Source organism: Lolium perenne, chromosome 3 (genome assembly GCF_019359855.2).
Source record: "Lolium perenne isolate Kyuss_39 chromosome 3, Kyuss_2.0, whole genome shotgun sequence".
NCBI lineage: Eukaryota > Viridiplantae > Streptophyta > Magnoliopsida > Poales > Poaceae > Lolium > Lolium perenne.
The window spans coordinates 303768099-303839948 of NC_067246.2; the positions used below are offsets into that span (position 1 = coordinate 303768099).

The 71850-nt window shown below is 45.7% G+C and overlaps 4 protein-coding genes and 1 pseudogene across 4 annotated transcripts; 3 read left to right on the plus strand and 2 right to left on the minus strand.

The window, feature by feature from the left end:
- Nucleotides 1–1889: 1889 nt before the first annotated feature.
- Nucleotides 1890–6123, minus strand: LOC139838235 (uncharacterized). The gene is made up of 2 exons (XM_071827619.1): nt 5154–6123; nt 1890–2050 (listed from the first exon to the last, which is right to left on the minus strand). The coding sequence occupies exons 1-2, from the start codon at nt 6121–6123 to the stop codon at nt 1890–1892; spliced, it is 1131 nt and encodes a 376-aa protein (XP_071683720.1).
- A 1766-nt stretch (nt 6124–7889) lies between these two features.
- LOC127338812 (uncharacterized) lies at nt 7890–9792 on the plus strand. The gene is made up of 2 exons (XM_051364782.2): nt 7890–8361; nt 9282–9792. The coding sequence occupies exons 1-2, from the start codon at nt 8028–8030 to the stop codon at nt 9770–9772; spliced, it is 825 nt and encodes a 274-aa protein (XP_051220742.1). The 5' UTR covers nt 7890–8027; the 3' UTR covers nt 9773–9792.
- A 951-nt stretch (nt 9793–10743) lies between these two features.
- Nucleotides 10744–13285, plus strand: LOC127340228 (chitinase-like protein 1; annotated as a pseudogene).
- Nucleotides 13286–16858: 3573 nt separating this feature from the next.
- Nucleotides 16859–23547, plus strand: LOC127345291 (uncharacterized). The gene is made up of 9 exons (XM_051371741.2): nt 16859–17153; nt 20745–21151; nt 21253–21431; nt 21889–21969; nt 22077–22163; nt 22248–22371; nt 22482–22553; nt 22832–22906; nt 23242–23547. Exons 1-9 carry the CDS (start codon nt 17023–17025, stop codon nt 23346–23348), a joined length of 1263 nt encoding a protein of 420 aa, XP_051227701.2. The 5' UTR covers nt 16859–17022; the 3' UTR covers nt 23349–23547.
- Nucleotides 23548–24414: 867 nt separating this feature from the next.
- Nucleotides 24415–25959, minus strand: LOC127345292 (uncharacterized). Its single transcript, XM_051371742.1, has one exon. It carries the CDS (start codon nt 25555–25557, stop codon nt 24601–24603), a length of 957 nt encoding a protein of 318 aa, XP_051227702.1. The 5' UTR covers nt 25558–25959; the 3' UTR covers nt 24415–24600.
- Nucleotides 25960–71850: the final 45891 nt, after the last annotated feature.

Consider the following 71850-nt stretch of genomic DNA (forward strand, 5'->3'; position numbering starts at 1 on the left):
AATATTCAGAATTGAAATAAATGAATTATTACAACACATTACACAAATTTGGATAAATAGAAAAAGAAGATAAAAGAAAAGTACAAGTATGAATCTGTCCTAAATACTACAATGTGAATATCATCTAATCTTGAGCTTGAAGATCATCTTGTCCATTTGATCATCATTTTGAACCTGCACATAAACACAACAGACACAAGTTATGCCAAGTGGCATAGCCACTTGGCAGGTTAGAAACTAAATGAAAAGGGAGGGGTTATGATCAAAGCTGCCGAGCTGATCTATCTCTCAGCCAAGACACAAGCCAGATACCAAGCATGTGCACACACACACACAGCCTAGCAGCTCACCAGGCCTTGTGCATGCAGCACACACACACAGCACAGAGAGGAGTCACCAACACATGCCGTGCAAGGTCTGTCGACTGAGAAGCAAGGGCCAGGCATATAAAACCTTTTCCACAGTAAACCCTAGCTCATACATCGACACAGCAGCAGGGTAAGTCACCAGATAGCAAGAACAGCTCAAGAACACCAAGAACAGGTGAACAGCCAGAGCTGTCTCACCTATTCCCAAATCACCAGAACATAACTAAGCATCAAGCTTGCAAGGAGGAGCAGGGCAAGCCAAGAAATCAACCAGCAGCAAAACCTCTACACCAACACAAATTCTAGGAGCTGGAGTGAGGTATACACATCATCATGAACAAACCAGATGGTTTTGTTCATAAATTGCACAGGCATGATCTCAAGCACACCACAAGGGTAGGAAGCCCTGTTTATGTCATCATATGGCTATCTAGTCATTTGGGTACAAGCAAACATAGAGAAAGCCAGTAGGAAATTATCCAGGGAACACTGATTGTGTCCACACAGGGACACAATCAGAGAAATCCAACATGGATTTAGTTCCTAGCCAGCTACACAAGTTCACTTGACAACTTATAGCCAGCTAAACCATCAGACAGGTAGACAATCAAGTGTCTATACATGTTTGTCAACATTAAAAGCATCTGGCAACCAAATATGGTTTAACCAGAAAGCATTTGTCCATACACATCAAGCCAACTTGGGTGGGAGCTTCCTGAACAGCAAGAAATGCTGTTGAGGCCACCTCAACCACAAAAACAATGAAGCCACCAAGCCCAGCACATCACATCATCACCCAATAGGGTTCAGTATGAGCTAGGGTACCCAACCAGTGGTTGGCATCCCTCTAGCTCAAGTCAATCAAGTTAAAGAATCATAACTGCAGAAACAGTTCATCTCATCTATCAAATAAATCTTGCTAAGCTACACAGATAAATGATTTATACAAGTAATCAAGACACCAGAGCCTTGCAGTGGATCCAATGGATCACTGCAAGCAACAGCAGTTGCTTAAGCCAACAACAGCACACACCAAAGACTTATCTCAGAATCTACACACAGCTCAAATTGAGCACCAGTAAGGCACAAGATGGAGCATCACAGCTTTTAACAAGCAACTGATGAACACAAGATCATCAGCAGCTTGCTAGAGCATGCCAGGGCATGCTAGGGCATCACTGGCATCACACAGGAATCATATAAATTAAACAGCCACAGTAAGCAGCAATTGAATCACCAAACAAGTACATAAACCACTTTTATGATTGTATCCAGAAGCATATCATCAAGGAATTGATGTATATGAACAACAATTAAGCAAGGCCAAGCCTACCATGAGCCAGAACCAATAATCATCACACAAACAACACTGTCTCTTGCACAAATGGCAAGAATTACACACAGTAATTAAGCCAGAGCAAGGAATTGAATACACTTGAGGATCTAGCAGTAGTAGCATCAAGAACAGAGTCACAGAGATAGTTTCAAGCAAGAAATGCAAGCTTAAGCAAGCACACGGCTTTAGAAGAATTGCACAAGCAGCACAAGCAGCACATCAGCATGGATTTCACACAAGAAGAAAGACGGGCATAGCACATCACTTAGCACAACAGAGCAGGCACCATGGCGCTGCAGAAGAGCACCACAGCTCTTGTGCAGGCAAGCACAGCACAGCAGTAGAGCTAGCAGAGGAAGAAGAACAGGCACAGAGAAGGAGCAGAAGAGGGGCGCACTTACTTGGAGCCGAGCAGAACGGTGGCGCCATGGCGGCCACGGTGGCACGGGCCAAAGCACGGCGGCGCCAGGCCAAGCCAGGCCATGGCGGTGCCGCGGCAGCTCGCGCACACGATGGCGAAGCCACGGCGGCGCCACGGCTTTAGGAACGTCGGCGGCGACGAGATCGCCGTGGATCTCCACGGCCAGACGAGCAGAAGGGTTGGGGGCGACACGAAAAGGCGACGAAGAGCAAATCGGCGCGGTGGATCTGAAGCGCCGTAGAACGGCGGTTCAGACGCACCCCATCTCGCCGGCGGCGATGGCCGGAGTCGGCCGGAAAAATTCGGCGAAGGGGCGGCGGCGCGCGCGTCGCCAGAGCCAAGGATTAGGGTTCGTGAGGGAGAGAGAGAGGGGAAGTGAGGGCGACCGAGTGGGCCGGACCAGGCCAACTGGGTTGAGCCCAACCCACTCGGGTTCACACTGACAGGTGGGCCCGAGGGCAATTTAGGCATTTTTCAAAATACCATTTAAGTGAGTATTTCAAAGAATTTTAGAAAATAGAATATGGCTCTAAAAAAATAATTAAAAATATGAAAATCAATCAGCATAAAATTCTCTATCCAAATAAAATATCAAAGAGAATTTTTAAAGATAATTAAGAATAAGCCTTAATTTGATGAATTAAATAATGATTTAAATCACACATATTATTTTCAATAAAGAAAATAAGTCCATTAATGTAATTGGACTATAAAAAACACCTTGACAATATTTCAAGGTTGTATTTACCCTAAATAGAGAACCTCCAAATTATTCTTAGTAAATACCTCTCACATAAAATGATAAGACATCTAAAGGGGGAAACAAACCCTAAAAATGGAAAGCATGCATAATTGCTTCTTTAACCATTGCCCTTATCTGACAATGATGCTATTTTTCGAAACAGAGGACAAGGGTCACCCACACCATCCAACCGCAAAACTTTGCGGTGTTCTGTGCAAGTTCATCACTTGCTCATGTCATTTGAGTATTTCTATCAAATTACTTGCAAAGTATTATGGTTATCACTATTGCATAAAAATCAAAACCACTACTTTCATAACTATGAATATGACTATGTGGTGGGCAATGGAACCATGGAATGTGTTGATATGGTGGAGGTTCCATTGCACGGGTTTATATCCATCTAGGATTAAACAACAAGCATGCTTGATGATTCTTGTGCCGTAATAACCGTGTTAACCATAAGATCCGGAGTGGGACGGAGTAGTCAAAAGTGTTTCCACCTCTCGTTCATCAACGGATGCGCTTTACCGTAGTACACTTGTAATCCAAGGGGGCAAGCTGGTGAGGCTGGGGAGTCCTAAGTCCCCACGGCATTGTCCGTAGTACACTTGTCGCCCGAAGGAGCAAGATGGTGAGGCTGGGGAGTCCTAAGTCCCCACGGTATTGCAGTCTATGATGGGTTGCAGCTACCGACGAAGGAGTTTGGTTCGATCCCAGACTGTCGTCGTGGTCGGGGTCCACCCTGAAATATATGGGAATAATGGGACCGGCGAGGACCCAGGGTCGGGGCATGCAACAAAGGGTGGGTGCTCGAGGTAGCGGAGGAACATGATTGGCTAGACCTTATACCGGGCCTCACACCGAAGGAAGTGTGGACGGGAAAGCTGCCCGCTGGCACCAAGGTTAAGATCTCTTATGGGTAAAGCAACACACCTCTGCAGAGTGTAAAGAATCGTGACCCGTCACTCCTGTTCTGGGATGAGGAACTGCGAACGCGGCCGGAAAGGAGCTCCATGAAGTTCTAGTAAACCGGTGAAGGCTGACGGACATAGCTCTTTGGAATAAAAGCAATCTCTTGAAGAAATGTTTATCAAAACTTGCATTGGTATTAGACTTTCTGGTCTAATATTGTAGCTAAAGCATTAAACACCTCTTATCTATAATGAACTTGTTGAGTACGCTCGTACTCATACCACTCTTAAATCCCATGCTTAGATTGTCTGAATCGTCTGGAGGAGGACTACGACCACAGTGAAGGAGCCGAGATCATCGGCTATGAAGAACCAGACCTCTCTGGAGGTATAGAAGGCGTAGACTACCTCATCGTCTACGGATCCGGGGAGGCTTCCGGAGGAGATCAAGCCTAGAGATATCCAGTAGTAGTAGTAACCGAGCAGCCCGAACTCTTAGTATTTAGCTGCTCGAGGAAATAAATGTATAACTTAATGAGACTCTTATATTGTAAGCTATGTTGGGTTCGCCTCGAACCCAGGAGTATTCCTCTTAGGACCCAAGAGGAGCTCCGAGATGACATGTGTATGATAGTTGTAATAATAAATGAATGAGTTATGGACCTGCTATGTTCTGTTGTACTACTCTGAGGGATGTAATATTTGCGGAATGGTACTTCGTGAATGTTATATCAACGACTGGCATACTACAACATGCAGTGGTATGCAGGGTCACCACAAAAGTCAACACAGAATTCAATGACCTCCTCTGTTCCATAGCCCTTGGAGATGCTTCCTTCTGGCCTAGCACGGTTATGAACATATTTCTTTAAGACTCTCATGAACCTCTCGAAGGGGAACATATTGTGTAGAAACACAGGACCGAGAATGGAAATCTCATCGACCAGGTGAACGAGGAGATGTGTCATAATATTGAAGAAGGATGGTGGGAACACCAGCTCAAAACTAACGATACATTGGACCACATCATTCTGCAACCTCGGTAGAATTTCTGGATTTATTACCTTCTGAGAAATTGCATTGAGGAATGCACATAGCTTCACAATGGGCAGTCGAACATTTTACGGTAGAAGCCCCCTCAATGCAATCGGAAGCAACTGTGTCATTATCACGTGACAGTCATGAGACTTCAGGTTCTGGAATGTTTTCTTCTCCATATTTATTATTCCCTTTATATTGGAGGAGAAGCCAGACGGGACCTTGATACTGCTCAGACATTCAAAAAATATTTCCTTCTCTGCTTTTGTAAGAGCGTAGCTGGAGTAATGACGTCCTTTAACTCTCTCATGCAGTTTTTTGGGGTCTTTCCTACGTTGCTGGTCCTCCCGTGCTTCTGGTGTATCTTTTGTCTTCCCGTACACACCCAGAAAGCCTAGCAGGTTCACGCAAAGATTCTTCGTCACGTGCATCACATCGATTGAAGAGCGGACCTCTAAGACTTTCCAATAGGGTAGATCCCAAAATATAGATTTCTTCTTCCACATGGGCGCGTGTCCGGCATCGTCATTCGGAACAGACCGTCCGCCAGGACCCTTTCCAAATATTACATCTAGATCCTTGACCATACCAAATATATCAACACCATCACGATGGGGAGGCTTCCTCCGGTGATCAGCCTCACCGTTGTAATGCTTGCCTTTCTTTCTTACGGGATGGGTAGTCCTAAGAAATCGACAATGCCCCAGGTACATGACCTTCTTACATTTTTTCAAATAATCACCTTCGAGCTCATGTAAACAGTGCGTGCATGCATTGTATCCCTTGTTTGACTGTCCTGAAATGTTACCAAGAGCAGGCCAGTCATTGATGGTTACGAAAAGCAGCGCTCTTAGGTCAAATTCTTCCTGCTTGTGCTCGTCCCACACACGTACACTGCGACCACAATGTAGAAGTTCTTCGACTAATGGCTTCAGGTACACATCAATGTCGTTCCCGGGTTGCTTCGGGCCTTGTATGAGCACTGGCATCATAATGAACTTCCGCTTCATGCACAACCAAGGAGGAAGGTTATAGATACAAAGAGTCACAGGCCAGGTGCTATGGCTGCAGCTCTGCTCTCCAAAAGGATTCATGTCATCTATACTTAGACCAAACCTTAAGTTCCTTGCATCCTGTGCAAAGTTTGGGAACTCTCTATCGATTTTTCTCCATTGGGATCCATCAGCAGGGTGCCTCAACATCACGTCTTTCTTACGGTCTTCTTTGTGCCATCGCAACAACCTAGCGTGCTCTTTATTTCTGAACAAGCGTTTCAGCCGTGGTATTATAGGAGCATACCACATAACCTTGGCAGGAACCCTCTTCCTGGGGCGCTCTCCCTCAACATCACCAGGGTCATCTCGTCTGATCTTATACCGCAATGCAGTGCACACCGGACATGCATCCTAATTCTCGTACTCACCGCGGTAGAGGATGTAGTCATTAATGCATGCATGTATCTTTTGCACATCTAATCCTAGAGGGCAGACAATCTTCTTCGCTTCGTACGTACTGGCGGGCAATTCGTTACCCCTTGGAAGCTTCCTCTTAATTATTGTCAGCAACTTTCCAAATCCTGAGTCAGTGACACCATTCTCTGCCTTCCATTGCAACAATTCCAGTGTGCTGCCTAGCTTTTTATGGCCATCTTCGCAAGTTCGGTATAACAATTTGTTGTGATCTTCTATCATCTTGTCGAATACCAACCTTTCCTTTTCAGTTTCACATTCTCTCCTTGCATCAGCAATGGCCCGACCAAGATCATCATCAGCAGGCTCATCTGGTGCCTCTTGATCTTCTACTTCATTGTCTTCATTGCCTTCTGCAGTATCATCGTATTCAGGGAATTTGGGATAACCGTCATCATCCTCTTCCTCTTCTTCATTGTCTTCCATCATAACCCCTCTTTCTCCGTGCTTGGTCCAACAATAGTAACTGGACATGAAACCGGATCGCAGAAGGTGGCTGTGAATGAGACTCGAGTGAGCGTAATTTACGGTATTCTTGCAGTTGACACATGGACAATACATGAAGCCACCATGTTTGTTTGCTTTCGCCACGGCCATAAAATTATCCAGGCCCGAAGTGAACTCGTCAAACCGTCGGTCAATGTACATCCATTGCCGATTCATCTGCATGATATAATTTAGCTGATCAAAACCATTACAGAACATCGCGATGTATATATACACATACATTTTATCAATTACAGATGAAAAGGATAAAGTTATTAACCTCGATGAAGAAGAAAAAAGCAAGTTAAGTGTGGCTTGATTTGTGTAAACTCAAGTGGCAAATCCTCTTAAGCATTTCATCGAACACCTCTTGTGCATGTGAAGAAGAGAGGAGAGCAATACACCCCTCTTGTGAAGAAAGTGAAAAAATGGTCAAGTGTGGCTCACACTTGGGCAGGGCAAGGTAATATAGCCAGATTGGGGACCTTGTCCCGGTTTGTAATACAAACCGGGTCTAGAGGGGGGCCTTTGGACCCGGTTTGTATTACAAACCGGGACTAAAGGTTTCCCACGCCTGACACGGCCTGCCGCGCCCTGCCGTGGACCCTTTAGTCCCGGTTTATAATACAAACCGGGTCCAAAGGCCACTACCGGATAGGCTCTGAGCTTGTGGGGTCGCCCTGGGCAAAACGAACCGGGACCAATGCCCCTATTGGGCCCGGTTTGGTTCTGCACTGGGACATTTGCTTGGGACCAAAGGCCTCTTCTCCACTAGTGATTCATCCATGATTTCTACCAAATTCATATTATGACTTTGCAGTGATGTACTGTACACCAAAATCTTTTTCTAAAGATTTTCGATAAACTTGTGCATGAGCTTTTCAAATCACATACTCCTATTTATATTTTAGAAACGATGGCTATTTTCGTACAGATGTCTTTTTGTTGCGAATTTTGACATGCTCGCGCGATTAATTTTCCGTTAACAGCAACGGCCAAACAGCGCTACCTACCACTCCACCAGCACTCACTGCGTTGACTGCCACGGTGCCACCTACAGTTGACCAGAAGCTCACCTCCTTCCCCCTTCTCCATCTCTATCGCGCTGCCCTTCTCCAGCCGCTCCTCGCATCGCCTCCCGTGCGCCGCTCAGTTGATCCATCGCCTGTTCTTCCTAGCTCTGCGCCACGCCCCTGCGACACACGCACTGATAAAGCAAGAGAATCACCCGCGCGCATCCCTCGGAGAGAGCGATGAAGTGGGCGCAGGCGGCATTTCTGCTGGTTGCGCTGCTCGCGGCGGCGGAGGGGAGGAGGGAGAAGGCGTGCGACACTGGGTGGCAGTGCAGCGGCAGCGGGTTCTGCTGCAACGTGACCATCATCGACTATTTCAAGGCCCACCACTTCGAGGAGTTCTTCCCCAGGCGCAACGACTCCATCGCCCACGCCGGCGGCTTCTGGAGCTACCAGGCCTTCATCGCCGCCGCCGCCCAATTTGAGCCCCGCGGGTTCGGCACCACCGGCGGCGAGGAGACAGGCATCAAGGAGGTCGCCGCATTCCTCGGACACGTCGGTGCCAGGACCTCATGTACGCTTCTCCCCTCCCCGCACCTTAAAATTGGGATCTGTACGAACAATGGGCAGTAACAGTGTTGGTTATAGGCTTCGTGAACGCTAAGGCGGTGCAGAATCTACTACCAGAACACCTAATTTCCGGATTCAGGAAACATACTCGAGCAGAGCACACCACCCTACACAGATGCTGATACATGCAGAGAAGGTTGACAAACCTAAATAGAGCATCAATTTTTTTAAATATGCTCAACAGGAGTTAGCTGTAAAATATGTTTAAGGAGTAGCTGTGCACCTGGCAAATAACATCAGAAGTCGTCAATCAGTGACTCCTATAACATTTCAAACAAGACAGATGTGTTTGCTGCACAAGTTAAACTGCACGAATTGATTATAACAATGGAAATGATGTATTCAATTGATGTTATAGTAAATTTCATCAGTCTAAAAATACAACAACTAAAATCAATTGCAGGCATGCTATTACCAATCATGAACCGAGAGGAAACCAAGAAGTCCAAACTTCTGGGTCTTTCCTATCTCAGGGAATCATTTCTTAGTTATCATTTTCCATCTCCAATGCTGTGTTGTCTACAATCTCAGGTTCCGTTCCAGTGGTAACAAGATTTTTCCCCTATTTTAGTAGCCTGGAATCAAGAAGACAGGAGCTAGCTCCATAGCTTGAAACTCCAATATGCCCATAATTAATTAATTATTGAAGTGTTATTGCCGAATCCAACTGGATGTGGATTATGGTAATTAATTTCCATTGGGATCACCTTTCATCAGAATAGTTTCTTATCCAGTTTCGAACTTAATCCTGCAGTTCTTCATGTGAATATGTGAAGGATTTGGTCTGATTTTGAATCCAGTTTTAGTATGTATCTTCCGAGATTATCCAGTAACTCAGTAAGTACTAACCTGTTACTCATTCAGGTGGAAAATTTTATCCAAATCCACTGGCCTGGGGGCTTTGCTACAACCGTGAAATGAGCCCAGAGCAGATGTTAGCTCATGAGAATGCTTCTTACATCCCATTGGAGCAGACTTCACATGCGCATCTACGAATTTTATATCTATCACCAAGCAGAACACGGAGGGGGCTGAAGTCATATTCCGGTGTTGTCATGGCAATCTTCACATTGGGGGAGTTTGTTTCAAGCGCGCCAATTCCAACTTCCAATCGATCGACATCTTTGATATCATTGGAGAGGGCCGATGCGTCAGCATCAAAGGCATCGTTCATAATATTAATCGAACGTGGGAGCCCCTCCGTGCGACGCAGCAAACGAGCTACCCCTCTATGTTGTGCAGTTTTGCTACATACATTGCGCAGTTTTGCTACCGTAGCACAATTTTTGCTATACCATGTATCTATCAGTGTCTTCAATAAGATCGTTTTTGTTGTAATAGCACAATTTTTTTGATACAATGTCTCCGGCATTGTCTATGCCAGTGGCGGACGTAGGTAGCAATTAGGTGGTGGGCACAGCTTAAAAAAATACGCTCTTTGATTGTGATAATTTTTTTTTGTCAAATGAGTAATATATGTAGCCAATATTTCTCAGATTAGAGGTATAGAATTTTTCTCTAATATTTTGGTGTGGGCCACGGCCGACCAGGCCCACCCTATGGTCACGCCCTAGTCTATGCCCAACGTGTCTTTTTACTTTTTGTGTGGTCGAACCCTTTTTTTGCTAGAATGCAGCAAATTCGGGCGGGTTGGGTGGGTGGGGTGGGGGTTGACTTTTTGCTACAATGCAACAGATGTGGAATTGGGGCCCAAGAGGACACGTGTGAGGTTCTGGGAAAAAATCCACAACTTATACTACGGAGTAGAAAGGCTAGCAGTGTATTTTTGTTAATTGCTAAAACCTCGCTCTCCTTTTTCAATATCAAGTTTATAAAATCATTATGGCAAAGCTTATTGGAGTCTTGGAGATGCTCTATGATTCTTATGAAATTCCGCTCTTTTCGCAAGGCATGTGATGCTGGTTGGAGATGCTCTATGATTCCTATGAAATTCCCCTCTTTTTGCAAGACATGTGCGGAACTGCGGATGTGCCATGTTCTCTGAGTTCTACATGCTCGTGCGTGTTGGAATCGTTCGGAGAACGAAAGGAAGAACAACCGATTTGAATCTCCCAAGACCAGCAGAAATGGCGGGAATGCCCCGGAACGGCAGGTCAGCAGCAGCCCCACCACCTACAAGTTGACCAAATGCCCTCTCCTCCTCCCCCGTTCTTTATCTCGCTTGTCGCTTCCCTTCTCCGCCATCGCCTCGCCTCACCGGCTCACCGCCGCTGCGCCGCTCAATTGTTCCGTCACATATTCCTCCCACGGTCCCACCTAGGTCCTAGCTCTCTGCATCTAGCACAGACCACGAAATGAGCGAGCGATGGGGAGGGCGCAGGCGACGGCATTTCTACTGCTGACGTTGCTCGCGGCGACAGAGGTGGAGGCGGGGAGGCAGCCGGAGGGCGGCGAGAAGGCGTGCGACAGGGGGTGGGAGTGCAGCGGCAGCCGCTTCTGCTGCAACGGGACTGTCACCGACTACTTCAAGGCCCGCCACTTCGAGAAGCTCTTCCCGACGCGCAACGACGCCATCGCCCACGCCGCCGGCTTCTGGAGCTACCAGGCATTCATCGCCGCCGCCGCCCTCTTCGAGCCTCGCGGGTTCGGCACCACCGGCGGCAAGGAGATGGGGGTCAAGGAGGTCGCCGCATTCCTCGGACACGTCGGCGCCAGAACCTCGTGTACGCTTCTCTCTCTGCTCCCGGCTCTAGCTCGTGCATAATAGTTAGGGATCTGTAGAAAGAATGGGTGGTAGCAATGTTAGCTGTGCAAGTTCAAAACGAGTAAGATGTGCATCATCCCTGGCAAAATAACAGCAGATGTCGATCATTGAAGAAATGTAGTTGTATCAGTTGACTATGATAACAATGGAAATTCTATAGAAGGACTTAAAACTAAATCATAAACTGAGAAATAACCAATAAGACGTCTAGATTGGTTCTCGAAGATGTCTTCCTAACAGTTCTATCTTCTCGAAACAGGCTTTCGTCCCACTTTATAAATAAACCAACCACAACCATATATATAGTATAAAATCAAGTCTCAAGTCGCAAAAGAAAAACTAAGGTCTGGGACCACAACACAAGCATGCCCAAGGTAAAACCTAAAAACAAGCTTAGCGCCCCACGACAGATGGGCGGTGTTCAGCGACTGGACGAAGAAGAAGGATGCCACACTTGGCGAGGGTCAGGGCAAGAGTGGCGAGGGCGGTCAACAAGGGCCAGCTTGGCCGGCACACTCCTGGAGAGAGGCGTGAGCCATGCGAGAGGGGGCTCAAGTGGGGCCTTCTGAGTCGTGGTCGGAGCGCTCATAGAAGTCCTATCGAGGCCAAGAGAGGTCAAGGTGGGGGTGGGGTCCGGGTAGCTGTCAAAGTAGACCCCTGCCCTCCTCCACAAACTTCGTCATCACTAGAAGAGTTGTCCCCCGAAGAATCCCCATCATCCTCACGTGTCCATCGGACAGCAGTTCATAGGGGTGCGGAGGAGACCGAGGGAGGACCTCGTCCAGCTCGACAGTGAGGGTCCTGCCACCCTCCCTGAAGAAGAATATGGGTAGAGGGCCAGGCAACAAGGCAGGGTTTGGGCACATGGCCAGAAGACGCACCGGCCCACGCCCGAAGATGGAGCTCATGTCCACCTCGACAAGCTTGCCACGCCAGGGACACTAGCTCCACAACCGAAGCAGCCCTAACCTCGACTTCGTTCGGGATCCCGAGTACTCGACCCACGTAGTGGAGAGGGTGATTGTAGTGTTAGGGTTGCACAATCAAGGGCTCGGCGGAGACATGAATCTGGTTGATCGGTAGGGTGATTGTGGTGCTTCAGGATCATAAGCGCAAGAGCTCCACCGAAGGAAACACTACTGCAAACTGTGATGGAGATATCTCCCTTCACGCTCCACTCGTAACCCGGCATCATCTGGGAGAACTCATGGCGGATGAGATCCACCGAGACCACCACAAACGGGGCAGACATCGTTGTATCTCTAGCAACCACTCCTCAACGTTTTGATTTTCCATCTCCAAGGTTGTGTCGTGCACAAATCATTTGGTGTTTTGTTTCTCATCACCCCTAAGAGCATTTTCATGGGTGCCCCCAAATGCCCTCCCAAAACGCCTATTGGGGCACCTGTCTAAAAAGGCGCATCCACCGGCATCCGATAATTACTGCAATTGTTACTCCTTCAGGTACTCATATTTATCCAAATGGACCACCTCCAGCGGCCTGGGGTCTCTGCTACAAGCGTGAAATGAGTCCACACAACAATTATTACTGTGACCACAGCAACAAGTTATATCACTGTGTCAAAGGAGTCAAATACTACGGGCGCTCTTCTTGTTTACTGGTCAGACTGTATATCCCTCTCTCGGTTGCTGTTAATAGCGAATTAACAAGTGATGATTTTATTTTTCAAAAAAAGTGATGGTTTTGGACTTTTGGATCTCCCTGTTAACTGTCCTCAGGAACTACAACTACGGAATAATAGGTAAGGGTATCAAGCAGGATCTGTTGAGTCACCCAGAGTTACTGGAAAAGAATGCCACCCTAGCATTTGAAGCTGCGATTTGGAGGTGGATGACTCCTGTGAAGAGGGGGCAGCCGTCAGCCCATGATGCCTTTGTTGGCAACTGGAAACCAACCAGGAAAGATATTTTGTCCCGGAGGTATCCTGGCTTTGGTATTACAATGAACATCATGCATGGTGATCGCATCTGTGGTCGAGGGTTCACTGATGAGATGATCATCATTTTATCCCACTACATGTATTATCTCGATCTGATGGGCGTTAAACGTCAGTATGGACGTAGCTTGGATTGTGCTGACCAGGCGGTATTCAATCCGTCCTCTAAGAGTTCCCGCTCATAAACAAGCTGCATGTCAGATCCAGAGGATGTCTGTATTTGCCTTTGAGGCCGAGCATCTGGCTTCCCAACTGTACAAATCATGTGTCTGTACAGTATTCTTGTAGTAACTCAAGATAGTATATGCCACCGATTTTTGTAGTGTAAGGGTCTGTAATGTTGTCTCTATATGTGTTTTTTTTTTCATTTGAACTTGCGAAAATTATGCTGTAAATTTTCTATTTATATTATTAAATATTTTATAGTTCGTGGCACTTTCACTTGCTACTTTTCGACAGCACCTAGCATTGCTGCTGTCCTGGCCACGGTTTCAGCAACACCTCTGTCTCTTGCCTATTTTACTGTTATTGTGACTGCTAAGTAACTCTTAGCTGAACTCTGTAGTGAGATGCAGACAATAACCTTTATTCTTCTGAATCCTGTGAATGCTATGTGTATTTTTGCCTAGTTATGCATATATTGGAGTAAAGTTGGAAACCAAATTGAAAGGTTACGAAAAGAGGTGTGCTTCGGTGTCTTCACTCTCCCCCTCTCAACCACTAAATCTATAATATCTATAAAGTTGATCCCCACTATATGCATTTAATGTTTGCAAGCTGCTCTTACATTAAGCCACATCATCTAAAATTACAAGAGCCATTTGATCAAATATAGACGCATTGGATTTTGTACGTTAGCACGTCTATCTGTCAAGCCCAACTTTCATTAGCATGAAGTGCGCAGCTCATCCTTCAGAGAAACCAAACGATAGACTGAACTCTTTATCTCCCACGCTATAAACGCACATCCCATTTCCATTTATTTTCCTATGTTTTTTTTTTTGAAAAGGGAAAAACCCGGCTTCTGCATCGTGATGATGCACACAGCCTTTTATTAAGAAACCAGTAATCGTTGTTCAGTACTTATTACATCTCAAGAATCGCCTAAAGTCGATACAAAAATCAACCAGCGAAAAAAGGAAAATAGCAGGAGCCGACTATGCATCCTCTAGTCGACTAATATGCTGCCAGCCAGCCCGGCACAAGATATCCTGAGCGACCGTCTGGAGCCGTGTGCATCCAGAAGCCATGACATCCCGTTGCTCTGGTGGTGAGAGGAGAGCCCTGAGTTGGATCCAATGCACCATGGAGAAGATAACCTGTAAAAAATTGAAATTTTTCTTGTTGTTAAAGATTATATCATTGCGGCATCTCCATATTGACCAACATAAGGCTGATACACCAATGCGTATTAAAACCTTGGATTGTTTGTCAACTCCTTTTAACCAATTTCCAAACATATTTGTAATATTGGTTGGTGGAGGGAGATTATGAGTAAAATTAACAGTTCGCCATATTAGTTTAGCAAATGGGCATGTTAGGAATAAGTGTTCTACCGTCTCTTGTTCTCCGCAAAAAACGCATTTAGTACACCCAGTCCATTGTCTCTTTGCTAAATTATCTTTTTGTCAATAGCACCTTATTACTCAGGAACCACATAAAAATTTTAATTTTTAGGGGGATTTTCATTTTCCAAAGATATTTCCGCAAGTATGTTGTATGATCATTCATAAGATCCTCATACATAGATTTAACTGTAAACAACCCATTAGTTGTTAGTTTCCACATAAAACAGTCCGGTTCATTATTTAAATTGACCATCATTAATCTTTGGCATAAGTGTAGCCACGCCGTCCATTTATTACCAGATAGCACACGTCTGAAACCAATGTTTAGTGGTGCTTGTGCCAATACATGAGCCACTAACACTATTTATTTTCCTATGTTACATGACTCCAAACGTATTCTCTTCCAATTCTAATTAATTGGAAGCTGTAAGGCTGCCGGTCAGTGCACTACATATTCTTCCTTTTCCACTAGCATCTCAGCACGGCACCTTGCTCTCAAGCAACGATGCTATTCAAGTGTATGACCCCCTCCAGGCAATACTACGCATCGCCGCCCAGCGCCTGGTCGCTGGCCGCTGCCAGCAGGGTTCCTGCTCATCGCCGCCAAACTCTTCGTAGCCCAGCGCCTGGTCGCGATCGCCGCCTGGCTCCCCGCTCGGCGCTGCCGCGCTCTTCGCCGCCTTGGCCGTGGGCTGCCGTCTGGTACTCGCTGGTCGCCGCCGTGCAGTAAGCGGTTCTGCTATGCGACTGTAGGAATACCGACGGCGCGTGACCAGGTGATGGTCGTGCAACGGGCGCTGGCTAGGCTGCCGTCTTCTTCCTATTTTTTCTACGGAACTTGCCTGATTCAGATGTAAGGAGTAGTAAAAACTGATATCGCATATTGTTAGAGAACAGGGCAGCCTAGCTGACGAGCAACCATATGCAGATTGCAAACGTACGCTGCGGAACATTACGGACCATCGAAGGACATAGTGTACATGGCGCCGACGTCAATGGACCATTAGATACTTCGCTGGAAATGGTTAATAGCAGCGCTAAATGTCACTCAAATATAATGGTAGCTAGCTGCAATCAGAGCCCCCTCGACCAAGTCTGCCAAGTGTAGTACGGCCTGGAGCTGGTGATGGGCATGGCTCTGCCTCTTCTCCACCGTAGTGTCCACACTCCACACGGCTATTTTTATCAATTGCAGAACCAGAAAGATCTTTCCACCATAGTTTATGATTCATTTAATATGTATACGGACCTTATCATGTTGTTGATTTTTATTGCAGAACCAGAAAGATCTTTGCACGTCTACACCAACTGTATAGGACGGTGGTGTGCGCGGCAATTGGTTAACTGATGGGTTCCTAATTGTTACATAGATACCTACAGCCTTATACACAGATGGCTTATTATTGATTTTTAATTGTTTACACATATTGATTGATTTGGAGGGCAAGTGACTTTGAATCATTGCAGGTAAAACTGTGTACAACCAATTATAGTGCCCGGCGTTCATGTAAATTATTATGGATAATAATCCTACTATTAAAATCTCACTATAATCGTTGGGTATGATGGTAATGCAAATAAGAATTGTTTCAACATACTCTTCATGCTTTTGCATGTATGAAAATCTTCTCTAATGCCCGCTGCAACGCGCGGGGAATCCACTAGTTTAAAGGAATAAGTTAGCACACGAAAAGATATGAGAAGATCCTGGCCGTCCAGAAATTGCCAAAGTTTCTTTTCAGCACTTATTACTACTCTGGAGCTCTGCTGGCATGACCGCGAAAACAGCCAACTGTCCGAACCCGCCGCCCGTTGTCTCTTCAGCGAGCTCCATCTGCAAGCCGTGTACGGCAAACAAAAAGCCCTCGGTTTGGTCACTCGCCGCTACGATACAAGGCGGCCGCCGGCCGCCGGCCGTGGCACGCGGTAGATCACTTGACGCGATCTTCGCAACAAATTAAACCACACGAGTTAAATTACACCATACAGAACAGATCCGATTAACCTTGTCTGAAGCTGCACCAGCAAGAGAAGAGCGAGAACACTCAGGTAGGCGAGAGTGTTCGTCGCGCAGCTAGCTGCCAGCCATGGAGGTGGACGGGGCGCCGGACCTGACGGACTTCATGAACGACTGGTTCTTCGGGACCGTCGGCGCGAAGCACAGCGCCGCCAGCGCCGGTGCCGTCGCCGGCGGCGCGTACGACCTGACGGGCGAGAGCAGCAGCAGTAGCAGCAAGAAGAAGACTGCATCAGCCCCGTCGGAGAAGAAGCGGGAAAGTGATGTGGGCCGCGGTGGCAGGGGCACCAACAGCACGAGCAAGCAGACGCAGGATTGGCTGGAGGAAGCGAGGAGGATGGTCGAGTCCGGGTCGCCGGGTAGGATGGGCTCGCCGTCCAGGCAGGTGCCCAGGTTCGCCGGCGGCAACGGCACGGAGCCTTCGCCCACTCTCGATCGCCGCGACCCCATGTCACGCTCCGCGAGAAGGTATGTAAATCAGGTCATTTCATTTGGCATGGCACGAAGCGTCAGCATATGCAATCCGTCGTTTCGGTGCACAACATCATCGCCTTAAGTTTTCATAAAATACTTTCTATTTTATTTCCATTGAACGTATGTATCTATGTCGAGCTTTACTCTTATTACGGCGACTGATTTTTATTAAGTCTAAGTTAACTTCTTAGTTATTTAATTTATATGTGCAACTAAAAAATACCATTTGTAACACACGTGTAACTGAGAAAATACAAGTTGCAAGTTTGCAACCCATACACAACTGAGAAAATAACAGTTGCAGTCCATATGTAACCGAGAAAATATTAGTTGCAACTCATGTGCAATTAAGAAAAAATTAGTTGCAACTAGTATACAACTGAGAAAAATACCAGTTGCAACCCGTGCGCAACTGAAAAATATCAGTTGCAACATGTGTGCGACTGAAAAAAAATATGAGTTGCAACCTACAGGCAACGAGAAAATAGCAGTTGCAGCATATATACAACTGAGTAAATATTAGTTATAGCCCATGTGTAACTGAGAAAATACGAGTTGCAACTCGTGCGCAATTGAGAAATACCAGTTGTAGCCCACTTGCATTTCACATATTAGCATGGATCACGAGGATAATCAAATGGCTAAGAAATTGACTTAGACTTCGTAAGATTTCTAGCAAAACCGATTTTTATTTTGCTATATTTCCTCTCTTTTTTTTTTACAAAAGAGAATGATGTTTTTGAGTTATCTTTGAACTGGCCAAACTCTACCACACCTATAGCAGGCTTTTTTTTCCAAGCGATCCAAAGGATCGATTTTCATTACCAAACTGATAACGAAAAAACAGCACGCAGGCATACAAATGTTATGCCGCACACGGCAGAAGAGAACGGGGGAGGGAGCGCCGCAAATGCTAGCATTTTTAGACGAACTTAAAGCTATTACAACAAAAACTAGGAAGTTTAAAGCAGGCACTCGGGGGGCCTGTGGATCAGGACGAGCTTTTGCATCCAAAAAACTATCTGATATCAGAAACTATCCAGCAGATCACCAGCAACAGGAATCATCACTCTTTTTGACAGAAGCTAGCAAATGTGACCAAGGAGACGAGTCAATCTTCAGTTTCCATGCGATCATCATCCAGATCTTCCATGGTAGCATCGGCAATACGAAGAATTCTTCCAGTTTGTTCAGCAGGGCGCGAGGAAGATGGAGCAGGGGTACTGGTGGCAATTTGGAGAAGGCTAGCAGCTCCCGCCCGAAGATTTTCTGCATCAGGAGAGTTGTGGAGACCTGCCCAGTAATTCATAAACACAACAGCAAAACTGATCAGCTCATTTGGATTTTTAATGAGTTTATACTCAAAACAGGCTCTATTTCTGAGTTTCCAGATAGCCCAGCATATAGCAGCAAGACCAGCTATTTGAACATTTATACTAGCTGGAATTAAACGGGGAAGCCACCAAAAGAACTGTGTAAAATTCCCAGGTCTGTTAGGAGCACCAATTGTTGTTGCCACTAAGCTCCAGACAAACTTAGCTGCAACACATTCAAAGAAAAGATGAGTACTGGTTTCTCTTTTGTCACAAAACTGACAAGAAGCATTCCCTATCCAGTTTTTTTTCCAGCAAATTATCTTTTGTTGCAATAGCATTATGCCAAATAAGCCACAGCCAGATTTTGATCTTCAAAGGGATCTTGCTTTTCCACAAGTGCCTGAAAGATCTGTCTATAGCATTCCTGCAAAGATGATTGTACATAGATTTAACGGAAAAGATGCCATTCTTTGTCCATTTTCAGTAAGGTCTGTCTTTATTCTGTGATAGGTTGGTTTGTCTCACAATATTCAGTAGACCATGCACCTGGAGATCCAAATCAGGTGCAAGATATCTTCTAAATGAAAAATTCCACCCACCAGCAGCAGCATCTGACACAATTATAGATTTTTCATTGCAAATATTGAAAATATCTGGGAAGCTATCTTTCAAAGGATGGGAACTGCACCAAGCATCATGCCAAAAGCTTGTTAATCTACCATCACCCACCTTCATCCTTCTTCCACTAAGATATAAGGATTTAATCTTCAGCATATCTGACCACAGAGGGGAGTCACTTGGACCTTTTTTTGCATATGAGATTCCTGTATCTTTCAAGTATTTTCTGTTCATAAACTGCTGCCAAGGACTAGTATTAGATTCTAACTTCCACCACCATTGCACATTAGACTGACATTGAATTTGGAGAGATCTTTTAAGCCCAAACCACCTTTTTTCCTTGGTTTACATATCCATTTCCATTTTACAAAGTGATATTTTTTCTTATCAGCACACCCAGCCCAAAAAAAGGATCTGATTGGCTTATCCATCTCTTCAATAGTAGTTTTGTGCAACAGTCTCATGGACATCTGGTAAACTCTAGTACTGGACAAACGTGCAGAGATTTTGATCATTCTCCCACCAATGGACATATTGTTTCCAACCCAACCACACATTTTTTTCTTTGTTTTTTCACCCAGGAAATTCATTTCAGCAACTGTGGGTCTTCTAGCAGCAATGGGAGTGCCTAAGTATTTTATAGGCCATTTGCCACTTTGACAATTGAAGAATTCAGAGTAGCACTGTATCTTATTATCATCTGGCAGAACCATCATGACCTCACTCTTATCAAAATTTATTTTTAAACCAGACATTGCTTCAAAGAGATAAAGCAGCAGTTTTAGATTCTTGGCTTGCTCCATACTATCTTGAATCAGTAAGATAGTATCATCTGCATATTGTAACATAGCAATTCCATTTGGAATAACATTATCAGCCAGCCCAGTTAACAAGCCTCTTTGTTGAGATTCAGAGATCATCTTTGCAAGGCTATTGGCTGCCATGTTGAAAAGAAAAGGAGCAAAAGGATCACCCTGTCTGACACCCTTGTAGCTGCCAAAGTAAGCACCAATCTTATCATTAACTTTGACACTGAGTGTGCCATCAGTAACTACTTTCCTTATCCAAACCAGCCAGTTGCTACTGAAACATGCATGTCTACAACAATCAAACAGGAACTCCTAGTTAACTTTATCATATGCTTTCTCAAAGTCGATTTTGAGGACCACACCTTGTTGTTTTCTGAATTTAGCTTCTTTTAGCACCTCTTGTAGCAAGGCCACCCCATCAGTGATATACCTCCATTTGATAAAAGCAGTCTGACACTGGTGGATGATTTTATTCATCACAGGAGCAGCTCTGATTGTTAGAGCTTTGGTGAAAATCTTAAAGAGGACTTGCAGCAAACAAATAGGCCTATATTTCTGAATGATATCTGCCTCAGATCCTTTTGGTATCAGGGTAATAATACCATAATTTATTCTTTTCAGATCAATTTTGTGTTCATGAAAATCATGAAAGGCTGCCATTAGATCTTTCTTTATTATGTCCCTACAGACTTTGTAGAATTCAGCAGACACCTTTAGCAGGCTGAAAGCACATCATTATTAGTGGCCCAATAACGCTGAATTACTAGCCCAATTTCCAACCAGTTGTAAAGCTTCGCCGCCCACGGCGCTAACCGAGCACTCCTTCTCCGGCGTGCGTGCAGGCACCGGCAGCCGGGCGGCATCGGCGACGAGATCCTGCAGCGCGCGTCCATCATCTCCTCGCCATCGCGCTCCGAAGCCTCCGCCGCCTCGGAGCCCCCCTCACCTTCCCCGTCGCTGCCCCCGAACCCGCACTCCTCCCGCCGCAAGTCCCGCTTCCAGGACCTCTCCGCCGCGGACTCCTCCCACCGCCGCACCACCTCCTCCGCCTCCAGCTCTCCCGCCCGCCCCCTTCACCACCGCCGCCACGCATCCACCTCCCACGCTCCCGCCGCCGACGGCTTCGACGATGGCGTCGCCCGCCTCAACGCCTTCCTCCGCCGCCAGCGCGTCGCCCTAGACAACCTAGCCTCCGGGGACATCCGCGGCTCGAGGCCCACCAAGGTCGTGCTCTCCGACGCCTCGAAAAGTAATAACACCACTCTCCCCGTTTGTTACGTCGGTAAATCCTTTTCCTCTGTTGTAACTGAATCTAACCAATTCTGCCCGCCCACTCGTGATTCCGAGCAGGTGTGAGCTCGATTGTGGCGGCGATATGCTACGCGTGGGTGCAGTCGAGCAAGGCGGATGGCCATGCGGCGGTGCCGGTGGTGAACATGCAACGGAGCAGGATGGCGAGGTGCAGGCAGGCGGCCTGGCTCCTCTACCACGTCGGCGTCGACGCCTCGGCTCTGCTCTTCGCTGACGAGGTAAGCAATGCTAGCTTCGGTTGGGTATAGGATTCATTTCCGACCAATCGGACAACTGTCTAGATCCCGGAGTTATTGGGCGTTTATAATTTGAGCAGAGGCGGCAAGGATAAGGCTATCCTGCATCTCGTTGCTGTTGTGTCATACTGTCATGTGTGTGTGTTCTTAATTTCGATTGGTACCATGTGGCCGCCATTCTATTCTAGTGACAGATGACTGGTATATGCTTTGTGCGTTTGCGAGTTTGTGCTAACTTGTACCGTAACGTCATACAAAGGAGAAGGGCTCCAGCAACAATTGAGGGACATCATAAATACGACCCACTTATTTCTGCATAATAAGATATCGAAGATTTCAATGTGCCGCAGCGACAGCTAATTCTTATCAATGCCTTGTTCGAACAACATCCTGGGTAAAGCAAATGTACATGATGCTGACTCTGAGAAGCTGAATGTAGGTTGATATGGAGGGACTGATAATGGATCAGCGAGCTAGCTTGGTGGTGGTGGGGCAAGATGTTTTGAGATCAAACGGCGAGGTAATATTGTGGTACTTGTACCAACTACTCTACATTTGTCTGCTCAGGAACTTACCTGATTAATTCCAGCATTTGCTTCATAAATCATGCTCGTTTTTGTCTCCTAGGTGGGCTCAGTTTGCACGGTCCTCGCCAATAACTATTGTGAAGAAACTTATAGCCCACTTCAGAGCCAGGACATAAAGAAACTCCTGGTTGGTGTATTTTGTACCTGCTGCGGCCACCATTATGCGTAAATTACTGACACTCATGATTATGTTTTGTGTCTTTGCCCTCAGCTTGCAGGTATCCTGTTAGATACGAACAACCTATCCAAGACGTGCTCGGACAAAGATTCAGAGGCAGTGCAACTGCTCTTGTTCGGTACCCCTGAGCATAAGAGACACGTGTTGTTTCAACAATGTACTTTTACTAATCTTTATTTGACGTTCATGTATCAAGAATATGCGAAGAAATTTTGCAAAATCATATTGCTAATAACTATTGGAAATTTTGACCTTGCTTTGGACCAGTGATGCTTGATCACAATGATCATTCTTTTGTCGAATTCTTGAAGAACACCTACAGAAAGTCATCCACAGATGGTAAGTTTCATAATATCTTCAAATGGTTCCTCAATTTTTGAAGTTTCTTTGGTTAATTCACTGTACTTATCCATGTTTAGCTGCTGATGCTATTAGAGTCGATTTTGCTTATTATTAGCATCTTCATTTCAGCTACAATAACTTCTATGACTCATGTGAAACTTCCGCAGTAGCTATGCCAGTGCTACATAATTATTATTTTCAAGTGCATTAATTGATCATGTATATTTCCCCTAAAAGGGTTTGAGACACTTTATCCTGCTATTCAAATTAACTAGGTGATGGGGACAGTCCTCCGGAGCAAAAGCAACCAAGTCCAGGGCCATTCCAAGATGCCAAAAAGTCCAATTCAAGTAATTATCCAGCCCCTCAGTTATGATTTGATAGGAAGATTGCGTGTAAATATCTGTAAAATCTAACATCAGTGACAGCGCCAAGTTTTGCTGGTTTACCTTAATTTTTAAAGGAAAAGAAACTAGCATTACAGCCAGAAGTTCGCTTCAAACAATCTGACTTCTTTGGATTGTGTTGCCAACATTATGCCAAGTTTACACTTTTAATGCTATTTCCACATTTTTACTGATGCCAGCAACTAATAAGCAAAGCTCCAAAGTCTGTTCATATTTCAATGCAATTATATTTATATAATGTTGTATGCCTGATCTGGTTGTTTTTGTTTTCATCACAGCTAACCCGAGACCAGCCCGCGGAACTGGTGGAAAGCCTTCAGATGAACCTCCTCGTGGGAAAAACAAATTTTCCTTGGCAAAATGGTTTGGTTTTGGCCCAAAGTAATAATGTATTATTTATTAGTCTAATTGTTTGTTCAACTGATATATGCGAATTCCAAAAGTATCATGTGTTGTTTATTGAGGAAATGCGAGGTTTGGAAGCATTCCTCGTCACATTGCGTTCGTGTGGAAAGAGCACCGTATGGAGCATTTTGTAACTATTGATAGACTATTTGGTCAATAAGTTTACTTTTCCATGCTTACATATTTGACTATGTGGGAATGAAGCACTGCCTGTATTATTGTTCTATTTAAGACCAGAGTCGTGAGAAGAGCGTAGGATGCTGTTGATTAGAAGTACTTAGTAAAGAAGATGCATACAAATTCTTTTGGTCTAGATTCTAGCATTCCTGGTTTAAACAATTGCTGGTAACCAATGGGAAAGACATGAGCATAAAAATGGATAAAAACTTGTCAACTTCTCAGTTTATGGTAGGTGTCTACATGGTTGACTTGTCCTCCAGGGAGCTACTTTGTTGGACCCTGTATAACCCATATTTGTTTTTCTTTTAACCTGTATGACACAGTAGCCTTTTCTCTAGGATCTGATAGTGACTTGTAGAACAGCTCAAGGGGCATCTCTGAAATCTCAGCTTGGACTTGGGAATTGCCAAAGCTACATAGTGCAAAGGATCATTACAGGAAACCTGGGTGAAAAACAATGCACTCCTTACTCCAGTTGCCATTAACAATAGTACAATTGAGTACTTGAGTTAAGTACAAGTATTATACTAGTATCTGGTACACCCTGTTCAGAGGAAAGCAGAGGATGTTAGTTTGGCCGGTCAAAATAAAGTGAGTAGAAGAAGATAAGAAGGCAGAAGCAATGTACTGCTACTACTGGATAGGAAGGAGTTAGGATGGAGTGATGGACCAGTTCTTAGCTGGAATTTCCGTGGATAAATCAGCATGAATGCATGATTGGGAAAGGCAAATGCGATTCTGAATCCTGGCTGTCATGTCATCACCCTCCATGTTTCTCCATCAGGACCAGGCTGTTGCTCATCCCCAGGACTATCCTGTGCCCCTCCATGCCAATCTTCCATGTGCCAACACTCCCCAATGGGCAATGAAACAGAAAATGTCCTCAATCAATCACTCTCCCCATACACTCATCACATCTTTCCAATACATTACATGGTATGAACTATTGGTTCATAGCATGGTGAACATGTCCACTGTAAAAAATAGTGTAATGTAGTAGCGGTAGTAGTAACAAGAGAATGTGGGATCCCTCCTAAGCTAGCTATGCAGGCTCATTCAACCTTCCACGCGTAGAGGAAGAGGCAGAAATCGGAGAACTCATCGGCGTCGAAGTGCGAAGCCGGCAACAGCGGCGGCGCCTCGGGCTTGAAGATGAATAGTGCTTGCCTCAAGCCGGTTCCGAAGAGCCAGTCGTGTGCGTCCCAGTAGACCTTCACCTTCATCTTGTTGATGGAGATGCAGTCGTTGCCCCTGAACTTCCACTGCAGGTGCTTGACGAGTACGGTGACGCATCCGTCGATCTTGATGGCCATGTCGACGTCCATGCCGGCGGCGAGGTTGCCGGTGCTGCACTCGATGCTGATGTCGTGCAGCTTGCCCTTGTCGTGGAACCTGGCCCTGGTGAGGAAGCGCTTCTTGCTGAAGACGTGCTCCTTCTTGCACACCAGCTGCGCGGCGTCCTGCAGCGACAGCGACGGCCGGGACCCCGTCCGCCGGAACGCCTCCTTCTTCTGGTTGCCGAGGAGGAGCACCACCTCCTCGTCGGAGACCACGGCGACGTAGTAGTCGGACGCCGGCTCGGGCTCGTCGGAGAACCGCGCGGTGCGGAGGTCCCACACCACGTCGACAGCCCTGCCGTCCACCTGGAACTGCTTGGCACCGTACTTGCGCCAGAAGTGCCACGGCTGCATCTCCACCTTGCATGCGCTGCAGCTCTTGCCGTCCCCGGCGCCGCCCTGGCCGTTGCTGTGGTCCCTGCCACCGCCGCCGACGCCGGTTTTGTCCTTGCCGCCGCCTGCGGAGCCTTCGATGGAGACCTGCATGCCGTGGGTGAGCAGGTTTCTGCACCAAGTGACGGTGACCAGGCGGCTCTGCCCGGCGATCTCCGCGCGGTACACCAGCGTGACGGCGCTCTGGCCCGACCTGGTCGCCGAGGACGCGGTGGCGTCCGGGAGGTGCTGCTTCTCGCCGGACGAGAAGCAGGAGGGGACCGAGAACAGGTCCTGCATCCTGTACGAAGCGAATCCGATCAAGATATCTGTGGTGTGACACTGGGGGGTGATGGACTAAGGAAGGCTGCTGCTATACATAGGCGGCGGGGAGCGCCATGGACGACGATTCATGCAAGGGGGTTTGGCGAGGAGACCGTAGGTTAGTTAGCTAGCGAACCGATCGGGCGATCGATCGAGCTGGAAAGGAAAGGAGGGTCGGGAGGGAGGCCTAGATAGAAAGTGAGCTGGACATGAACGTGAGTTGGGGGCTTGCCATGCCTAGCCCCGGGATGGATGGGTGCGTGTTTAAAAACCAGGAAGGAACCTTCGATCTCCTCCGCTAGGAATGAATAAATGCACCATCTCGCAGGCAGGTCCAGGCGTCCAGGACCAAATCTTGAATTCTCCGTAGGCTATCGCGCTATGCTCCGTCCGATCCGATGCCAACGGAGATATCAAGTTGCTCCCAGAACTATGTAGTTTTCTACTGCCAACTGACACCACCATGTAGTACAGTAGTGTTTTTTTTTACATGAGAGCTGATCCTGGCTAGCTAGTTGCTGTTAGCTTGCTCGCTCCCAGTTGGCCAGATGTGCAGTTGTGCTGTGCAGTGGGCTCGATCGGCTTCTTGGGGCCTCCCAGGTCTCGGCGACGGCGAGCAGGCGCATGTGGGTAACATGCTGCCGATCGATCATAGCGACGCATGTGGCGCAGGATTTCTGGGCTCTCTCTCTTCTGGGGGAGAGTATTAAGAGCATTGAGTATTGCGCCTAACATTCCGCCTTGTTGGCAACTTGAGCTGGAAGCTTGAAGAAAAATAAACTAGTACCGGCTCAGGAATGTGTGTGGATCACAATTCACAGTCGTCGATCTGGAGACAGGAGAAGGGTACGTCCTGTTTAATTACTGCATGGGATCCCTTCAGGTGGATTACGTGCTAAACTAAACTCACTGTGGATTTCATTTGACTGCAGCTCAAGCCGGGGCCGACCCGATCCTGCGTGCGTAGGAGCGACGAGCTTGTGCAACTGTTGTCGCCGACTCGCGCTGCAGAATCTGCCCATTTCTCCGAGAGAAAGGAACACTTGGCCCTGAGACAAGAGAGCGGTCAATGGGCACAACTGGCTTTTTGGACAAGAGCAATGAGTTCCTTGCGAGAAAAAACTTTAAAAAAGGCAGAGGTGACAACACTCTCGAGCTATACTGCTACCTGCCTGGGCTGTGGATAGGGTAGATGAAGCTGTGGAATCCTACACATTGTCGTCGCGGTCAGTCGTGAGACGTGACAAGCCACGTCTGATCTGGGATTGGAATGGTCAGTGTCAGGAAGCTTGCCTTGTCGTGTAACGCTTTTTGGCCCTTTCGGAACGGGTGAACTGGCGATGAATGCAACGTGTGCGATGAGAGAGCTCAGATGGCCAAGTGACGGCGGATTCTCTGAACTATTCCGTGCTACTAGGCTGCGCCGGTGCCTGTTCCGTTTTGAGCGACTCAGCCTCAGCCTGAGACTAGTAGAACCTAGAGAAGAAAGTTTCAGCAGCATGTGCTGCAGTTACAACTTGGAAGGAGAAAAGTGCTGAAGAACTAGTTTAGTCAAGAAGTTGGTGAATTCTAGCTACACCCAGACAATGTTAAGCGATGTCAATATGTTGTTTCGTGACTTTCGTCTACGCGACGGAGATGGTGCAGTGCTACTTCAAGCGATGTGCCCCGACCCTGGTGCTCAAGCTTTCGACTCCATCGACTGGCTGAGCCTGCGCAAGGTTCTTCTAGCTCGTAGCTTCCCACCGGTCTAGTGCGACTGGGTCGACGCCATCTTTCAGTCCTCCATGTCGGTGATGCTACTCAACAGCGTCCCAGGTAGCTGGATTGGCTACAAACATGGGTTGCGGCAGGTGACCCTGTCCCCTACCTCTTCCTCCTCGTGGATGACATCCATTAGATGTTGATCAAACAAGATGACGTGCTTCGTGCCCGCACGTCTTGCAATACGTAGACGATATGCTAATCATTATGCGGGCGAACGATGGCGCGGCTGCGAGACTGAAGAGCATCTTCGACGACTTCACCAGGGAAATTGGGTTGGTGATCAACTTCTCCAAAAGCACCATGCTTCCCATGGGCGTCAACGAGCCTGGCGTGGCTAGGGTTGCCGCGTCGCTCGGATGCACGGTCGAGGGTTTCCCCCAAACCTACTCGGGGTTGCCTCTGTCCTGCAAGAAGCTCATGTCGGGTTGGAGAGCCCTCCTCCTCTCCCCGGCAGGCCGCCTCGTCCTCGTCAATGTTGTGCTCGACTCACTCCTCACCCATGCCATGACGGCGATGCTGCTCTAGCCCCGTGATCAAGGCTAGACACCCTCCGTCGAGTCTCCCTCTGGGGCGCCGGGGAGCATATCAGTGACGCCAAGTGTCTCGTGGCATGGGACAAGGTTTGTCGCTCCACGGACGAGGGTGGGCTCGGCGTGCGCGCGCTCGTGGTCCAGAACTCATGCATCCTCGTCAAACTCCTTCACCGCCTCCATGTCGAGACTGACACGCCATGGGCGTCGTGGCGCTGGGCCATGGTCGGTGAAAGCTCCATCGTTGATGATGCCCATTCATATTCGGCCACCGAGCATTGGGTGAGCGTCCGCGTGCTCGTGCCCCTCTACCTCTAGGTCACTCGCGTGGCGGTCGGTGGCGGGCGGCACACCTCCTTCTGGCACGACTGCCTGAGAACCTCTCTGTGCATCCTGTTCACCCACACCACCTTCCCCGAGGTGACCGTGGCGCACGTGCTGCTCCATGGCGTTGACAGCATCCTCGCCCCCGGCTCACGACGTCAGGTGAACGTGAGTTGGCTTTGCTCGCCAACACTCTTGTCGCAGTCTCGCTCTCCTCCTCGACGGACGAGAGACGTCTCGTCCTTTGCGCCTTCCCCAAGTCCAAGCTCTCCACTGGCGCGCTGTATAAGCTATGCCGGTTCGGTGGTGTCTCCTCCCACAATGCAGAATTTGATCATCTGGGGAGACGTGCGCCGCCGCGCGTTAAGTTCTCTGCATGGCTCTCGGTCCAATCAAGGGTGCACGCGCGCGTCGTCCTCCTGCAAAAAAAAATTATGTCTATCAATGAGGCCGACTGCGCCCTCTGTGACACGGAGCTAGAGACTGCGAGGCATATGACTCTTCAGTGCTCGGCGGTGGCTCCATTTTGGGATGCGGTCGGTGTCTCCATCCCCGGAAACGCCCATGTTTAGGACCTGCACCTGCTCCCCATGCCCAACTCGATCAGGCATGAAACTGCACCGACTTTTGCCCTCCTCTGTTGTTGGCATATGTGGAAGCAACACAACGACGCAGGCTTCCGCGAGGCCCAGCCTTCGTTGCAACTGGCGTTGAATACGTGCCGCGACGACGCCTCCCTCTGGTTTTGGGTGTTTTCCTCCCTGTAAGGGTACATTGCCCTAAGTGTGTTTTTTGGTAATTAATGACAATCGTTATGGACTAATGTTTTCATTGCTTTTATATGTAGTAATACTCCATAGGTATTATTATAGTCCATGTGCTGGATTCAAATGTGGATGCCATGAAGATAAACATATACCTTGGGTATTGGCATCGTGATCTTGAGTTTTTGGTTTCAAGAGAAGAATTCAAGATATGGCTCTAAGCCGGTGTCATGATAGTCTCATGAGTTGAGCTATGGATGACTATGGTTTAGAGCATGCAATCATATGAAGGGTTATCTATATACCTCTAGATGTTATGATAGAGCATGAGGAGATACAAGGTTGACCAAGACTAAGAGCGAAGATTGAATTCATATTGGTCAACACATGAAACATAAAGATTGTACCACTTTGGATCATGTAATCTTGTGGATGGTAAGCCTTGTCAATTATGCTTCATGAGCTAACCCACTATATGTGTGTGTTTGTGTTGTTTATATGAGTTAGGTATCTCGAGAATTTATGCTTGAAGTTTCTCGTTCATTCGGTGATAATGGATGTGTGAATATGTGCTTCAAGAAAGCTTTCCCATACTGGTGTATGGGGGAGAAATCATGAGTCTTCACGAAGCAAAAATGATCAAGTGAGAAATTCTTGCTTGAATGGAGGTTCAAGCGTTGTCATCAAGATCAAGCGGGATGCGCGAGGCAAAGGTATGGTCGTGCTAGGTTTTCCTTTTACTGGTCTCTTAGGTGGTTGTTAGGAGATCAGATTATAGGATAGATAGCCGCACTATCAAGAGGGGCTTTCGGTTGGGTAACTTTATCGCATTGTCTTAGGGAGCTCAATCACTTGCATACTTTGCATCCCTATATTCTTGGTGCTTCTTGATGTGTGAGGTTCTTGAGCTTGTTGCTAACTTTTGAACAAGCCAAGTTCATCGAAAATGAAATATGTGTTCATCTTCTATTGCGTTTCGAGTTTGGACGTCTTATGTTGGGGTTCTGTTCGTCATTATGTTTCCAACAAAATTGGTTTCATCTCAATCAGAGTTCGGGAACTTTGTCAAAGTTTAGTTCTTTCAAGAAAACTGCAGTTTGAGGGGTTCTGGCGAAATCGCCGCAGGAACCGGCGGCAGCGGCCCTCCCGCCGGAATTTTCCGGTGCCGAACCGATCTCAGTTTCGCCGAAATGCGTACCATTATGTTGTTCCTGCAAAACCGATCTAGTCCTGGCTAACCGGTTTATTTTTGGCAGACCGACCGGGTTTTGGCCTGCACGTTGCGAAAATGGATGGGTTTCCGGCTGGCCGGTCTGTGCGCTGATCCATTCCGGCGAGAGAATCTCCCAAACTGATATTTTCCCCTTTGGACGATGAATAGCCCTTCTTCCTCCTTGAGGAGGCAAGGTCAACCATTCTATTTGCTCTCTCTCTCTCATAATCCATTGTTGAACCTCAAAAGCTTGCTTCCTATCCATCCCTCTCATGATTCTTGTATAGTTTTGAGGAATTTGAAAGAGGAGGTCTAGATCTACAACTCCACCAGTCATTTCCACCTCTAAGTGAAGAGAACTCTTGGGATCTAGATCTTGGAGTCGGTGTTGATTTCCTCCATTATTCTCCCTCTCTAGTTTCTCCATAGCATTTGTTGCTTTGGTGGGATTTGAGTGTGAAGGATTTGAACATCTTTGGTGTTTTTGCTTTTACATCCTTGCATAAGTGTTGAGCTCTCCATTACGATAAGTTTGAGTGAGAGACTGTGGGCTTGTTACTCTTGGAGGGGTTACCTCCTAGTTGCCTTGGCGGTTAGTGCTCCGTTGTTCTCTTCGTGGAAGATTGTGAAGAGGATCGGGCTTCTCCTTCGTGGAGGTTGTGAAGTCGCTGTGTTTTTTGCCATCTCCGGATTGGAGGAAAAGCAAACCAGAAGGGAAAGGCCTTTGTCCTTCGTGGTATTGGCTTAGAGAAGAAGGTGAGCCTTCGTGGCGTTCGGGAGACCTTCGTGGTAGTCCGCATCTCTCCAACGTGACGTATCTCACCTCGTGTTGGGGAACACGGGAATACATCTTCATCTCTGCGTGCTTATGTTATTTCTATACCCGAGTTTACTTTCCTTGTGATAGCCATCATGCTTGAAGTACATATATCTTGCTATCATTTGTGTTACATATATCTTGTGCCTATCTTGCTTAGATTGAGTTGTTGTTGCACTTAGTTGGGCCTACCGTATTTGGGTTTTTTGCTTGTAAAATAAATGTTAGTTTAATTCTGCATTGCTACAAGCCAAATCCATAATACTCCCTATGTCTTAAAATAGGTGTCTCACTTTTGTCTAGATACTGGTGTATCTAGATGCATTTTAGTTAGAGATACAACTCTATCTAGATAAAGTTGAGACACCCATTTTAGACGGAGGGGGTAGTTATTAAAACGCCTATTCAACCCCCCCCCCCCCCCCCTAGGTGACATCTCATCCTTTCCACCCCTGACCTCCGCCGCGCCATTGAGGCCTGGCACAACTCCCTTTGTACCACGCCCATGTAATCCCCCCTCTCTCTCACTTTGTACCTCTCTACATTAATGTTGTAAAACCCTAGGTTTGCCCCTTTTTTCAATATATTCGGGTGGGGAACCTCTCCCTAGGGGTGTAAACGGATAGGATAATTTGTGCACCAAAACTGGCACCGAATCCATTTTAAGATATCCATATCCAATTTTAAAGAATCCAGCGGATTAGGATATCTGATTCTGAAGTGGTGCTCCGGATATGGTATAGGAATAGCAAATAGCATGTGGGTATGGATTATCCAAAATTTAATTAGGATAATCCAAAGGTTTTAAACCGGATAATCCAATTTTTTAGTCAAAAGCCAAGGCCAAACTTGCAAGGTTAGTAGTTATTGAGTTACCAAATTCATTTGGCGAGCATGTTTAGCTCTAAATTTCTATCAATGCTCGAGTTGTAGCGCATTGTGTCTTTTTTCTTAACTACACAAGACTGAAAGTTTAAATCTCTCCCAAGATTTGCAAGAATAATAACTATCTAGCGATGAGAGCATATATCCAACTATTTTTGTTTCCGGTTCGAGTCCGCTCCATTTCCAATTTAAATCCGCGGTCCGCCATATCCGCATTCGAATCTAAAACCAATCAATATCCGCTCCGATTCGAATCAAAAAAAAAAATATGATAAAGAATATGCTATAAGCAAAATCCAATCCATTTACACCCCTACTGCCGCCCCCCGAAAATTTGAAAAAAAAAGGTTGTTTGGGCGGGCCGAACCATTTTGGATACCAAATGGGTCCACGTCCTCCCCTAGTCTGTTTGGGCCAGGGGGGACGCAGCAGCGGCACACTTTTTTGTTTCCGATGTCTAACTTAGGGGGTACGGTATTCTGATGGAGTACGGCCGGCTGCCGGCCAACTCCCGATAAAGCATTCAGATCTTCCGGAGATCGACCGATCGGTACGAAAATAACAAGTAACCAACGAACCGAACTGAAGTGCCACGTACGCGGATGCACTCGCACATGCCTATGTTTCTCTTTGTTGGTGAAACCAACGTGCCTCTACGCGCGTCTTCACGTGTGCCGCCGCGGAAGAGGTGCGACACGACATGCGTATGGGTATGGCCGGCCGCGCCTCTGCCACCGCGCAACAGCGTCGTGTCACTGGGTTTGATTGTCCTAGAGCTGTACGCCCATGCCGCAGCCGGTGCGTAGCACCTGCAAGCTGCCGAAACGAAGGCATCGTTCGTGTCGGAAATGATCGTCGATGCCAACCAGAAAAGAGAACTATCGTGTGCTACGTGTACTGAACACGCGCAAGTCAGGGAGCGGCCGGTTTGAGATCGTGGGACTCCGCTCCTGCACGAGCCCAACTCTGTTTTTGCACATTGCTATTAGGGCATCTCCAGGGGCGCGTCGCGTCCGTTTACGTCGGTCCAAATGGTCGAAATCATCTGGGCGTCCGTTGCGTCGAGGTGACTCCAGCGGCACGATGCATAATTTTTTTTCCATTCATGTGAAGGCATAATTTACATTAATAAAAAACATAAAAAAGCTAGTAAAAGTAGGTGCTGCCTACTGCTCGTCGTCGCTGACGAGGTCAATGAACTCCGGCGTCGGCCATGGAAGCTCGTACGCCGGTGGTGGAGGAGGTACCGCCGCATGCGCAGGAGGCTGTGGCCAGGGATCCCACGCCGGAGCAGCAGGCGGGGCGCGGTCGTTGGAACGCGTCGGCGTGGCCGGAGGAGTCGTCGGCCTCCCCTGCGCGATGGACTCGCGGAGCTGGATTGCAAGCCCGTCCCACAAAGCGAGCTCGTCGTGCTCGCTGTTGGCTAGTGCCATAGCAATGGCCTCCTCCTCAGAAATGTTCGGCCGCTGGGTCTCCGGATCCCACGCCGGCGCGCCGTCGTCGTGGTCGTAGTCTGCCATGTCCACGTCCTCGTCCTCGTCCTCCTGGTCGTTCTCTTCTTCTTCTGCGGCGATCTCGCGGTCGAAGTACTCCACGTCGCCGAGGTAGCCAGCGCGGCGGCGCGCGTCGAACTCCCACGTCCCAAATGAAATCCAGTTGTAGGAGTTCAGCGCGTACGCCTGATCCTCCCGCAGATCCGACGGCAAGATCGCTCGGCGGAGGCGCACCTCATCCCGCCGCTCTCGGCCCTCACGCGGCACGGGGGGGGGGGGGGGGGGGGGCATGCGCCTCGAGTTGAGGTACCAGCCCCCTCCCGGTAAGTTCGCGTCCGGCCATGGTACCGGCCGGTTTTCCTCCGATAGCTGCCGCGCGAGGTCGACGCGGACGTACCGGCCGACCCGTGCCTTCTTACCGGACCGCGAGCCGCTTGCCTCGTGGTCATTCTTGCTCTTGCGGAACGGCCAGCATTTCTTCCCCATGGCGTCGGTGGGGTGGATAGTGTGGGATCTGGCAATGGTTTGGTCGGGGAAATGGGCGCCGGCAGCGTCCCTTTAAGAGTCTCGGACGCCATTTCGCCTTCAATGGTCTGCCACTACAACGCCGCCTAGCTGCGCACGCTCGCGGAAGCCGAGGCGCGCCATTAACGCGGCCCTGCGGGCTCGCAAGTAATGCCGCGGAAGGCAAAGCAGTTGTGCCCCTGCCAGACGGGCCCGTGCGAGGACCGAGCGGACAGTTTGGGCGTCCGCATAGACGCAAACCTGACGCATATTTGGGCCAGATTTACGTCTCCGCGGCGGCCCTGTCACTTTGCGTCGCCCCGCTGGAGGTGGTGCCAGACGCATTTTTAGTGTCGGCGGACACAAACGATCGCTCAGCGTCCGTTTCCGTCGCGTCGCTGGAGATGCCCTTAGGCAGTTAAGAGGACGGTGGCTGGCTCCCAAATCAAACCCTAACTTTGCCACTTTGATGTTTCATAAAAAAGTATTTTTGAATGGGAGACGATAGTGAGATAGCTGTGGCGATTGTTAATTTGAAGAACCGTTATATCATTTTTTTAGACTCGGTTCGCTCGAAGATGCTCATAGGATACGATATACGTGTCTATATTCATAAATATAAGTGTATGTATGTATTTATGAGCCACTTAACCAAAGCACCAACGACAAGTATCGTTTTCCCATTCCACCACATTTCAGTGCCAAAGGTATGCATGTCTTACGCTGATTACAATATGCTTTCACTTATCACCATCATTACCTTATTTGACAAGTGAAGTTTGTGTAGGAGAGATTGTGCTACCAACTACCCACACTAGTACCACACATGGACGGCCATAGTGCACATCAAACTCCACTTCCTTAGGATTTAGTAATGCCAAGTTGATTCGGCCCAATAATTCTAGAAGCGCATCTCTAATAATTATCAACAAACATACTGGGCTCTCGCTTAATTTCACGAAAATTAGCCGAGCATTCAGTCACAATGATGACAACACGATCAGACCAGAACTCTCCTTCAATACTACTCGATCTCTCCTTAGCTTGCTTTGCGTGACTAGAATCGGGCATGTAAGAGAAACAAAAACAAGGGGATTGCAACCAAAATATAGAAGCTGCACACTCCAAGGCAACATAGTTTTAAGAATACGATTGATATGACCTAACTTCTTACAATGCTCACATCTAATAGTTTGACATCTAGAAACAAAGTGGAATATACCAGTGCACCAGAACCAAATATTATCACTAACAACCGTAGGAGAGACGCCGCTAAAACTTAACCGCCACCAGCCTTTGGCTGCGTTCGAGTTGCCTTCGCAGCCTGTGGCCTATCAAAAATGTATTTTTCCTTTTACAGTTTAATGTAATGTTTATGTTGTTATTTACCAGTTTTATTTGGTATATGTAATGAGTTCCATATGGTTTTTTTATTTAACTTAGGAAGACAACATACCCTTTTCATGTGATATGCTATTTTAGGAACCTTCCCAAAACAAATCAAATAAAAAGAGGGATTTATTTTGACCAAGACAAGGAAACCCACACGTGGACGTATTGAAGACTTGCCACGGGGGATAACTGATGAAGTTGGGACTCAAGTGCAGAGTGTTGTGTCAGCAAAGTATTTCCCAGACAAGAGTGACTCGAGGGTTTATAACGAACTATCGGGAAATGGGTAAATATGTATCTCTCCCTCTCTTCTTCTACCAATACTGCAAAATAAAATAAAGCCTTGTGCCCCCAACTCCACTGTGTGGTTTTCAAGAACAAGTTTTCAAATAAGTAATAGTAAACAAAGTAGTAACTAAAGTAAAGTTAACTAGAAAAGTAAAGTAAACTAAGTAAAAGCAATAAAGTTTTTATTATTTTGAGGTTTTGTGTGCAAATAAGATAATTAAATATTTTTGAATTTTGAATTGAAATAGTGCTACAAATAGAAAATAAGATAAATACAACGGAAAGGTGTTTCTTATGATTAAAATTGGACCGGGGTTAATGGGTTCACTTGACTATTCTCTCTTTTAAGTTGTAGTGGATAATAACAATTCATCAATGAGATATAACGAATATAACTTCGATATGTGTAAGATATGTATTCATATGGGCATCACGTCTGACGTGGGCATTACCCTTCGGGTAACTGTTATTGCCCTATCCTGTACGGCCAACTGGAGGCCCATGAAGACACCCAATGGCAAGGTGGGCCACTACAGCGGTGCCGAAAAAGATTCCTTGAAGAACAAGACGGAGAGGAACCGAACAAGGAAAATTTAGAGCTAGGTCTTTTGTAACCTAGTCGTACCCGGACGGATCTCTTGAGACCTGGCCCCTATATAAGGGCCAGGAGAGGGGCTGCCGAGGGACATAATCAATCTTAGCAACTTTAGCCACCGCAAGTCTAGAGGTAGGTCCGTATAGCGCTTACCTCTCGACGAAACCACAGCCGAAACCTTCGGCGCCCCATTGTAACCCAATATTTTCATAATCAAGATCAGACAGGCAGGACGTAAGGGTTTTACCTCATCGAGGGCCCCGAACCTGGGTAAATCGCTCTCCCCGCTTATCTGTTAACCGATGTCTCGTGACAGCCTACAGGATTCCATCAACCCTAAGCCCAATCGGAGGGCATTGCCGAGGAGTACCCTCGACAATTGGCGCCGTCTGTGGGAAGCCTATCGGCACAAGGCAGGTCATCGGCAGTACCGGTCACGTCTGCAGCGTTCGTGCTGAAGTCACCAACGCCATCAGATCTGAGGGATTCAGTTCGCTGCGGATCCTTCAAGTTCGTACCGCACACCGAGGCGTCGCGTTCGATCTCCATAGAATCACGCGGCAACATGGATACTACTTTCGGTAGCGTTCACTTCATCATCGATTCCAGAGGGTTTCTTCACCTCCCCAGTTCAAACGCATCAAGCCCAGGAACTTCGGCTCCAGAAGATAACGCGCCAGCAGCAGCTTTGGCAGCCCTATCCAAGAATGCGGGAGTAAGCAGCCGAAGCAGCTTCGGCGCCATAGAGGAGCAAAGGAAAAGACGAAGGGACTCACGTCGTGAAGAAGAAGAGCAAATCGCGACCCGCCCCCGACACTATGAACGAGGATGCCACAACATGCAGCCGAACAATAACCGTCTCCGCACACCTTACCTATCGGCCACGGAGCAACTTGAAGCACTGTGTTATCTACATTCTTACATCGATCCAAAGGATGGCCTTGAAAAATCCAGTCATCTGCTTAGGAATTGTCGGTAGTTCCTCGAAATTTGGCAGTTCTGCGACGATCTTAGGGCTGAAGCCGCGGCAAGAGTTCACGCAATGGAGAGAAGGGCGGCATCCTATAGTTATCCAACAGAACCATATATACCAGAACCGTACGTACCAGCAGGAGGAGACAAGTACGTACCAACCGAAGTGTTTCCAGAATCACGCGGACAGGTCAGTATGATCCATAAAACCAGTCTTTCAAAGAGAGAAGTCAAGAAGTTCTCGCGGGAAGTAAAGTATGCAGAAGTTGCCATGGTCGACACACCCGACTACATCGACTGGTCAGATCAAAGCATATCTTTTAGCAAGGCAGATCATCCGAAGGGCATTCCAAGGCCTGGCCACGCTGCCTTGGTCCTTGAAGCACAGATTAGAGGGTACAACATGAGCAAGGTGTTCATGGATGGAGGAAGCGCCTGAATCTGTTATTCGCCAGCACAATGAAAGCAATGGGCCTAACAGTCGACATGCTAAGAGAGTCTGATACAGGATTCCACGGCATCATACCGACTCGTCCCGTTTATTCCCTTGGAAAAATATCACTGGACGTGGTTTTCGAGACACCTAGCAATTTCAGGAAGGAAAAAGTCGAATTCGAAGTGGTTGATTGGGAATCTCAGTACCATGCCATCCTCGGCAGACCAGCATTTGCCAAATTCATGGCCGTACCCCATTACGCGTACCTAAAGTTGAAGATTCCAGGTAATAATGGGACAGCAATAACCATCAACGGAAGCTTCTCCCATTCAGACAGCTGCAACAGGGATTTCCAGAAGATCGCCTCGAAGTTTGGAGCCAAGGAAGAACTCAACGCGATCGACGCTATCACAGACCACGCAAAGCCACCAGCCGACAATCGAAACGTAAGATCTGATGAATTTGACGTTGCAAAGGACGCAAAGAAACAACAAGTGCACCCTACTGACCCGAAGAAAACAGTCAATACTTCGGCAGACCTTGCTGTCGCATAGGAAAGCGCGCTCATCGAGTTCCTTCGTGAGCGCAGGGAAATATTTGCATGGGAACCATCCGACATGCCAGGTATTCCCAGGGAACTCGCTGAGCACACCCTCAATGTTGACCCAAAAGCCAAACCAGTACAGCAGTCGATGCGCCGGTTTTCAGAGCCGAAGAGAAAAGCAATCGGTGAAGAAGTTAGTTGTCTCCGCAAGGCTGGATTCATTCGGGAGCTTAAGGAAGCCGAGTGGGTGGCTAATCCAGTCATGGTACCAAAGAAAGATACAACGGCTCTTCGTATGTGTATCGATTATACAAGTCTCAATAAGCATTGCCCTAAGGATCACTTCCCGCTGCCTCGTATCGACCAGCTAGTCGACTCCACAGAAGGATGTGATCGTCTCTCTTTTCTCATGCATACTCCGGATACAACCAGATCATGCTCAAGAAGGAGGACCAAGAGTTGACCGCGGTTATCACCCCGCACGGTGTTTTCTGTTACAACGTCATGACTTTCGGGTTGAAAAACGCTAGAGCAACCTATCAGCGATGTATGCAAGCCTGTCTTGGAGAACAGATTGGAAGGAATATCGAAGTCTACATTGATGATATTGTGGTAAAAACAAAGCACGCCGCTACTCTCATCGACGACCTGCGGGAAACCTTCGACAACCTCGACAGGTATAAAATCAAGCTGAACCCGAAGAAATGTTTCTTCGGGGTGCCAGGAGGACAGGTACTCGGGTATTTCATCTCAGCCAGAGGGATAAAGGCCAATCCTTTTAAGATCAAAGCCATTCTCGACATGGAACCGCCGAAGAATTTGCACCAAGTGCAGCAATTGGCAGGACGGCTGGCAGCACTCAGTAGATTCATCGCCAAGCTAGGAGAAAAAGCTTTGCCCTTCTATAGCCTGATGAAGAAGTCAAAAAAAATCGAGTGGACAGACGAGGCACAGGAATCTTTCGATAATCTAAAGAATATCTTGTCGACATCCCCAGTACTCGTAACCCCGCACGAGAAAGAAACACTGCTCATGTACATAGCAGCAACAATGCAAGTCTTCAGCAGCATCCTAGTTGTCGAACGAGAGGAGGCAGGAAGAGTTCACAGCGTGCAAAGACCCGTTTACTACCTCAGTGAAGTGCTCACGCCAGTAAAACAGAGGTACCCTCATCACCAGAAGTTGGCATATGCGGTATGGAGAACAGCACGCAAGCTACACCATTATTTCACGGAGCACCCGATCATTGTGGTAAGCAAGGCACCGTTGAAAATTATACTTACTAACCCAGAAGCTACGGGTCGAGTGTCCCAATGGGCCATCGAGATAGCACCACACGACATAACCTATGTCAACCGGACGGCGATCAAATCTCAAGTCCTCCCAGATTTTGTAGCAGATTGGATTCAGTCGCAAACACCGGCAGCACCCGACATGTCTGGCTCATGGACAATGTATTTTGACGGATCAAAGCGAAGTACAGGCGCAGGAGCAGGGGTGATATTGATATCGCCACAGGGAGACAAGATGAAGTATATCCTACGTATGAACTTCTCCCTGCCGACAAATAATGAAGCAGAATACGAAGCGTTGTTGCACGAAATGAAGATGGCAAAGGCATGTGGAGCAACTCGCCTGGAAATTTATGGAGACTCAAACCTGGTGGTGCAGCAGTCGATGAATTTATGTGACGCGGTCAGTGATAATATGATCGCCTACCATCAATTATACCAGAATATGGAAGCCAAATTTGAAGGATGCGAACTCAAGCACATCGGTAGAGCCAGTAACGAGGAAGCCAACGCTTTGGCAAACATCGGATCCATGTGCTCCCCCATTCCAGACGGGGTATTTTATGAAGTTATCACTCAGCGATCGATCAAGGAGAAAGCATCGGCACCTCCAAAACCATCGACTGATGATCCAGAAGCAAGCTTGCAGCAAATTGCCAAAGAATCTCCACCTCAATCCGCGGAGCAGGTCCTCCTCCTCGAGCCTCTGTGGACCAACCTTTTTTGGAATACCTAATAGAGCAGCAACTACCGTAGGATCCGGTGGAAGCCAGGAGAATTGTGAGACGGTCAAAGGCCTTCACTGTGGTAAACGGAGAAATCTACAAGTATAGTATCTCTGGCATCTTTCAAAGGTGCATCGCCATCGACGACGGAAAGGCTCTGCTACGCGAGTACATGAAGGAACCTGTGGGCACCACGCAAGCAGCAGGGCCCTTGTGGCGAAAGCTTTCAGAGCAAGGTTTTACTGGCCAACGATAGCGTCGGATGCACGGGACCTGGTTCTGAAGTGCGACCCTTGTCAGCCTTTTGCACCAAAACCGCACGCCCCCGCAACAGATCTGATGACGATACCTCTCGCGTGGCCCTTCGCACAATGGGGAATCGACCAAGTTGGGCCGCTGCCAAGATCATCGCATGGGGGTCACACATATTTACTAGTTGCAGTCGACAAGTTTACCAAGTGGATCGAGGCTGTACCTGTTCGAAATCAGAAAGCCGAAACCAATGTCCAGTTCTTCAGGGGAATAACTTGCCGATTTGGCATGCCTCATAGTATCGTCACAGACAATGGAACTAATTTTGATTCCAAAAAGTTCCGGAAGTTTTGCAATGACGGTGGCATTAAACTAAAATTTGCTTCGGTGGCACATCCCCAAACCAAACGGTCAGGTCGAAAGGATCAATGGTCTAATAGGAGATGGCCTCAAGAAACGCCTCACGGGTGCAGCTGGAGCGTGGGTCGAAGAATTGCCATCTGTACTCTGGAGTTTGCGTACCACACCCAACAGATCAACTCAGTACACTCCGTTTTTCCTGGTATACGGAGCCGAAGCAGTTTTGCCAGCCGGTGTTCGGTTCGAAGCCCCTCGGGTGACTGCGTACACGGAAGCAACTTCCAACAGCGCGCTGCAAGATGCCGTGGACCTCCTTGACGAAGCTCGGGACATTGCACCACAATTGATGAGTACGCAATCGAAGCTTCAGTGTTGGAGATATGGTACTGCGACTAAAACAAGAAAGACCTTTGAAGCTCGAATCTCCGTGGGAGGGTGATACGTCCAATTTGCATCACTATTTTGTATCATAATTTGATGTTATTCATTGATATATTTCATATTTGGACATAATACTTATGTTATTACATCTATTTTCCATGTTTCATCATTATTGGAGGATCGAGCACCGGAGCCAGGATTCTGCTGGAAAAAGCACCGTCAGAACGCAATATTTCGGAAGATCAACTGTGGAAGGAAATTATACCAAAAATCCTATTTTTCCAGATGACGAAGGAAGCCAGAAGGGGGAGCCGAGGGGACCCAAGGTGGGCCCAGACCATAGGCCGGTGCGGCCCATGGCCTGGCCGCGCCGCCTGGTGAGGAGGGGGGCCCACAGCCCCTCTCGCCTCCTTTTCTTCGCGAAATCCTTCGTCCCGAAGACCTAAGCCACAGAGGGTACCTCGCGAAGAGTTACAGCCGCCTCTGCGGGGCGGAGAACACCAGAGAGAAAAGAGCTCTCCGGCGGGCTGAGATCCGCCGGGGAAATTCCCTCCGGGAGGGGGAAATCGACGCCATCGTCACCGTCATCGAGCTGGACATCATCTCCATCACCATCATCATCATCTCCACCATCATCACCGCCGTCTCCACCGCTGGACATCGTCACCGCCGTAGCAATTTGGGTTTGATCTTGATTGTTTGATAGGGGAAACTCTCCCGGTATTGATTTCTACTTGTTATTGATGCTATTGAGTGAAACCGTTGAACCAAGGTTTATGTTCAGATTGTTATTTGTCATCATATCACCTCTGATCATGTTCCATATGATGTCTCGTGAGTAGTTCGTTTAGTTCTTGATGACATGGGTGAAGTCTAAATGTTAGTAGTGAAATATGGTTGAGTAATATTCAATGTTATGATATTTAAGTTGTGGTGTTATTCTTCTAGTGGTGTCGTGTGAACGTCGACTACACGACACTTCACCTTTATGGGCCTAGGGGAATGCATCTTGTACTCGTTTGCCAATTGCGGGGTTGCCGGAGTGACAGAAACCTAAGCCCCCGTTGGTATATCGATGCACGAGGGATAGCAGGATCTCAGAGTTTAAGGCTGTGGTTAGATTTATCTTAATTACTTTCTTGTAGTTGCGGATGCTTGCAAGGGGTATAATCACAAGTATGTATTAGTCCTAGGAAGGGCGGTACATTAGCACAGGTTCACCCACACAACACTTATCAAAACAATGAAGATTAATTAGCCGTATGTAGCGAAAGCACTAGACTAAAATCCCGTGTGTCCTCGAGAACGTTTGGTCATTATAAGTAAACAAACCGGCTTGTCCTTTGTGCTAAAAAGGATTGGGCCACTCGCTGCAATTGTTACTCTCGCACTTTACTTACTCGTACTTTATTCAACTGTTACATCAAAACCCCCTGAATACTTGTCTGTGAGCATTTACAGTGAATCCTTCATCGAAACTGCTTGTCAACACCTTCTGCTCCTCGTTGGGTTCGACACTCTTACTTATCGAAGATACTACGATACACCCCCTATACTTGTGGGTCATCAAGACTATTTTCTGGCGCCGTTGCCGGGGAGTGAAGCGCTATTGGTAAGTGGAATTGGTAAGGGAAATTTCTACTGTTTGTGCAGATTTTATTTCTGCCTGCTGCCATAATTCATTATGGAGAGTTCTCCTTTTGAATGTTTATTTGGGAAATCTGCTACTACTGCAAAGGTAGTGGATGAGGCGCCAGGTAAGGAAGAGATACCATACAAAATACCTATGAAAATTGTTGAACGCGTAGTGGGTAACCGTTACACAGGGGATGGAACTGTCCACCCTGGAGATCATTTACTGTTCTTGCATGAATTATGCGGTTTATTCAAGTGTGCAGGTATTGCTATGGATGAAGTTGTTGACTGCCAAAACCCACCGGCGGGCAGCGGCCTGTCAACACAGGTAGAGCCGGGAAGAGCCTAGAGCTGCGGCTGGCTGAGACCCCTCCGAGCGACGGCCCGCAATGCTCTTCTGGTCACACGCGGCGATGCGAAGTGCAAGGGCGTGCCACCTGACCTATACCTGGTCAGGAAGGTGATGGGGATGCCTCGCTTAGTTCCTGCATGGCATACACGTAAATATTAAATACGAGCCTCGATCGGCTCTCAGGTTATCCTGTGAATCGGCTCAAAGAGCCGATCCACCCATGATTCGTACGGGGTGCACGAATACTTGGTGATCCTGCTTGATCAAGATATAGCTAATGAGATCTACGACGATTTAGGGTTTTCACCGCATAATCGGATCATCCTACTCCAGGTTGGGCCTCGCGGCCACGCACGGTGCTCATAAGCCGATCCTAAACAAGGCCTAAAAACCAACATGACGTTGATCCTCGGAACATCCTGTTTAGGACTTGCAAACGCCACCCTACGTGCCGCTGGATCCTCCCCCCCTTTGTAAGGCCTAACTATTGCAGATATTAAACTAATCCTTGCAGAACAAGGAGCAATCGTAACGGATCAGATCTACTAGATGATGAACAAGCAGGGTGCCGCCCCCACACCTGAGATAGGCGTGAGGGCGGCTAGACATGCAAGGGTTGCACTACGTAAGCATGTTATACGAAGAACTATGCTAACCCTAACACATCTATGATAACTACGTTGCTCGCCATCAAAGACGCTTCAGTACGAGCAACGCATGAACAACGTGGAGCTTGTGCTGCCTAGATCGCAAGATGCGATCTAGGCAGCATGTCGCTTACCTGATTGAAACCCTCGAGATGAAGGAGTTGGCGATGCGCCGAGATTGGTTTGTTTTGGGTTGAACGTGAGTTGTTGTTTATTCCATAAGCCCTAGATACATATTTATAGTCCAGGGGACTTTCTAACGTGGGAATATCCCACCGTGCACGATACAAACTCTAATCTTGATCTAAAACATAACCTACTATAATTAAAGATACACGGGCAAACTAGCCCAAATTCTCCGTGCAAGGCCGCTTCAGAGATCTTCCACGTGTAGTCTTCCAAGCCCATCTCTCTTACGGCCCACCTCTGGATTTGTCCAAAATCTGGTGATAACACATGCCCCCCTGGTTTTGGAAATAACATTTCCAAAATCATTATGCTTTCCTTTCGAAGGGTCATGTCGTGGCAGATCAGAGCCATTTGCAGCATCCGTCATCATTATGCCCTGTCCTCTCAGCTTCTCTGCAAAATTTGACAGCTCTGACATTACCCCTTCGGAAACTGTAATGGCAGTAATTCCCACCAGGTTTCTCATTATTTAACCGTGCCGACTGATTAGTTATCTTTATCCCCTTCCTCTGTTCCAGCCATCGGCACCCCCAAAAAACCCTTCTGCGCACCATGTCATCTTCTTCCTCTGCCTCGTCGGGACTTTCCTTCGAGTCCTCTTCTCCCGAGCCGATGCCAGCACCGAGCCCACAAGAGGTCCATGCGGCCAACATCCGCCGCGCCATTGAGGCCGGGGAGGAGTCAGACCATGACTTCTCCATCTGGTCCGAGGACGACCAGTCCTCGACGGACGGGGAGAGCGACCTCCGCTTCCTTGCCAACGGGGAATCGGAGGAGGAGAGCGATGACGATCGCTTCTCCTGGGATGACCTTACCTCCTCCGAGGTGAAGGAGGAGGAAGAGGAGGAGGAGGATGACGACGACAGCTCCTCCGACGAGCCGCCGGCCAAGCGCCATTGCCCCTGGCCAGGGAATCTTAGTGATTATGATAGCGACGACGACGACGACGACTTGGAGGACGAAGACAACGAAGGTCCTGCCGGCGCTACAAAGTTAGCCGACGACGAGCCCGCCGGGAGCAGCGCCGACAGCGCACGACGACGGTGACGACGAGGGCAGTGACGGCCCGTAGAATAGGACCTCTAGAATAGGATCAGCAACAGTAGACGGGGCAATGTATCCCCTTAGTACTCCCTTTTGAGAGCAATCAGCTCTTCTATGTAAGAAATCTGGTTTACCAATGAAGAACTTTTCCCCAATTTGATTTCGCCGATTTCTTCGGAGTTTAATTGAGCCGATTCCCTCTTCTGCTGACCCCGCCGATCGTTACTTAGCCAATGCCCAACGAGCCGATGACAACGCACCGGTATCTCAATGTCCCATCCCTTTGAGCTCTGGCGGACAACTAGGCAGATCGACGTTCTCACGAGAGCCCCAGAACCACTGCCGACACGACTTGCTCCTGAAGTCGATACCACTGGGTTTTCAGCCCGATGAAATTTCAATCGGCTTCTTAAGAACGGAAGTTCTGCGCCATCAGTTGCCCCCCGAGCCTCTATCAAGGCGAGCATATTAGTGGACTAACCAAATGTGTCGCTATCGGTTCCCAAGTCATGATGCGGAACCAGCCGATTTCAGCAAAATCGGCTCTCCAGAGCAGAGAACCTTCAGGGTGAGCTGCCCCCCGAGCTTCTTCAGTCTACTTTTCGCGCCTTGCAGGTCAGATCGGCTCCTTCCCTGTGGTGGATCTGATGCATCCCATCCTTAACCTGATCTGCACATTACTCGTAAAAAAGAAACCAGAGGTTCTTGAAGAGAAAACCGAAGTCATCAAGCCACTCAACTGAGGAGCTCTTCCATTAGAATCTCTCTTCGTGACTCACTTCCTGCTCCATTGATCCTTTCTGCTCATAACAGCTATTCCTCTTGAATCGATGGCCACGTATCTGCATCGGCTAAACCTTTTGTTTTTTTTTTATTTGGCCGATTTTTTATAATGAATCGGCCCCCAATATTCCACTGCACGTATGTCTGCACATGTTTATCTGCATATGTCCATCTGACTATATGCCCCCCGAGCCGAATCTGCCAAATGACTGCAGATATCGGCTTTCATGGTTAGTCAGGGCACTGCACTTGCACATCAGCTTCGCAAAGATTCATGCTGACTTTCATCTGCCGACGTGGCCGCTGCCCAGTAGATCGTTGCTGACCACAAACAGAATATGTGCAGAAGATAACTTTGGCCGATTGCTGGAATCGGCCTCCACATTGCTTACTCGATGAAGGTTTTGTAATGTCCCTCCATAAATTTTTTGGGGCCGATCACAAGGATCAGCCTCACCCGGTTTGCTCATTGGTTTAATCTTGCTACTTGGTTAGGCTGGATAAAACCAACCCAACCTCTGACTTGATGCGCCTGCTGTCGTCCACCTTGAGTGCATCGTATAATCGTGGAGCACTAAGCTCTGTCGGCAAGACGAGCACCATATTTGTGCCAGCCGATGTTTCTTCATCGGCTTTCTTTTGCTTGGGACGCCACTCCATTCTCCGTGGACGACCCTCTTCCTCCAGGGCTCGCTGAACCTTTGCAGCCAGATCAGGTCGTGCCTTCCTTAGCGTGTGCAAGTATAACCTTTCGGCTTCCTCCAGGCCGCGCAACCGCTGAACCCTGCATTTTTGTGAACGGCTGAGTCCGTCAGGGCACCACCTTGGACGGTGGTACCTGTCTTCTTCTTCTGGTCCCTCGTCTTCGGGATCCTCAAGATCTGCCCAACGAGTTGACTCAGCGCGTTTGCTTTGTGGCGGGAGAGGCCCTAAGCGCTCGAACACAGACACGTTGGCTGCCACCTTCTTCTTCTTGTTGCATTCTGGGCAATTGCCGATTGTGGGCAATCGGCTCATTCCTGAATCCCAGCAGTGTCTGAAGAAAGGGCAGTCCCAGTGTCTGGCGTTGTCATCTTGCTCCCTTGACTTGTCCGTGGCACGGCGCTCGTGCTCCTCCTCATCGCGATCATGCCGACGATGTCTTCTGGCTTCTCTAGCCAGACGATCTCCTTTATCATCATAGTTGGACCGTCGGCGTTGGTCATACTGACTCACATATTTGTTGAGGAGGTGATCAGAGAGAGGTCGTTGATATCTTATGTTCTTCACTTCTCCCTCTGTGACGTAGCGCTTGCCATCATGATGGAGCCGATCGCGTGGAGCGGCCTCCTCTGTATCCTTGCTACGAGAGCAGCTGCCCTCATCTCCATCTTTGCCAGAGTGGTTCCCAGGTCCTACCATGTTGATGCTGAACGTGGGACCTGGCTGGCAACCCTCAGGGTAGGTGACTTCCACCATGTTAACGGCGGGGAAGGGTTGGGTGTCGACCTTCATGGCGTACTGGTTGAAAATTAGACGCCCCTTCTCTATCGCCGCTTGGATGTGCTGACGCCACACCCTGCAGTCGTTGGTGGCATGGGAGCGCGAGTTGTGGAATTTGCAGTATGGCTTTCCGTTCAGCTCTTGCGCCGTGGGGAACTTGAGACCTTCAGGAATCGTCAACTGTTTCTCCTTGAGCAGGAGGTCGAAGATTTGTTCAGTCTTGGTCACGTCAAAATCAAATCCCCTGGGCGGCCCTGGTGGCTTTACCCATTTGCAGGACACAGTGGTTCCTCCCCGAGTCCATTCAGCCACTGCTACTTCTTGGTCTCCCGCAGGCACTTCACCTTCCTCTGTATCGACCATGACTACTGCACGCTTGAACTTGTCTTGGTACAGGTCTGGGTGGCGCTGTTCATATGCTGATAGTTTCTGAACCATGTGCGCCGGCCGAGGATAATCTGCTTGGGAGGCCATGTCCTTGAGCTGTGTTGCAAGGCCAGCTACTGCCAACTCGACTGCTTCCTTTTCAGTTATACGAACCGAATAACATCGGTTCCTAAGATTCCTGAAGCGCTGGATGTATTCTGTCACCGTTTCTCCGCGCTTATGACGTAGTTGTGCTAGATCGGCAATACTAGACTCGGAAGCTCCTGAATGGTATTGCATATGGAACTGTTCTTCCAATTGCTTCCAAGACTGGATGGAGTTTGCTGGCAAAGAGGTGTACCATCCAAAAGCCGATCCTGTGAGGGACTGTGAAAAGAGCCTCACGCGTAGCTGATCCGACACTGAAGCCGGTCCTAGTTGCGCCAAATATCGGCCGATGTGCTCGATGGAGCTGGAGCCATCTGATCCACTGAATTTGGAGAAGTCAGGGAGCCGATATTTAGGTGGCAGCGGGATCATCTCGTACTCGTCAGGGTACGGCTTGGAATAGCCGATTGCCCTTCTTTTCGGCACCATGCCGAACTGGTCTCTCGCATGGTGCGATCTGATCCGTCGTGCTGGCTGCAGAAGTTGCACTACGAAGATTCGCCGGGTGGCGTACTTAGCCAGCCATGCTTGCTTTTCCAGCTCTGAGCCAACCGCAGAGCTGGGCTCGGGAGTTTCGTCGGGGTGGCGTACTTAGTTAGCCACGTACGCTTTTCAAGTTCTGTCGCTGACGTTTCTCCTGTTTTCGCCGGAGTCCCTGATGTTGTGGCCTGGTTTGAGAGTGCCCAGTTGCCACAATCTGGCACATACGTGCACGCGTATCCTTGAGGGATCTCCTTAGGCGCCTCGGTCAAGAACTGGTAGTCACTAGGATCACCACCAATCTTGTAGACGACGAATGCCGGTGTAGTCGGTGATGTCTACGTTCCCCCTCCTTTCCTGTAGACAGTGTTGGGCCTCCAAGAGCAGAGGTTTGTAGAACAGCAGCAAGTTTTCCGTTAAGTGGATCACCCAAGGTTTATCGAACTCAGGGAGGAAGAGGTCAAAGATATCCCTCTCATGCAACCCTGCAACCACAAAGCAAGAAGTCTCTTGTGTCCCCAACACACCTAATAGGTGCACTAGTTCGGCGAAGAGATAGTGAAATACAGGTGGTATAAATAAGTATGAGCAGTAGCAACGGTGCCAGAAAATAGCTCGCTGGCGTGTAGTTGATGGTGGTAGTATTGCAACAGTAGTAACACAGTAAAACAGTAAACAAGCAGCGGTAGCAGTATTTAGGAGCAAGGCCTAGGGATTACACTTTCACTAGTGGGCACTCTCAACATTGATCACATAACAGAATAGATAAATGCATACTCTACACTTTTGTTGGATGATGAACACATTGCGTAGGATTACACGAACCCTCAATGCCGGAGTTAACAAGCTCCACAATAATGCTCATGTTTTAGTAACCTTTTAGTGTAAGATAGATCAACATAACCAAATAGATCACATCAATACCATCATAGTAATAGTTAACTTCACAATCCACAAGAGATCATGATCATAGCCTACGACAAGAACCACATGGTGCACACACTAGTCACCTTTACACCATGCAGGAGGAATAGAATACTTTAATAACATCACTAGAGTAGCACATAGATGAATTGTGATACAAAACTCATATGAATCTCAATCATGTAAAGAAGCTCATGAGATTATTCTATTGAGGTACATAGGAGAGAGATGAACCACATAGCTACCGGTACAGCCCTGAGCCTCGATGGAGAACTACTCCCTCCTCATGGGAGCAGCAGCGGTGATGAAGATGGCGGTGGAGATGGCAGCGGTGTCGATGGAGAAGCCTTCCGGGGGCACTTCCCCGCTCCGGCAGCGTGCCGGAACAGAGACTCCTGTCCCCCAGATCTTGGCCTCGCGATGGCGGCGGCTCTGGAAGGTTTCTGTGGTTTTCGTCGAACGTATCAGGGTTTTCGATCCAGGGGCATTATATAGGCGAAGAGGCGGCGCAGGAGGGTCAAAGGGGCGACGACACCATAGGGCGGCGCGGCCAGGGCCTGGGCCGCGCCGGCCTATGGTCTGGGGGCCCAGTGCCCCCCCTCTGGTCCTTCCCGGGTGTTCTGGATGCTTCCGGTGAAAATAGGAACTTGGGCGTTGATTTCGTCCGATTCCGAGAATATTTCGTTACTAGGATTTCTGAAACCAAAAACAGCAGAAAAACAGAACCGACACTTCGGCATCTTGTTAATAGGTTAGTTCCAGAAAATGCACGAATATGACATAAAGTGTGCATAAAACATGTAGATAACATCAATAATGTGGCATGGAACATAAGAAATTATCGATACGTCGGAGACGTATCAGCATCCCCAAGCTTAGTTCTGCTCGTCCCGAGCAGGTAAAACGATAACACAGATAATTTCTGGAGTGACATGCCATCATAAACTTGATCATACTATTGTAAACACATGTAATGAATGCAATGATCAAAACAATGGTAATGACATGAGTAAACAACTGAATCATAAAGCAAAGACTTTTCATGAATAGCACTTCAAGACAAGCATCAATAAGTCTTGCATAAGAGTTAACTCATAAAGCAATAATTCAAAGTAGAGGTATTGAAGCAACATAAAGGAAGATGAAGTTTCAGCGGTTGCTTTCAACTTATAACATGTATATCTCATGGATAATTGTCAATGCAAAGCAATATAACAAATGCAATATGCAAATATGTAGGAATCAATGCACAGTTCACACAAGTGTTTGCTTCTTGAGGTGGAGAGAAATAGGTGAACTGACTCAACATTGAAAGTAAAAGAATGGTCCTCCATAGAGGAAAAGCATCGATTGCTATATTTGTGCTAGAGCTTTGATTTTGAAAACATGAAACAATTTTGTCAACGGTAGTAATAAAGCATATGTATCATGTAAATTATATCTTACAAGTTGCAAGCCTCATGCATAGTATACTAATAGTGTCCGCACCTTGTCCTAATTAGCTTGGACTACCAGATCATCACAATGCACATGTTTTAACCAAGTGTCACAAAGGGGTACCTCTATGCCGCCTGTACAAAGGTCTAAGGAGAAAGCTCGCATTGGATTTCTCGCTATTGATTATTCTCAACTTAGACATCCATACCGGGACAACATAGACAACAGATAATGGACTCCTCTTTTATGCATAAGCATGTAACAACAATTAATAATTTTCTCATTTGAGATTGAGGATATATGTCCAAGACTGAAACTTCCACCATGGATCATGGCTTTAGTTAGCGGCCCAATGTTCTTCTCTAACAATATGCATGCTTAACCATAAGGTGGTAGATCGCTCTTACTTCAGACAAGACGAACATGCATAGCAACTCACATGAAATTCAACAAAGAGTAGTTGATGGCGTCCCCAGTGAACATGGTTATCGCACAACAAGCAACTTAATAAGAGATAAAGTGCATAATTACATATTCAATACCACAATAGTTTTTAAGCTATTTGTCCCATGAGCTATATATTGCAAAGGTAAATGATGGAATTTTAAAGGTAGCACTCAAGCAATTTACTTTGGAATGGCGGAAAATACCATGTAGTAGGTAGGTATGGTGGACACAAATGGCATAGTGGTTGGCTCAAGGATTTTGGATGCATGAGAAGTAATCCCTCTCGATACAAGGTTTAGGCTAGCAAGGCTATTTGAAACAAACACAAGGATGAACCGGTGCAGCAAAACTCACATAAAAGACATATTGAAAACATTATAAGACTCTACACCGTCTTCCTTGTTGTTCAAACTCAATACTAGAAATTATCTAGACCTTAGAGAGACCAAATATGCAAACCAAATTTTAGCATGCTCTATGTATTTCTTCATTAATGGGTGCAAAGCATATGATGCAAGAGCTTAAACATGAGCACAACAATTGCCAAGTATCACATTACCCAAGACATTAATAGCAATTACTACATGTATCATTTTCCAATTCCAACCATATAACAATTTAACGAAGCAGTTTCAACCTTCGCCATGAAAATTAAAGGCTAAGAACACATGTGTTCATATGAACCAGCGGAGCGTGTCTCTCTCCCACACAAGCATTTATTCAAACAAAACAAAAACAAAAACAAACCGACGCTCCAAGCAAAGCACATAAGATGTGATGGAATAAAAATATAGTTTCAGGGGAGGAACCTGATAATATTGTCGATGAAGAAGGGGATGCCTTGGGCATCCCCAAGCTTAGACGCTTGAGTCTTCTTAGAATATGCAGGGGTGAACCACCGGGGCATCCCCAAGCTTAGAGCTTTCACTCTCCTTGATCATGTTGCATCATACTCCTCTCTTGATCCTTGAAAACTTCCTCCACACCAAACTCGAAACAACTCATTAGAGGGTTAGTGCACAATAAAAAATTAACATATTCAGAGGTGACACAATCATTCTTAACACTTCTGGACATTGCATAATGCTACTGGACATTAATGGATCAAAGAAATTCATCCAACATAGCAAAAGAGGCAATGCGAAATAAAAGGCAGAATCTGTCAAAACAGAACAGTTCGTATTGACGAATTTTATTAGGCCACCAGACTTGCTCAAATGAAAATTCTCAAATTGAATGAAAGTTGCGTACATATCTGAGGATCATGCACGTAAATTGGCTTAATTTTCTGAGCTACCTACAGGGAGGTAGACCCAGATTCGTGACAGCAAAGAAATCTGGAACTGCGCAGTAATCCAAATCTAGTACTTACTTTTCTATCAACGGCTTTACTTGGCACAACAAAACACTAAACTAAGATAAGGAGAGGTTGCTACAGTAGTAAACAACTTCCAAGACACAAATATAAAACAAAGTACTGTAGCAAAATAACACATGGGTTATCTCCCAAGAAGTTCTTTCTTTATAGCCATTAAGATGGGCTCAGCAGTTTTAATGATGCACTCGCAAGAAATAGTATTTGAAGCAAAAGAGAGCATCAAGAGGCAAATTCAAAACACATTTAAGTCTAACATGCTTCCTATGTATAGGAATCTTGTAAATAAACAAGTTCATGAAGAGCAAAGTAACAAGCATAGGAAGATAAAACAAGTGTAGCTTCAAAAATTTCAGCACATAGAGAGGTGTTTTAGTAACATGAAAATTTCTACAACCATATTTTCCTCTCTCATAATATCTTTCAGTAGTGTCATGAGCAAACTCAACAATATAACCATCACATAAAGCATTCTTATCATGAGTCTCATGCATAAATTTATTACTCTCCACATAAGCATAATCAATTTTATTAGTTGTAGTGGGAGCAAATTCAACAAAGTAGCTATCATATATAGGAGGCATATTGTAATCATAATCAAATTTATCCTCCATAACAGGTGGTACCATAAGACTACCATCATTATAATCATCATAAATTGGAGGCAAAGTATCATCAAAGAAAATTTTCTCCTCAATTCTTGGGGGACTAAAAAGATCATGCTCATCAAAGCCAGCTTCCCCAAGCTTAGAACTTTCTATATTATTATCAACAATGGTGTTCAAAGCGTTCATACTAATATTACTACCAGCATGCAAATAAGATTCCATAGGTTTTTTAATTTTCGCATCAAACAATCCATGTTTTAAATCAGGAAACAGAAATAGAAGCTCATTCTTGTCCATTATGCCAAACTAGTGTAAACAAGAAACAAAAAGATGCAATTGCAGGATCTAAAGGAAATAGCTTTGAGTACTTACGGCACCGGAAAATAGCTTAGTAGCCAAGATCCGGAGTGTGAGTACCTTTTACCTTTCCTCCCCGGCAACGGCGCCAGAAAATAGCTTGATGTCTACGTTCCCCCTCCTTTCCTGTAGACAGTGTTGGGCCTCCAAGAGCAGAGGTTTGTAGAACAGCAGCAAGTTTTCCCTTAAGTGGATCACCCAAGGTTTATCGAACTCAGGGAGGAAGAGGTCAAAGATATCCCTCTCATGCAACCCTGCAACCACAAAGCAAGAAGTCTCTTGTGTCCCCAACACACCTAATAGGTGCACTAGTTCGGCGAAGAGATAGTGAAATACAGGTGGTATAAATAAGTATGAGCAGTAGCAACGGTGCCAGAAAATAGCTCGCTGGCGTGTAGTTGATGGTGGTAGTATTGCAACAGTAGTAACACAGTAAAACAGTAAACAAGCAGCGGTAGCAGTATTTAGGAGCAAGGCCTAGGGATTACACTTTCACTAGTGGGCACTCTCAACATTGATCACATAACAGAATAGATAAATGCATACTCTACACTTTTGTTGGATGATGAACACATTGCGTAGGATTACACGAACCCTCAATGCCGGAGTTAACAAGCTCCACAATAATGCTCATGTTTTAGTAACCTTTTAGTGTAAGATAGATCAACATAACCAAATAGATCACATCAATACCATCATAGTAATAGTTAACTTCACAATCCACAAGAGATCATGATCATAGCCTACGACAAGAACCACATGGTGCACACACTAGTCACCTTTACACCATGCAGGAGGAATAGAATACTTTAATAACATCACTAGAGTAGCACATAGATGAATTGTGATACAAAACTCATATGAATCTCAATCATGTAAAGAAGCTCATGAGATTATTCTATTGAGGTACATAGGAGAGAGATGAACCACATAGCTACCGGTACAGCCCTGAGCCTCGATGGAGAACTACTCCCTCCTCATGGGAGCAGCAGCGGTGATGAAGATGGCGGTGGAGATGGCAGCGGTGTCGATGGAGAAGCCTTCCGGGGGCACTTCCCCGCTCCGGCAGCGTGCCAGAACAGAGACTCCTGTCCCCCAGATCTTGGCCTCGCGATGGCGGTGGCTCTGGAAGGTTTCTGTGGTTTTCGTCGAACGTATCAGGGTTTTCGATCCAGGGGCATTATATAGGCGAAGAGGCGGCGCAGGAGGGTCGAAGGGGCGACGACACCATAGGGCGGCGCGGCCAGGGCCTGGGCCGCGCCGGCCTATGGTCTGGGGGCCCAGTGCCCCCCCTCTGGTCCTTCCCGGGTGTTCTGGATGCTTCCGGTGAAAATAGGAACTTGGGCGTTGATTTCGTCCGATTCCGAGAATATTTCGTTACTAGGATTTCTGAAACCAAAAACAGCAGAAAACAGGAACTGACACTTCGGCATCTTGTTAATAGGTTAGTTCCAGAAAATGCACGAATATGACATAAAGTGTGCATAAAACATGTAGATAACATCAATAATGTGGCATGGAACATAAGAAATTATCGATACGTCGGAGACGTATCAGTCGGCACTTCAGGTGGTGCTGCCAACGCATATGGCAGCGGTGGACGGGACTGGAGCGGCAACTCTCCTTGATGCGTCCCGAGAGCTGGTCCTGACGGCGAGTACTGGTGGCTCATGATCTCCTGGATCACGCGCAGAGCGAGACGCTCCAACACGTTGACCAAGTTTTCAGAGTGGCGGTGTAGTGAGTGAGCCACCAAGTAGTTGATCTCCTGCCGTAGGCCCCTGGTGCGTTCCTCCGACGGGGCAGAGAGATCTATCCCATCGAGTGCACCTTGCGGTGAGAATCCCTTCCATCTGATGCCATGGGAACGGGTTCTCTGAAAAGAGCCGATGAGGTCGGCTTCGAGGGTGACCTTGATCTCGTCATATTTCTTCTTGAGCTCGGCAGGCAGCTCCTCGTAGGTGACTGGCGTGCCGTCCGCCGCCATCTCAGATGTAGATGGCGATGTGGTTGATGTAGACGATTGTCCCACCGGGCGTGCCAGAATGTGTTGACTGCCAAAACCCACCGGCGGGCAGCGGCCTGTCAACACAGGTAGAGCCGGGAAGAGCCTAGAGCTGCGGCTGGCTGAGACCCCTCCGAGCGACGGCCCGCAATGCTCTTCTGGTCACACGCGGCGATGCGAAGTGCAAGGCCGTGCCACCTGACCTATACCGGGTCAGGAAGGTGATGGGGATGCCTCGCTTAGTTCCTGCATGGCATACACGTAAACATTAAATACGAGCCTCGATCGGCTCTCAGGTTATCCTGTGAATCGGCTCAAAGAGCCGATCCACCCATGATTCGTACGGGGTGCACGAATACTTGGTGATCCTGCTTGATCAAGATATAGCTAATGAGATCTACGACGATTTAGGGTTTTCACCGCATAATCGGATCATCCTACTCCAGGTTGGGCCTCGCGGCCACGCACGGTGCTCATAAGCCGATCCTAAACAAGGCCTAAAAACCAACATGACGTTGATCCTCGGAACATCCTGTTTAGGACTTGCAAACGCCACCCTACGTGCCGCTGGATCCTCCCCCCCTTTGTAAGGCCTAACTATTGCAGATATTAAACTAATCCTTGCAGAACAAGGAGCAATCGTAACGGATCAGATCTACTAGATGATGAACAAGCGGTGCCGCCCCACACCTGAGATAGGCGTGAGGGCGGCTAGACATGCAAGGGTTGCACTACGTAAGCATGTTATACGAAGAACTATGCTAACCCTAACACATCTATGATAACTACGTTGCTCGCCATCAAAGACGCTTCAGTACGAGCAACGCATGAACAACGTGGAGCTTGTGCTGCCTAGATCGCAAGATGCGATCTAGGCAGCATGTCGCTTACCTGATTGAAACCCTCGAGATGAAGGAGTTGGCGATGCGCCGAGATTGGTTTGTTTTGGGTTGAACGTGAGTTGTTGTTTATTCCATAAGCCCTAGATACATATTTATAGTCCAGGGGACTTTCTAACGTGGGAATATCCCACCGTGCACGATACAAACTCTAATCTTGATCTAAAACATAACCTACTATAATTAAAGATACACGGGCAAACTAGCCCAAATTCTCCGTGCAAGGCCGCTTCAGAGATCTTCCACGTGTAGTCTTCCAAGCCCATCTCTCTTACGGCCCACCTCTGGATTTGTCCAAAATCTGGTGATAACAGAAGTGAGGAAGAAACTATTCTCTATATCGATGTCTGGTAAAGCGGCGCATTGGTATAAATTACTGGATAATGGGGATTCTCTTGAATGGAATGATATTGTGCCCCGGTTTTATTCTAAGTTCTATCCTCCAAGTGAAATTCACAGGATCGGAATCGCATATATAATTTTTGGCCTCATGATGGAGAGAGTATTGCCCAAGCGTGGGGGAGATTGAAGTCTTTAATGCTCAAATGCCCCATTCATGAGCTTCCTGGTAATGTTATTATTGATAATTTCTATGCAAGACTTTCTTTTGAAGACAAGACCTTGCTGGATACTTCTTGTTCTGGATCATTCACGCGTAATAAGGAAGAGTTTAAAAGGGACCTTCTCAATCGGATCCAGGAAAATACTGAAGGATGGGAGAATGACAAAGATAGAGAATCAGGTATAAATTATGATTATAAATGCATTGAAGCTTTTATGGATACTGATAAATTTCGTAATATGAGTGCTACTTATGGTCTTGATTCTCAAATTGCTGCAAATCTTTATAAAGCTTTTGCCTCTTATTATGAATTGCCTAAGAAGAATTTTGATAAGTATCATGAACCGTATAAAGATAAAATTGATTCATCTATTAATAAATGCGTTGTAGTTGAAACTATTGATCATGTTATTCCTGAGGCTTATATTGAAAGAACTCCTTTCCCTGCTAAAATGAAGGAGTACTCTGTTATAAATAGTGCGGTTCATAAAAGTGAAAAGAAACCTATAGAACCTGAAGAACAAATAAAAGTTGAACCTGCTGTTGCAATAGTTAAAGATCTTGTGACTGAAAATTTGGAGGAAGGTCATATTATTTTCTGTGAAGATGCTTCTAATATTGTTTCACATCCTAATAAACCCAAGCAAGCTAGTGTTCCTATGCTATCTGTTAGAACTGGTGATCATTGCTATTATGGTTTATGTGATATTGGTGCAAGTATTAGTGCTATTCCTTATGAGCTTTATACGGAGATTATGCACGAAATTGGTTCTTGTGAACTTGAAGATATTGATGTGGTTATTCAGCTGGCTAATAGAGAAACTATTTCTCCAATTGGTATTGTTCGAGATGTGGAAGTTCTATGTGGTAAGATTAAATATCCCGCTGACTTTTTGGTACTTGGTTCTGCTGCTAGTGATTATTGTCCTATCATTTTTGGTAGACCTTTTCTGAATACTTGTGGAGCTATTATAGATTGCAAGAAAGAGAAAATTTTGACTAAATTTGCTGGTGAATCTTATGAGTTTAACTTCTCTAAATTTACCAAAACTCCTTATAAAGCTGATTTGCCTAATAATGATTTTAAAATGGAACAGTGTGCATCTATTGTTCTTGTTCCTAATAATCCTTTGCAGCAACATTTGGAGAATAGCGAGAGTGAAGTTTTTAGGAAAGAAAGAGATGAGCTTGAGGAAATTTTTCTTCGCCAACCTATTCTTAAGCATGATTTACCGGTGGAAGATCTGGGTACAACACCGCCACCAAAGGAAGATCCTGTCTTTGATTTAAAACCTTTGTCTGATAATCTTAAATATGCTCATATTGATGATAAGAAAATATATCCTGTTATTATTAGTTCTAAGCTTACAGAGTTTGAAGAAGAAAGGTTATTGGAAATATTGAAGAAGCACTGAGGCGCTATTGGCTACACTCTTGATGACTTGAAGGGGATTTCTCCCTCTATTTGCCAACACGCCATTAATATGGAAGATGATGCGAAGCCTGTTGTTGAACCTCAGCGTCGTCTAATTCCTAAGATGAAGGATGTGGTAAGAAATGAGGTATTACGACTTCTTGAAGCTGGTATTATATATCCTATTGCTGATAGTAGATGGGTTAGTCTTGTGCATTGTGTTCCTAAGAAAGGAGGAATGACTGTTGTGCCTAATGATAATGATGAGCTCATACCTCAAAGAGTAGTTGTAGGGTATAGAATGTGCATTGATTATCGAAAAGTTAATAAGGTTACTAAGAAAGATCATTACCCTTTGCCTTTTATTGATCAAATGTTAGAAAGGTTATCTAAAAATACTCATTTTTGCTTTCTTGATGGTTATTACGGTTTTCGCAAATTCTTTGTTAAAACTAAGGATCAAGAGAAAACCACTTTCACTTGTCCCTATGGAACTTATGCTTATAGACGTATGCCTTTTGGTTTATGTAATGCTCCTGCTACTTTTCAAAGATGCATGTCTGCTATTTTTCACGGTTTTTGCGAGAGTATTGTAGAGGTATTCATGGATGATTTTTCTGTCTATGGGAATTCTTTCGATAATTGCTTGCGGAACCTTGATAAAGTTTTGCAGAGATGTGAAGAAACTAACCTTGTTCTTAATTGGGAGAAATGCCACTTTATGGTTAATGAAGGAATTGTATTGGGACATAAAATTTCCGAGAGAGGTATTGAAGTTGATAGAGCTAAAGTTGAAGCAATTGAGAAGATGCCCTATCCTAGGGATGTTAAAGGTATTCGTAGTGTTCTTGGTCATGCTGGGTTTTATAGGAGGTTTATTAAAAATTTCTCCAAGATTTCAAAGCCTCTTACTAATCTTCTTCAAAAAGATGTACCTTTTGTTTTTGATGATGATTGTAAGGAAGCTTTTGAAACTCTAAAGAAAGCCTTAACAACTGCTCCTATAGTTGAACCTCTTGATTGGAATTTACCATTTGAAATTATGTGTGATGCTAGTGATTTTGCTGTAGGCGCTGTTCTTGGACAGCGAGTAAACAAAAAATTGAATGTTATTCATTATGCTAGTAAAACTCTTGATGCTGCTCAAAGAAATTATGCTACTACTGAAAAGGAATTGCTAGCTGTAGTCTTTGCTTGTGATAAGTTTAGATCTTATATTGTTGATTCAAAAGTTACTATACATATTGATCATGCTGCAATCAGATACCTTATGCAAAAAAAAGATGTTAAGCCAAGGCTTATTAGATGGGTACTTCTGTTGCAAGAATTTGATTTACATATTGTAGATAGGAAAGGTGCTGATAATCCTGTTGCTGATAATTTGTCTAGATTGGAAAATATTGCTTATGATCCTGTTCCTATTAATGATAGTTTTCCAAATGAACAATTGGCTGCAATAAAGGTAAGTTCGCGAGACAGTCCTTGGTATGCTGATTATGCTAACTTTATTGTTTCCAAGTACTTGCCTCCAACCTTTTCAGCTCAGCAAAGGAGGAAATTCTTTTATGATTTGAGGCATTATTTCTGGGATGACCTACACTTATATAAAGAAGGAGTGGATGGTATTATGCGAAGATGTGTTCCCGAATACGAACAACAAGAGATATTGAGTAAATGTCATGGTAGTGCTTATGGAGGACATCACGCCGGAGAAAGGACCGCGCAAAAGGTTCTGCAATCAGGTTTTTATTGGCCAACTCTCTTCAAAGATGCAAGAAAGTTTATTTTATCTTGTGATGAATGCCAAAGGGTTGGTAATATCTCCAGACGCAATGAAATGCCTATGAATTATACTCTTGTTATTGAACCGTTCGATTGTTGGGGATTTGACTTCATGGGACCTTTTCCCTCTTCAGAAGGTAACACTCATATACTTGTTGCTGTTGATTATGTTACTAAATGGGTGGAAGCCATACCTACAAAAAGTGCTGATGGTGAGACCTCTTTAAGAATGCTTTTAGATATTATTTTTCCTAGATTTGGAGTTCCTAGATATAGTATGACTGATGGAGGTTCTCATTTTATTCATGGTGGTTTTAGAAAAACTCTTGCTAAATATGGTATTAATCATAGAATTGCTTCCGCTTATCATCCTCAAACTAGTGGGCAAGTAGAACTATCAAATAGAGAGATTAAATCTATCTTGCAAAAGACTGTTAATAAAACTAGAAAGAATTGGGCTTGTAAATTGAAGGATGCACTATGGGCTTATAGAACTGCTTATAAAAATCCCATGGGAATGTCACCTTATAAAATGGTTTATGGAAAAGATTGTCATTTACCTTTAGAACTAGAGCACAAAGCTTATTGGGCAGTTAGGGAATTAAATAAAGATCCTAAACTTGCCGGTAATAAGAGGTTGCTACAATTGAGTTCTCTAGATGAATGGAGAAGTGAAGCTTATGAAAATGCTAAACTCTTTAAAGAGAAAGTTAAGAAATGACATGATAGAAGGATTATCAAAAGAGAATTTAATATTGGGGATAAAGTCCTATTGTATCGGTCTCGTCTCAGATTCTTTGCAGGGGAAATTACTCTCGAAATGGGAAGGACCATATGTTGTTGAGGAGGTGTATCGTTCAGGAGCAATTTAAATTAGCTCTCTCCAAGGCAATGCTACACAAGTGGTGAATGGACAAAGACTCAAGCATTATATCTCAGGTGATTCTTATAATGTTGATGTTGATATTATTCGAGTGGAAACACCAGAGGCCTTCATCAAAGGAAAAATCGACAGTCCGCCAGAACTCGACTTTGAATAGGTAACAGTACTGGTGATAAAAAGTTCGCAATTTACTTTCCGAACAATATTTTTGTTGTTTTTGGAAAATATGAAAAATTACGAGATCGAAACGGAGTGGAGGAGACGCACGAGGGCGTGCCCCCATAGGCTGGCGCGGCCTGGCCTTGGCCCGTGCAGCCCTATGAGCTGGCCGCCTCGTCGCCCCTTTCCGACTCTGGTTCGACCTGGTACTTTCCTTTTGTCATGAATTTTTTTGCTATATAATCCCCCGGACCCCTGGAGGTCCGTATATCGTTTTCTCGACGTGTTTTGTTTCGAGCTGTTTCTGCCAGGATCTGTTTTCAGTCTAGAAGCACCATGGCTTCCAACAACAAGGGCAAAGGGCTTTCGGAGGAAGAAGTGAAAAGGGTGTCATCAAGACAAGAGCAACAAGCCGTTGGGAGTAAGCAAATCTTGGTGGGATCTGTTGACGCTCGACGTGCTTTTTCTCATAACTTGCAGGGACCCTTACCACCTGCTCTTAGCCTCGATTCTTTCTCTGTGTTGGAAGAGGCTCTACGGACTACCGATGAGTTTTGTGATCAATATCGGGCTCTAAGAAGGGAAGTGGAGATACTCCAGGAGGAGAATTACCGTCTCCGTAGAATGCTGGAATACTACTCGATTCCCATCACAAGGCCATCATCACCAACTTCAGATAACAATGAATCTCTTCGAGTCTTAGTGCAGAATTGTCAAGCTGAGAAACTGAAGCTGAAGGAGATCTGTAAGAAGAGCGGGAGGAGTTCATCACCACCATCGCCGAAGGAGTAATTCATCATCGGTATTGGCATCCCCTTGGTTTGTTCCAAGCTTGGGGGAGTGCCGCGGTATCACATCATCACTACCTTTTACTTTTTTACTGTCAAGTAGTGTCATATCATGAGTAGGGAAGTTATCATATAAGATGGGTTGCAGTTTGGAAGTATCTCTCCTTTAGTTGGTTATCTATGTATCCCTTGGTGTGAGTTATCGTTATGGAATATTAATGAGAAGTCTTATCATTTACGTATTGCACATCTTATTTTAGTTTGCAATCTCTACTATATGATTTACCTTGTTGTTAGTATTGGTATCACTTTGGGAGCATTGAATAAATCTATTTGGTTTTGGCAAACTTAGTATTGGTCAACAGCAACAACACTTTGAGGTTTAAATAGAAAAGAGAAATACATGTAGTTGTTTCATTGTCTTTCTTTCTTGTTAGCTGATGACCCACAAGTATAGGGGATCGCAACAGTCTTCGAGGGAAGTAAAACCCAATTTATTGATTCGACACAAGGGGAGACAAAGAACACTTGGAAGCCTTAACAGCGGAGTTGTCAATTCAGCTGCACCTGGAAACAGACTTGCTCGCAAGAGTTTATCAGTAGTAACAGTTTTATAGCAGTAAGAGTATTGAAATAACAGCAGTAGAGTAACAGAGACAGCAGTAGTGATTTTAGTAAACAGCAGGATTAAAATACTGTAGGCACGGGGACGGATGACGGGCGTTGCATGGATGAGAGAAACTCATGTAACAATCATAGCAGGGCATTTGCAGATAATAATAAAACGGTGTCCAAGTACAAAGCAATCAATAGGCATGTGTTCCATATATAGTCGTACGTGCTCGCAATGAGAAACTTGCACAACATCTTTTGTCCTACCAGCCGGTGGCAGCCGGGCCTCAAGGGAAACTACTGGATATTAAGGTACTCCTTTTAATAGAGTACCGGAGCAAAGCATTAACACTCCGTGAACACATGTGATCCTCACATCGCTACCATTCCCTCCGGTTGTCCCGATTTCTGTCACTTCGGGGCCATCGGTTCCGGACAGCGACATGTGTATACAACTTGCAGGTAAGATCAATAAACAATGAATATCATGATGAAACAATAACATGTTCAGATCTGAGATCATGGCACTCGGGCCCTAGTGACAAGCATTAAGCATAACAAGTTGCAACATATCATCAAAGTACCAATTACGGACACTAGGCACTATGCCCTAACAATCTTATGCTATTACATGACCAATCTCATCCAATCCCTACCATCCCCTTCGGCCTACAGCGGGGGAATTACTCACACATGGATGGGGGAAACATGGCTGGTTGATGTAGAGGCATTGGCGATGATGGCGGCGATGATCTCCTCCAATTCCCCGTCCCGGCGGAGTGCCAGAACGGAGACTTCTGGCTCCCGCGACGGAGTTTCGCGATGTGGCGGCGTTCTGGAGGGTTTCTGGCGACTTCGACTTCTCCCCGTGCGTTTTTAGGTCGAGGCCGATAGATAGTCCGAAGGAGGGCGTCGGAGGCCGGCCGAGGGGGCCACACCACATGGCCGCGCGGGCCCCCCGGGCCACGCCGCCCTATGGTGTGGGGCCCTCGGGCTTCCACCTGACTTGTCCTTCTGGCTCCGTCAGTATTCTTGGAAAATAGGGCCTTCTGCATAAATTCCGAGGATTTTCCCGAAAGTTGGATTTCTGCACAAAAACGAGACACCAGAGCAGTTCTCCTGAAAACAGCGTTAGTCCGTGTTAGTTGCATCCAAAATACACAAATTAGAGGCAAAACAATAGCAAAAGTGTTCGGGAAAGTAGATACGTTTTGGACATATCAACTCCCCCCAAGCTTAGCTTATTGCTTGTCCTCAAGCAATTCAGTTAACAACTGAGCGATAAAAGAACTTTCACGAACACATTTGCTCATATGATGTATATATTCTCATGCTATGGCTAATACTTAAGCAGTTCATAATGAGATACATGCAAATAAGATCATCTAACAGCTATGCCAATCATGAAGAGGTACCAACAATTAATAATAAGCATCATGAATCATGTATATAAGCAGGATTGCAATGTTCATAAGAGAGTATGATAAAGTGGTATCTCGCTTGCCTGTATTTGATTGGCAAAACATAATTGCCCGGGCACCTCTGGAGTTCATAGAAAGACTAGAAGTAGTGATTGTCAAAAGATAAATGCATCAAAGTTATACCACAATCAATCATATTTTGAGACAAGCATATTATACTAAGAATGACAGTTGTGCTCTCAAGATAGTGCTCAAAGAAATAATGGAGACACAACGTAAAAGTAAAAGATTGACCCTTCGCAGAGGGAAGCAGGGATTAACATGCGCTAGAGCTTTTCACTTTTTGAAATCAGGAGTAAAATTATTTTGAGAGGTGTTTGTTGTTGTCAACGAATGGTAATGGGTTCACCAACTACCTCGCCAACCGGACTCTCAAGAGCGGCTCCCATGAATTATTGCATATTTATGTGGCACTCCTTCCAACCTTTCTTACACAAACCATGGCTAACCGAATCCTCGGGTGCCTGCCAACAATCTCATACCATGAAGGAGTGCCTTTTTATTTTATTTTTATTATGATGATGACACTCCCCCCAACCTTTGCTTACACAAGCCATGGCTAACCGAATCCTTCGGGTGCCGTCCAACAATCACAAACCATGGAGGAGTGTCTATTTGAGTTAATTAATTCGGGACTGGGAATCCCATTGCCAGCTCTTTTTGCAAAATTATTGGATAAGCGGATGTGCCACTAGTCCATATGAGAGTCCGTCAAAAGTAAATGACAAGGTTGAAAGCTAAACACCACATACTTCCTCGTGAGCTATGAAACATAAACACAAATTGAGAAGCATTTTGAAGGTTTTAAAGGTAGCGCATGAGAATTTACTTGGAATGGTTTGAAATGCCATGCATAGGTATTTATGGTGGACACTTTTGGAACAACTTGGTTTTCAGGTGTTTGGAAGCACGAGCAGCGTTCCCGCTCAGTACAAGTGAAGGCTAGCAAAAGACTAGGGAGCGACAAATCAAGAGAGCAGTAACTGTCATAATCATGCTTGCGGCAAAATAAATTAACGGAGGCATAAAAGTGATACAAGAACTCTGAAGCAATATAGATCATCGAGGCTTAATTGACTTTTTGTTCAGTCATATGCATGCGTGAGCATGTGCCAAGTCGATATAAATGAATTATTCAGAGGAGGATACCACAATGCCATACTTACTTATGAATAAAACAATGCAAGCAAACATCCATGACATGCTACTCATATTAATAGATTGGAGCTAAACATGAGAGATCATGAACTACTAGACTTTCTCAAATAACATATACCTCACATGAACCAACTAAGAATGCTCACATGGATGAGTATATGTACAAAAATGAAAACAAATAGAGTTCATACCAGCCTCTCACCACAATCCAATTGGCGTAGATCGTCATTATTGCCTTTCACTTGCGTAGCTTGGATAATATAAAATGAAAACCATGCTCCAGCCACCGAAGATCATTGAACTCAAGATGAACTTTACAAACCAAAGAAGAACAGCAAATATTTTTGGTGTTTTCGAATTTGAGAACAAGAACAAATGGAAACAAGCGAACAAAGCAAAATCTTTTTGGGTTTTCTTATAGCAAACTGGCAATAGCAAATAAAGCGAAACAAATGCAAGAAACCAAAGCAAACAAATTATGAAGAGAAACAACAGAAATATTTTTGGTCTTTTTGTGTTTTGGAAAGGAAACAAAGTAAAAACAAGAAATAGCAAACTAGAGGAAACACAGAAAAGCGAGATGGCAGAAATCTGCCAAAACCTGACAGCAGTACAGAAATCGATTTTTACAAAAATCTTACGTTGCTCAGATCGAAAAGTGTTCAACTAATGAAAGTTAGATAACAACCTGGGAAACCTGCACAAAAATTGGCAACTCAAAATAACGTTCTGGCTGTGTGCACGAATTTTTCTAGTAACAGCCCAGAATCTGTTTTCAGGCAGCACTTCCCCAAATATCATCTCCCTCTCATTAGAAAACCACTCAAAGAGACTAAACAAGTATGTACAAGTATCCAGCAATCATAATATGCAAAGAATGAGTGATGCCGGTATACCTCCCCCCAAGCTTAGGCTTTTGGCCTAAGTGGAGTTCAACCCCAACGAGGGTCGCTGTTTCTCGCCGGTGGATAATTCATGGAGTAGTCATAGTAAAGTTCCTGTGCAGAAGAAAAGCGTGGAGGCTCCATATGTCCACCATGTTGATGCGAGGAACTTGCTGCATCGGATGATGAGTCGAGGTGCTCCTCGACCTCCGTGTCGTCTCTTGCATGTTGGCCTCCTCTCTCTATGTGTGCATCTAGTGCACCTTCTGTGACCGACCAATCTCCCCTGGAATCAAGGTTAGACAGAACAGGCGCAGGCAATCTTACTAATTTCTCAGTTTTCTTAGTTATTCTCCAGACTTTCTTATAAAATGTCATCTTATAAAACAGGTTACCCAAGTTGGAGGAATCAGAAACAAATTCATGTTTAATCATAGAGGCTATGTCAAGTTTTTCTATGGGGAATGGAATATCAAAATGATGAGGTTCTACATTATGAAAAGCTAGTAAACGAAAGGCGATGAGACCTCCACAAATTCCACCTTTCTCACGGTTAGTACCAAGTCTATAAGCTACCAATGCCCCCAAATTATAAGTCCTACTACCTTGCAGTGCCGCAGCTAGAAAAGCTAAATCCGGGATAGAAAGTTTACCACCAATCTTTTTAGCAAGAACGCATTTAGTAATAAAATAGGCAAAGTAGCGGATAGCCGGGAGCTGAATGCTAGTGATTTTACCACTATCCTCTGAGAAACTCCTTCCATAGCAAATCATCTTGAAGAGATCTAAGAGTTCTTGTGGCGATCCCCTTATCTTCTCGCATGATCCCCATTGCGGTACTCTAATTGCTGCACAAAAATCACTAAATGGCAAGTTGACAGCTTTATTGTAAATTTTATACTGGGCCGTGGGGTTAGATCGCGACCAATTGAACTTAAAGTCCTGCACAAAAGACATAGTTAATTTTGCATATTGTCTTGGCTCTCCTTCAACAAAGCCACTCAGCCCTGCACGAGAAATTAGACTTTGAACATCTTCAAATATTCCCGCGCTTCTCATGAAATCTGCGCATGGGTAGTAGGAGGGGTATACTCCCTCTTCACGGTTCACTCTCATAACTTGTTGGACTTCCAATTCTTGTTGGTTCAATTGATATCTATTCCACTCCATTTTCTGAAAATTTCAACAAACAATATAAAAATTTGATTTGGTGACATATAATCAAGGGGAACTACTATAGGAACTTGCTAGAGTACTAATCATGCATCAAAACTAGTTTCTACCACTTAGAACAAGCATGCAACCTCACTAAACATGTTACCTACAGCAGCAAAATATTCATGATATACTCAACCAAACAAAATTCTACTTGGATGGGTGGAGGAGTCACATACCAAGGAGCAAATGTGCCAAATTTCAGCAGGAAATCTGGGCTGAGCAAAGAGATCGAGAAATCTGGAGCTCTTGAGCAAAAACGCGAGTGAGAGGAACTTGGTGCGAGTTTTTTCGGGAGAGAGAAGGTGCTGGGAGAAAGAGATGGCAAAGTGGGGCAAGGAGGGGCCCACACCACAGGGTGGCGCGCCCCCCTCCTTGGCCGCGCCGGCCTGTGGTTTGGCACCCTCTGGTGCCCCACAAGTCATCCTCTGGTACTCCCAGGTGCCTCGTCGAAAAATAGGACCAACGGTATAATTTTTGTGAATTTTTGAAAACTTTGAAAAATGCACATTTCTGGGTATTTAGTTTATTATTACTGGCCAGGAAAAATTTTGAAATCTCCAAATAACTAAGGAACTTTGCAAATTAAAAATGCTACAGCAACTAGAGCAAGTGGAGGAAGAAAGAGATGTTGTTTACCTCCTCTATGCATATAAAAGGTATTTGTTAACAAGGTTGATCAAGTCTTGCCACCAAATAAATTTTACATAACATAAGAAGAAATAAACCTCAAATCAATCATGTTACCTTGAATTGTATTGATATGGATCCAATCACGAGAGTTTGATATTCTTCTTTAGGCTCATATATAGGACAATCAATAGTTCCCACTTTGATAGTTCTCACATTAAAAATAGTATTGACTCCACATACTTTATCAATCTTCTTGGGGAAATAAACGGTATGCTCCCTATCATCAACATTGAAAGTAACCTTTCCTTTATTGCAATCAATAACAGCCCCTGCGGTGTTAAGAAAAGGTCTCCCAAGAATAATAGACATATTATCATCTTCAGGCATTTCCAACACAACAAAATCAGTTAATATCAAGCAGTTAGTAGTAACTTGAACAGGAACATCCTCACATATACCAACAGGAATAGCAGTAGATTTATCAGCCATTTGCAAAGATATATCAGTAGGTATCAACTTATCTAAGTAAAGTCTCTTATAAAGAGAAAAAGGCATAACACTAACACCGGCTCCCAAATCACATAGAGCAGTTTTAACATAATTATTCTTAATAGAACAAGGAATAGTAGGTATACCTGGGTCGCCCAACTTCTTTGGCACTTTGCCATTGAAAGAGTAATTAGCAAGCATAGTGGAAATTTCCTCATTGGGGATTTTCCTTTTGTTAGTAACAATATCTTTCATATACTTTGAATAAGGAGGCAATTTAATAGCATCAGTCAAAGGGATTTGCAAGAATAAAGGTTTCATCCAATCACAAAATTTATTATAGTGTTCTTCTTCCTTTGATTTTAGTTTCTTAGCAGGAAAGGGCATTTGCTTTTGCACCCAAGGTTCTCTTTCATTACCATGTTTCTCAGCAATAAAATCTTCTTTAGTGTACTTTTTATTTTTAGCATGCTTTTCAGGTTCATCCTCTACCTCTTCTTTATCAGGAGTATCATTCTTATCATTATCTTTAACATGTTCATTACCACTTTCAGTTTCAGCATCAGAAATAGAAATACTATTAGGATCATTAACAGGTTCAGAGGATTCTACAACATTCTTATGTTTCTTTTTCTTTTTCTTCTTAGAAGGAGCACTAGGTTCAATGCGTTGAGAATCTTGTTCAATTCTTTTGGGATGCCCTTCAGGATATAGAGGATCCTGGGTAGAGACACCACCTCTAGTTGTTACTTCATAAGCATGTTTCTCTTTAGAATTATTTCCTAACAAGTCATTTTGCACTTTAGTGAGTTGATCAATTTGAGTTTGAACCATATGAAAATGTTTAACAAGCATCTTAACATCATTGGAGGTTCTCTCTACAATATCATGCAATTCACTAATAGCTCGAGAATTTTCCATTAAATGATTCTCTACTCTCATATTAAAATTTTCTTGCTTAACAATATAATTATCAAACTCATCTAAGCATTGTGCAGGAGGTTTTGAATACGGAATATCTTCCCTAGTAAAGCGTTGAAGGGAGTTTACCTCAATCATGGATGAAGGGGGAATTATCTCACATATATCTTCTATGGGAGGAAGATTCTTCACATCTTCAGATTTAATACCTTTCTCCCTGAGAGACTTCTTGGCTTCCCTCATATCTTCATCATTTAATTTAATCATACCCCTCTTCTTCAATATTGGCGTTGGAGTTGGTTCAGGCGTAGTCCAATCATCATGATTCCGGCCTATTTTAGCCAATAATTCTTCAGCGTCGTCTGGAGTTCTTTTCCTGAAAACGCAACCAGCACAACTATCCAGGTATGCCCTAGACTCAATGGTTAGTCCACTATAAAATATATCAAGTAAATCATGCTTTTCCAAATCATGGTCAGGCCGAGCTCTAATAAGAGAGCAAAATCTCGCCCAAGCCTCAGGCAATTTCTCTCCGTCTTCCTGGTCAAAATTATAGATTCTCTGCAAAGCAATATGTTGAGCACTAGCAAGAAAGTATTTACGGAAGAAAACATCAAGCAATTCTTTTGGACTTTTAATAGAATTAGGTGGCAAACTATTATACCAAGTTTTAGCGTCATCCTTTAATGAGAATGGAAAGATTTTAGCAACAAAGTAAGTACGCATCTTGATATCATCAGAAAACAAGCTACTTAGAGTAGATAACTCAGTCATGTGTTCAACAACACTTTCTTTTTCAGTACCACAAAAGGGTGTTTTCTCAACAATAGCTATATGAGATAGATCAAGAGAAAAATCATAATCTTTATCCTTAATGTTTATAGGAGATGTGGCAAATTTAGGATTAGGAGACAGTTTATATCTAACAGCATGTTCTGCAAGCAACTTTTTAATTTTTCTTGCATCAGTAGTAGCATTGCATTTTTCAATAAAATCATCATTAAGCTCCACATAATCTTCATCAGGATCATCACTAAAATAATCAAGTTCAGGTGAATTAACAGGTGTAGTAGCATTAGGAGTTTCAGTATTTTCAATTTGTCTAGACCTAGCAATCGTAGCATCTTGAAAGGATCCCAATGAACCACTATCATCAAGCACAGCAGAAATATTATCAATATTATGAGAGTTTTCAGATTCAGCAGAAGTACCCGCATGTGAAGCATGCGGCGGTGAAACAAGTTTATCAATCACAGATGGTGAATCAAGTGTAGCGGAGGGTACTCAGAATTGTACCTTTTCTTGTAGTGGATGGTAATATGGCGATCTTAGTATCGCGAGGTTTACCCATGATGGAGAATTTGCAGCGAACAATATTAATCCAAGTGAACTTCCAAATAAAGCTATGCTCCCCGGCAACGGCGCCAGAAAATAGTCTTGATGACCCACAAGTATAGGGGGTCGCAACAGTCTTCGAGGGAAGTAAAACCCAATTTATTGATTCGACACAAGGGGAGACAAAGAACACTTGGAAGCCTTAACAGCGGAGTTGTCAATTCAGCTGCACCTGGAAACAGACTTGCTCGCAAGAGTTTATCAGTAGTAACAGTTTTATAGCAGTAACAATATTGAAATAACAGCAGTAGAGTAACAGAGACAGCAGTAGTGATTTTAGTAAACAGCAGGATTAAAATACTGTAGGCACGGGGACTGATGACGGGCGTTGCATGGATGAGAGAAACTCATGTAACAATCATAGCAGGGCATTTGCAGATAATAATAAAACGGTGTCCAAGTACAAAGCAATCATTAGGCATGTGTTCCATATATAGTCGTACGTGCTCACAATGAGAAACTTGCACAACATCTTTTGTCCTACCAGCCGGTGGCAGCCGGGCCTCAAGGGAAACTACTGGATATTAAGGTACTCCTTTTAATAGAGTACCGGAGCAAAGCATTAACACTCCGTGAACACATGTGATCCTCACATCGCTACCATTCCCTCCGGTTGTCCCAATTTCTGTCACTTCAGGGCCATCGGTTCCGGACAGCGACATGTGTATACAACTTGCAGGTAAGATCAATAAACAATGAATATCATGATGAAACAATAACATGTTCAGATCTGAGATCATGGCACTCGGGCCCTAGTGACAAGCATTAAGCATAACAAGTTGCAACAATATCATCAAAGTACCAATTACGGACACTAGGCACTATGCCCTAACAATCTTATGCTATTACATGACCAATCTCATCCAATCCCTACCATCCCCTTCGGCCTACAGCGGGGGAATTACTCACACATGGATGGGGGAAACATGGCTGGTTGATGTAGAGGCGTTGGCGATGATGGCGGCGATGATCTCCTCCAATTCCCCGTCCCGGCGGAGTGCCAGAACGGAGACTTCTGGCTCCCGCGACGGAGTTTCGCGATGTGGCAGCGTTCTGGAGGGTTTCTGGCGACTTCGACTTCTCCCCGTGCGTTTTTAGGTCGAGGCCGATAAATAGTCCGAAGGAGGGCGTCGGAGGCCGGCCGAGGGGGCCACACCACAT

Bases quoted from the DNA above. Each gene is read 5' to 3' on its own strand.
- LOC139838235 (XM_071827619.1), bottom strand. From the start codon at position 6,123: ATGTGGTATGCTCCTATAATACCACGGCTGAAACGCTTGTTCAGAAAT. The intron at 2,051-5,153 runs GTAGGAAAGACC...TTCCTCTGCTAG, and splicing joins AGCACGGGAGGACCAGCAAC to CTCTACTGCTGTGCTGTGCT.
- LOC127338812 (XM_051364782.2), top strand. From the start codon at position 8,028: ATGAAGTGGGCGCAGGCGGCATTTCTGCTGGTTGCGCTGCTCGCGGCG. The intron at 8,362-9,281 runs GTACGCTTCTCC...TTACTCATTCAG, and splicing joins CGTCGGTGCCAGGACCTCAT to GTGGAAAATTTTATCCAAAT.
- LOC127345291 (XM_051371741.2), top strand. From the start codon at position 17,023: ATGGTCGAGTCCGGGTCGCCGGGTAGGATGGGCTCGCCGTCCAGGCAG. The intron at 21,970-22,076 runs GTAATATTGTGG...TTTGTCTCCTAG, and splicing joins TTTTGAGATCAAACGGCGAG to GTGGGCTCAGTTTGCACGGT. The intron at 22,164-22,247 runs GTTGGTGTATTT...CTTTGCCCTCAG, and splicing joins AGGACATAAAGAAACTCCTG to CTTGCAGGTATCCTGTTAGA.
- LOC127345292 (XM_051371742.1), bottom strand. From the start codon at position 25,557: ATGCAGGACCTGTTCTCGGTCCCCTCCTGCTTCTCGTCCGGCGAGAAG.